The following is a 72,089-nucleotide window of genomic DNA, read 5'->3' on the forward strand; positions in this document are numbered from 1 at the left end:
TACAGCATGCTGAGGGGTAGGGGTAGGCCTAGAGGACGTGGACGCGGGCGAGGACGCGGAGGCCCAAGTCAGGGTGTGGGCACAGGCCGAGCCAGTGCGGTGGCCAGGGGTAGAGGCAGGGCCAGACCGAATAATCCACCAACTGTTTCCAAAGAGCCCCCTCGTGCCATGCCACCCTGCAGAGGTCAAGGTGCTCTACGGTGTGGCAGTTTTTCACAGAGATGCCTGACGACCAACGAACAGTGGTGTGCAACCTTTGTCGCGCCAAGATCAGCTGGGGAGCCACCACCACCAGCATGCGCAGGCATATGATGGCCAAGCACCCCACAAGGTGGGACGAAGGCTGTTCACCGCCTCCGGTTTGCACCACTGCCTCTCCCCTGTGCCCCAACCTGCCACTGAGATCCAACCCCCTTTGAGGACACAGGCACTACCGTCTCCTGGCCTGCACCCACACCCTCACCTCCGCTGTCCTCGGCCCCATCCAGCAATGTCTCTCAGCGCAGCGTCCAGACGTCGCTAGCGCCACTGTTTAAGTGCAAGTATGCCGCCACGCACCCGCACGCTCAAGCGTTAAACGTGCACATTGCCAAATTGATCAGCCTGGAGATGCTGCCGTATAGGCTTGTGGAAACGGAGGCTTTCAAAAGCATGATGGCAGCGGCCCCGCGCTACTCGGTTCCCAGTTGCCACTACTTTTCCTGATATGCCGTCCCAGCCCTGCACGACCACGTCTCCCGGAACATTGTACGCGCCCTCACCAACGCAGTTACTGCCAAGGTCCACTTAACAACGGACATGTGGACAAGCACAGGCGGGCAGGGCCACTATATCTCCCTGACGGCACATTGGGTGAATTTAGTGGAGGCTGGGACAGAGTCAGAGCCTGGGACCGCTCACGTCCTACCCACACCCAGAATTGCGGGCCCCAGCTCGGTGCTGGTATCTGCGGCGGTGTATGCTTCCTCCACTAAACCACCCTCCTCCTCCTCCTCCTCCAAGGCAACCTCTGTCTCGCAATAAAGATGTGTCAGCAGCACGTCGCCAGCAGTCAGTGTCGCGCGTCGTGGCAGCACAGCGGTGGGCAAGCGTCAGCAGGTCGTGCTGAAACTACTCAGCTTAGGAGAGAAGAGGCACACGGCCCACGAACTGCTGCAGGGTCTGACAGAGCAGACCGACCACTGGCTTTCGCCGTTGAGCCTCCAACCGAGCATGGTCCTGTGTGACAACGGCCGTAACCTGGTGGCGGCTCTGCAGCTTGGCAGCCTCACGCACATGTCATGCCTGGCCCACGTCTTTAGTTTGGTGGTTCACCGCTTTCTGAAAAGCTACCCACGCTTGTCAGACCTGCTCGGAAAGGTGCGCCGGCTCTGCGTACATTTCCACAAGTCTAAGACGGACACTGCCACCCTGCGCACCCTGCGACATCGGTTTAATCTGCCAGTGCACCGACTGCTGTGCGACGTGCCCACATGGTGGAACTCTACGCTCCACATGTTGGCCAGGCTCTATGAGCAGCGTAGAGCTATAGTGGAATACCAACTCCAACATGGGCGGCGAAGTGGGAGTCAGCCTCCTCAATTCTTTACAGAAGAGTGGGCCTGGTTGTCAGACATCTGCCAGGTCCTTGGAAACTTTGAGGAGTCTACCCAGATGGTGAGCGGGGATGCTGCAATCATTAGCGTCACCATTCCTCTGCTATGCCTCTTGAGAAGTTCCCTGCAAAGCATAAAGGCAGACGCTTTGCGCTCGGAAACGGAGGCGGGGGAAGACAGTATGTCGCTGGATAGTCAGAGCACCCTCATGTCTATATCTCAGCGCATTGAGGAGGAGGAGGAGGAGGGGAGGAGCATGAGGAGAAGGGGATAGAGATAGCTTGGCCCGCTGCTAAGGGTACCCATGCTGCTTGCCTGTCATCCTTTCAGCGTGTACGGCCTGAGGAGGAGGATCCTGAAAGTGATCTTCCTAGTGAGGACAGCGATGTGTTGCGTACAGGTACCCTGGCACACATGGCTGACTTCATGTTAGGATGCCTTTCTCGTGACCCTCGCGTTACAAGAATTCTGGCCACTACGGATTACTGGGTGTACACACTGCTCAACCCTCGGTATAAGGAGAACCTTTCCACTCTCATACCCAAAGAGGAAAGGGGTTCGAGAGTGATGCTATACCACAGGACCCTGGCGGACAAACTGAGGTTAAAATTCCCATCCGACAGTGCTAGTGACAAAAGGCGCAGTTCCGAGGGCCAGGTAGCAGGGGAGGCGCAGAGATCAGACAGCATGTACAACGCAGGCAGGGGAACACTCTCCAAGGCCTTGGACAGCTTTATGGCTCCCCAGCAAGACTGTGTCACCACTCCCCAGTCAAGGCTGAGTTGGCGGGAGCACTGTAAAAGGATGGTGAGGGAGTACGTAGCCGATCGCACGACCGTCCTCCGTGACGCCTCTGCTCCGTACAACTACTGGGTGTCGAAGCTGGACATGTGGCCTGAACTCGCGCTGTATGCCCTGGAGGTGCTTGCTTGCCCGGCGGCTAGCGTCTTGTCAAAGAGGGTGTTTAGTGCGGCTGGGGGAATCATCACGGATAAGCGTTCTCGCCTGTCAACCGACAGTGCCGATAGGCTTACACTCATCAAGATGAGCAAAGCCTGGATTTCCCCAGACTTCTCTTCTCCACCAGCGGACAGCAGCGGTACCTAAACAATACGTAGGCTGCACCCGCGGATGGAAGCATCGTTTTCTATCACCATAAAAAACGGGGAGCTTTTAGCTTCATCAATCTGTGTATTATATTCATCCTCCTCCTCCTGCTCCTCCTCCTGAAACCTCACGTAATCACGCCGAACGGGCAATTTTTCTTAGGCCCACAAGGCTCAGTCATATAAGTTTTGTAAACAATGTTTATACGTTTCAATTCTCATTAAAGCGTTGAAACTTGCACCTGAACCAATTTTTATTTTAACTGGGCTGCCTCCCGGCCTAGTTACAAATTAAGCCACATTAACCAAAGCGATTAATGGGTTTCACCTGCCCTCTTGGTTGAGCATGGGCAATTTTTCTGAGGTACATTAGTACTGTTGGTACACCAATTTTTTTGGGCCCTCGCCTACAGTGTAATCCTAGTAATTTTTAGCCCACCTGCATTAAACCTGACGTTACCTCAGCTGTGCTGGGCACTGCAATGGGATTTATTTATGTACCGCCGGTGGGTTCCAGAGAGCCACCCATGCTGTCGGTCCACACGGAGTTGTAACTGCATGTGCCACTTCTAAAGAACCCCAGTCTGACTGGGGCATGCAGGGTGGGCCGAAGCCCACCTGCATTAAACCTGATGTTTTCTCAGCTGTGCTGGGCACTGCAATGGGATATATTTATGTACCGTCGGTGGCTTCCTGGGACCCACCCATGCTGTGGGTCCACAGGGACTTCACAATAGGGAGTTGCACCTGCCTGTGTCTACTTATAAAAAACCCCAGTCTGACTGGGGCATGCAGTGTGGGCCGAAGCCCAGCTGCATTTAATCTGACATTAGCTCTGCTGTCCAGGGCACTGCAATGGGATACATTTATGTACAGCCGGTGGGTTCCAGGTCCTGCGGTTCCTCCTCATGGCAGACGCACTTATAAATAGACATGAGGGTGGTGTGGCTATGAGGCCAGCGTGTGGCATGAGGGCAGATGAAGGCTGCACAGGGACACTTTGGTGTGCGCTGCGGATGCAGGGTTGTGCGAGGGGGTTTGGGCAGCATGTAAACCAGGAGAAGTGGCAGCGGAGTGGCATGCAGGCAGTGATTGTGCTTTGTTGGAGGTAGTGTGGTGCTTAGCTAAGGTATGCCTTGCTAATGAGGCTTTTTCAGAAGCAAAAATTGTTGGGGGGGGGGCACTCTTGCCGCTATTGTGGCTTAATAGTGGGACCTGGGAACTTGAGATGCAGCCCAACATGTAGCCCCTCGCCTGCCCAATCTGTTGCTGTGTCGTTCCCATCACTTTTTTTGAATTGCCCAGATTTTCACAAATGAAAACCTTAGCGAGCATCGGCGATATACAAAAATGCTCGGGTCGCCCATTGACTTCAATGGGGTTCGTTACTCGAAACGAATCCTCGAGCATCGCGAAAATTTCGTCCCGAGTAACGAGCACCCGAGCATTTTGGTGCTCGCTCATCTCTAATAGCGTGTATATGTCTTTCCCTCTATCAGCGGCTGTGGGCGTACGCTGTGCGTGAAGTTGACGGGATGCACAGAGCGGTGTAAAAAATTTGGCAATTATTGGCCTGCACTTGGAGGGTCACAGCAGTTATGTAACGCACACGGTAGGCCGAAAAAATCATATGCTGGGCTGCAGAAAGGCCTAGCTGGCTAATACTGAGCCACTACAAGCGTACCAGTTCCGAAAAACAACAAACTAGAACCGTGTTCCTATTCCATTATTCCTAGCTGAAGCATTCAGCCGACCCCCGGTATAAGGAGAACCTTTCCACTCTCATTTCCGAAGAGGAAAGGGGTTCGAGAGTGATGCAATACCACAGGGCCACGGTGGACAAACTGATGGTAAACTTCCCATCTGACAGCGCTAGCGGCAGAAGGCGCAGTTCCGAGGGCCAGGTAGCAAGGGAGGCGCGGAGATCAGGCAGCATGTTTAGCGCAGGAAGGGGAACACTCTCCAAGTCCTTTGCCAGCTTTATGGCTCCCCAGCAAGACTCTGTCACCACTCCCCAGTCAAGGCTGACTGGGGGCACTGCAATGGGATTTCTTTATGTACCGTCTGTGGGTTCCTGCTAGCCACCCATGCTGTGGGTGCACACAGACTTGCCATAGCAAAGTTGTACCTGCCTGGCCCTGCCAACCCTCTGTAGTGTGTGCCTCTGGTTCCTCCTCATCGCACTTCTAAATAGACAGGAGGGTGGTGTGGCTATGCAGCCACCATGTGGCATGAGGGCAGCTGAAGGCTGCTCAGGGACACTTTTGTGTGCGCTGCGGATGCAGGGTCGTGTGGAGGGGTTGGGCAGCATGTAACCCCGGAGAAGAGGCAGCGGTGTGTCCCGCAGACAGTGATTGTGCTTGGTTGGAGGTAGTGTGGTGCTTAGCTAAGGTGTGCCTTGCTAATGAGGGTTTGTCCGAAGTAAAAATTGTTAGGGGCGGGGCACTCTTGCCGCTACTGTGGCTTAATAGTGAGTCCTGGGAACCTGAGATACAGCGCTGCATGTTGCCCCTCGCCTGCCCTATCTGTGTCCTTTCCATCACTTTCGTAGGTTTTGCAGATTTTCACAAATGAAAACCTTGGCGAGCATCGGTCATATACAAAAATGCTCGAGTCGCCCATTGACTTCAATGGGGTTTGTTACTCGAAATGAGCTCTCGTGCATCGCGGAAAGCTCGACTCGAGCAACGAGCACCCGAGCATTGTCAGATGCGGTAGAGGATTCTGCTGCCAGCAATTGATTTCAGGGAAGGCCCTTCCCTGAAAATCAAGTGAAAGTGGTTTAAAAAACAAAAAAAATAGATACTCACCTCCCTTCAGCTGCCGGGGCTCAGACGTGTCTTCTCCTGAATGACGGGCGAGAGCTGCCTGTGATTGGCTGAGAACCTCAGCCAATGACATTCAGCTCTTTTAGCAGGCGAGGATTTTAAATCCCCGCCTGCTGATAGATCAGCACCACAGTGCAGGGGACAGCAGGAGAAGACACAGCTGTGCCCTGGCAGCTGAAGGGAGGTGAGTATCTATTTTTTTGTTTTTTAAACCACTTTTACTTGATTTTTAGGGAAGGGCTTATATTCAAATCCCTTCCCTGAAATCAATTGCCTGCAGCAGAATCCTCTACCGCAGCTGACGTGTGACAGCAGCTGCGGTAGAGAATTAAATAATTCTTCTGCTGCATCTGCCACAGATGTGGCAGATGTAGCAGCAGGGAATTATTTTAACTAGCGGGGATGAAGGAAACATCTGCCGAATGCAGATGTATTCTTCATCCCCGCGGGGGACACAGCAGTGGCTGACAGGTAAGTAATTATTTTTTTCTCTACTTTTAATTGGCTTTTCAGGGAAGGGCTTATGAAGGCTTATGAAAATTGGTTCATGTTACAGACTCAATACTTTTGAAACTTAGAAAAATTGTAAAAACATTGGTAAATGTAGATGAGCCTTTTGGGCCCCAGAAAAATTGGCCGTTCAGCGCGATGACATGTTGTTTCTGGAGGAGGAGTAGCAGGAGGACTAATGTCAGAGACAGATTGACAAAGCTAAATGCCCTGTTTTACTGGTGACAGAGAACAGTGCTTTTATCTGCGGTTGCAGCGAAAAGAAACTTTAGGTTCCGATGCTCTCCGCCGGTGGAGAAGAGAAGTTTGGGAAAATCCAGGCTGTGTTCATCTTTATGAATGTAAGCATGTCGGCACTGTTAGTTGACAGGCGGGTACGCTTCTCCGTGATGATTCCACCAGCTGCACTAAACAAGACGCTAGCGGCAAGGCAAGTCAGCACCTCCAGGGCATACAGCGCAAGTTCGTGCCACGTGTCCAGCTTTGACACCAAGTTGTATGGAGAAGAGGCATCACGGAGGACGGTGGTATGATCGGCTGCGTACTTCCTCACCATCTTTTTACAGTGCTCCCTCCGACTCAGCCTTGACTTCCCACTTGCGCTGTCAGATGGGAAGTTTACCATCAGTTTGTCCATCAGGGCCCTGTGGTATTGCATCACTCTCGAACCCCTTTCCTCTTCGGGAATGTGAGTTGAAATGTTCTCCTTATACCGGGGGTCGAGAAGGGTGTACACCCAGTAATCCGTAGTGGCCCGAATGCGTCTAACGCGAGGGTCACGAGAAAGGCAGCCTACCATGAAGTCAGCCATGTGTGCCAGGGTACCTGTACGCAACACATCGCTGTCCTCACTAGGAAGATCACTTTCAGGATCCTCCTCCTCCTCCTCCTCCTCGTCCACAGGCCATACACACTGAACAGATGGGAGGCAAGCAGCATGGGTACCGTCTACAGTGGGCCCTGCTGTCTCTTCCCCCTCCTCCTCCTGCTCCCCCCCTCCACCTCCTCCTCGGCCAAAACGCGCTGAGATATAGACATGGGGGTGCTCTGACTATAAAGCGACATACTCTCTTCCCCCGTCTCCTGTTCCGACCGCAAAGTGTCAGCCTTTATGCTTTGCAGCGAACTTCTCAGCAGACATAGCAGAGGAATGGTGATGCTAATGATTGCAGCATTGCCGCTCACCATCTGGGTAGACTTCTCAAAGTTTCCGAGGACCTGGCAGATGTCTGCCATCCAGGCCCACTCCTTGGTAAAGAATTGGGAAGGCTGACTCCCACTTCGCTGCCCATGTTGGAGTTGGTATTCCACAATTGCTCTACGCTGCTCATACAGCCTGGCCAACATGTGGAGCGTAGAATTCCACCGTGTGGGCACATTGCACAGCAGCCGGTGCTCTGGCAGATTAAACCGATGTTGCAGGGTGGCAGCATCCATGGTGGACTTGCGGAAATGTGCGCAGACGCAGCGTACCTTGCCGAGCAGGTCAGACAAGTGCGGGTAGTTTTTCAGAAACCACTGAACCACCAGTTTGAAGACGTGGGCCAGGCATGGCAGGTGTGTAAGGCTGACGAGCTGCAGAGCCGCTACCAGGTTACGGCTGTTGTCACACACGACCATGCCCGGTTGGAGGTTCAGCGGCGAAAGCCAGAGGTCCGTCTGCTCAGTCAGACCCTGCAACAGCTCGGGGCCTTGTGCCTATTGTCACCTAGGCTGAGTAGTTTCAGCACGGCCTGCTGACGCTTGCCACCGCTGTGCTGCCGCGCTGCGTCACACCGACTGCTGGCGACGTGCTGCTTACATTTCTTAATTGAGAAGTAGAGGTTGCGTAGGAGGAGGAGGAGGGGGAGGGTTTAGAGGAGATGGCTTAGACCACCACAGATACCAGAACCGAGAAAGGACCCTGCAATTCTGGGTGTGGGTAGGACGTGTGCGGTCTCAGGCTCTGACTCGGTCCCAGACTCCACCAAATTCACCCAATGTGCCGTCAGGGAGATATAGTGGCCCTGCCCGCCAGTACTTGCCCACGTGTCCGTGATTAGGTGAACCTTCCTAGTAACCGTGTTGGTGAGGGCACGATTGATGTTGCTGGTGTGGGGCTGGGAAGGCACACCAGGAAAAATAGTGGCGACTGGGGACCGAGTAGCGTGGGACCGCCGCCGCCATCATGTTTTTGAAAGCCTCCATTTCCACCAGCCTGTACGGAAGCATCTCCAGGTTGATCAATTTGGCAATGTGCACATTTAATGCTTGAGCGTGCGGGTGCGTGGCGGCGTATTTGCGCTTGCACTCCAATGCTGGCGCTAGCGACTGCTGGACGTTGCGCTGTGAGGCATTGCTGTATGGGGCCGAGGACAGCAGAGGTGAGGGTGTGGGTGCAAGCCGGGAGGCGCTCGTGCCTGTGTCCTGAGAGGGGGGTTGGATCCCAGTGGCAGGTTGGGGCACAGGGGGAGAGGCAGCGGTGTGACTCGGAGACGGTGAACGGCCTTCGTCCCACCTTGTGGGGTGCTTGGCCATCATATGCCTGCACATGCTGGTGGTGGTGAGGCTGGTAGTGGTGGCTCCTGGCTGATCTTGGCGCGACACAGGTTGCACACCACTGTTCGTCGGTCGTCCGCGCTCTCACTGAAAAACATCCACACCTTTGAAGACCTGCGCCTCTGCAGGGTGGCTTGGCGCGAGGGGGTGCTTTGGGAAACAGACGGGGGAGTCTTCGCTCTGGCCCTGCCTCTCCCCCTGGCCACCCCACTGCTTCTTCCAACCTGTCCTGCTGCTGCACTTGCCTCCCCCTCTGAAGACCTCTCCTTAGTTGGCTAAGCGAACCAGGTGGGGTCAGTCCCCTCATCGTCCAGCGGCTCTTCCTCCGAATCCTCTGTGCGCTTCTCCCTCGGACTTACTGCCCTTACTACTACCTCACAGATAGACAGCTGTTTCTCATCATCATCGACCTCCTCACCCACTCAAAGCTTTTGAGACAGTTGCCGGAAGTCCCCAGTATCATCACCCGGACCCCGGGAACTTTCCAAAGGTTGGGCATCGGTCACGACAAACTCCTCAGCTGAGAGAGGAACCATTTTTTCCCAATCAAGGCAGGGGCCCAAGAACAGTTCCTGGGAGTCTGCCTGCTCATCAGAATGTGTCATTTTCATGGAGTAAGGAGGCTGGGAGGAAGGAGGAGCAGCAGCGAGAGGATTCAGAGTTCCAGCACTGGACGGCGTAGAAGACTGGGTGGTTGATACATTGCTGGATGCATTTTCTGCCATTCATGACAGGACCTGCTCACACTGCTCTGTTTGTAATAAAGGTCTACCACGTGGACCCAAAAATTGTGATATGAAGCTGGGGACCCCAGAAACTTGCCTCTCTCCTAATCCTGCAGCAGCCGGCTGTGATTCTCCTGGACCAGAAATTCGGCCTGTGCCCACACCCTCAATTGGACATCCGCGTCCTCGCCTGCATCCACGTCCTCTAGGCCTACCCCTACCCCTCAGCATGGTGGATTACGAATAGAGCAGACACAGAGCGGTGTAAAAAATTAAGCAATTATTGGCCTGCAGTTGGAGGCTCACAGCGGTTATGTAACGCACACTGCAGTCCGAAAAAAAATATACGCTAGGCTGCAAAAAGGCTTAGCTGGCTAATAGTGAGCCACTACAACTCCCAGCAGCCACGCAGAATAATGCACACGGTCACAGGTAGCCCTAAGAAAGAGCTTTTTTGGGGTACTTGTTGACAGGATTCTACACTACCACTGTCCCTGCCTCACCACTACTGCCCCTATACTCTGTATAATTGACTGCAGACCGAGAATGCTATAGCCTGCACAGCCCAAGATGAAAAAATGCACACGGTCATATGTGGCCCTAAGAAGGACTGTTAGGGTTCTTGAAGACGCTAACAGTAGCCTAACACTCTCCCTATAGCAGGAACAGAAGGAATAGCACTCTCCCTAATCTCTGCCAGCGTATGTCTGAGGTGAGCCGTGGGGCGGGACCGCTTTAAATACTCGGCGGTCACTTGATCTCGCCAGCCACTCACTGAAGGGGGGTGGGATAGGGCTGGCACATCACAGGAGGAAGTTGTAATGCCTTCCCTGCATGTCTATTGGCTAGAAAATGGCACTAAACATGCAGGGAAGGAAATGGAATTGACTCGAGTACCGCGTGGTGCTCGTCTCGAGTAACGAGCATCTCAAGCACCCTAATACTCGAGCAAGCATCAAGCTCGGACGAGTATGTTCACTCTTCTCTAATCTTTATGCAATTTTGGCAAGAAATAAAAATAGGCTATCAATTTTTGTAGTTCTTTTTGTTCTCCCATAGTGGGGTCCCTAGAGAGTTTACTATAAAATTGTTTATCTCCTAATATATTTTTGGATTCTTGTTCATAGAAAGCTTTATCCAGATTCACAGTGGCCCCCACTCTTATCAGCTTTCTTTATAACTATCTCTTTATTGTTCTGCAACTTTTTCATTGCTTCTTTCTGTAATGTATTTAAATTATCTTTAAAACAATACTCCAGCTTGTTCAACTTAGTAAATCTGCTAAAACATGATCATAAATCTGTTCGTATTGGTTCTGACAATGAAAATAAACTTAATTCATCTATCACATCCAAATCTTGTGATTTTGTAAGCTATTTCTTATAGAAATGACGCTGTAGGGTCAGCTTCCAAATATATTGATATAAATCTACAAATAGTTGAAATTAATCTGGGGGGGGCTCTAGGGCAAAAAGATAATCCTTTTTGCAATAAACTAACTTCAATATCATTTAATTCATAAGTTGATAAATTATAAATTTCACCTTTTTACATTCCTCTGGGGGAATAATGGTGACTACCGGGTCACCTTCTATTTGTTTTGTACTTATTTCTGAATTTTTTCAATTTTTTTCCTTTTTTTTCCCTGGACGCCTCTCCTATTCTTGTGTTTCATCTTCGTAACCTTGGGTTCATTTCTAGTGGTAAATAGAATTTTGTGATTTTCAAATCCAGTGTAGGGCAGTGAAGTTTCTTGTTCTGTAAAAAAAAACTGCTGTGGTAGACGTGATGGGGGAAGGTGGAATTGAAATGATGGGCGTATGGAGGGGCCTGAGTTCCCCAAGCTTGTACCTAAAAAAAAGTTTACATAAAGTGGAACTAGACTGTAAATCTTGAAATGATGATGATGGTAGAGAAATATATCTACCTTTTTCTTTGACTGGTCTAACTACCGATAATGATGTGAAGAATTCAGCTTGCAGGATCACATCCCTTTCCTGGGAGTTGAGCAGCTTTGCCAGCAGGGGTCTAGGAGGAGTGCCTGGTATAGGCAGTTTCATGGGTACTCAGTGGGCTCATTTAACCACAGGGAAGCATCCGGGAGCAGTTCACGTAGCCAAAGTTCCATAAATGCCTCAAGCCTTAGCCCCTTAGTGCATTCTGGACCACAATTCGAAGATTATTACGCCGCAATCTATTTTCCAAATGTCTTCCTTTTGCCTCCAGAATTTCGCTTTCTGTGTGAGCTCCAATGTCAGTGGCTGACATTGGAGACATGGTGTCATCCAGCACAGAGACCCCTTCTTCCTTATTAGTGACCTGCTCCCCTAAATTCTCGAGGTCTTGTCTCAGTAGACTCACATTCATTTTGATCTTGTCAATTTTGCCTGTAATGGTAGCGGTAGATGTTTGAATTGCTGATAAGAGCAGTTCAGATAGTTTTTGCAAAGTCTGAACTGACCCAACAGGCGATTCCAAGCAGGCAGCCAACGCAGAGGGCATTTCCACTGGGCTAGACAGAGTAGACTTCAGGTCAGGGTCTCTGTGTTTTTTCCCCCTTACAAATACTTTGAGTTTATCAATAGAAGTGTTCTGTCTGGTGAGGCCAATGATGGGTTCACCTCTGTATTTTTTGCTATCCCCAATAACAGCTGTAATTTAGGGGGATTACTAATTATCCCACTATTTTTGTCAGGTCTGTGTTGGAGAAGCAGGATCCGCTGCCACTCTTCACTCTGAGCTCTCTGCTTGCTCCCTGCACAGCCCTGCTGCTCTCTCTCTGTTAAGTGTGTCCACAGACACTGCCTCCTCTACCTCCCTCACAGCCCAGACAGGCTTTACCAGGAACTCTCCCATTGTTCAGTAGCTGCCTGACTGGGTAGTGCTCCTTTAAAAATGGCTGTGCTCACCACATGGTGGGACCTTCAATGGTATTCCTGCTGCTGCAAAGCTTATAGGGGTGCTCCAAGAGGTTCTACACCAATCTGCCAAGCACTGGAGGATACCTGCTGGCTTCAGGTACTTCAGGGGCACAACGATTACATCAGGATAGTGTGTTAACACGAGCTATACAGGAGGTCCTGCTATATGCAGCTGGTCTGTTCAGCTGCTTAGCCACGCCCCAGATGTGCCCATAATTTTATTAGAAAAGTTAAAACTACACGTTGCCATTTCAAAAGATACTGCTATGTGTTTTAGAATACAGATTCTTTCCTCACGTCATGATTACCAACTTATACCTGCCTCCTAGACGTTTTGAGTGGTCTGTTTTGAGCTTATAGGGGTTATGAGGTTACAATATCAATATTAAATCATCCCGAAGAACTCCTTTAGGGCTCAGTCGCACGGGAATTTTTACTTGTGCTTGTTACTTGCGTTTGCCCTCCGCATCTATATAGAATGCTTTTCAATAGCGGTGGTCACATGTGCAAATTTTACATGCATGTAAAATTCGCACTCACAAAAGATAGAACATATGGGTGGCAATGGACGTGGTCATGTGTTTTTTTTTTTACGCGCACTGTGCAATCCTTTTAACGCACAAATAAATGCACGTAAAAACACCCGTGTGACTGAGCCCTAAAGAATGGTTGCTCTCAATTAATAGATTTTTTAAAATCTTAATATGTTTCGTCAGTACAGAAAATGCTGGAGGTCATCAACAGGTAGTCTGCACATTTAAGGTTTAACTTCTTGGTTTAGTGCTTATTAGCACGAGCGATATTCTCGCACATTCACATATGGCTTCATTTACACATACAACAGGCATGCTCTCAGAATGTCTTGCCCATTGATTTCAAGGGGACTTTAAAAGACATTGCATGGTACTTGCAAGCCATGTGATGTGCATACGAGTACGGTGCGATGTTTCCTATTGAAATCAATGGGAAACATTTGTAATCCTATCATGCATGTGAAACACATGCCTGAAGACCGAGCTTTTAACGCCTTCCTGCTCCAGGATGTACATTTACGTCCTGGAGCGTCAGGGTATGTATGCAGAGAGGTCGCGGGGCGACCTCTCTGCATACAGCACGGGCGTCAGCTGTTTACTACAGCTGACACCCGCAGGCAATAGCCGCAATCGGCCGTTCGGCCAATTGCGGCTATTAACCCTTTAAATGCCGCTGTCAATCCTGACAGCAGCATTTAAATCTCCAAACTATGTCCCGGGATCCTGCACGGCCCCTCCGTGGTGAGATCGGGGGAGCCGTGCAGGTGTCATGGCAGCCGGGGGCCTTTTGAAAGGGCTGCCTTAGCAGACTGCCTATCAAGCCATCCCCGTGGGGTGGCTTGATAGACTGCCTGTCATACTGCAGGAGTGATCAAAGCATTGCATGCTGTAGTCCCCTAGGGGGACTTTAAAGCAAAGTAAGAAAAAAAATCTATAAAGTTTTATTAATTGCAAAAAAAAGTTATAAAAGATTGAATCACCCCCTTTTTGCCATATCAATTATTAAAAAATCTAAATCATAAAATAAAAATACATGTTTGATATCGATGCGTCCGTAAAAGTCCGACCTATCAAAGTAGCACATTATTTTTCCTGCACAGTGAACATCGTCCAAAAAAAAAATAAAGAACGCCAGAAATGCACTTTTTCAGTCACCCTGTCTCCCAGAAAAAACGCAATAAAAAGCGATTAAAAAGTCATATATATTCCAAATTGGTACTATCGGAAACTACAGGACATTCCGCAAAAAATCAGCCCTTGCTCGTATACGTCGACGGAAAAGTAAAAAAGTTATTGCGCACACAAGATGACGGCAGAAAATAATTGAAAAAAATTAAATGTCTTTGAAAAAAAAATGTACCGTATATACCGGCGTATAAGGCGACGGGGCGTATAAGACGACCCCCCAACTGTCACCTTATACGCCGGTATTCAGTGGAGAAAAAAAAAAAAATTTTATTACTCACCTCCCACGGCGTTCTGTCGCGCTCCGGCAGGATGTCGCTCGCTCCGGCGGGCTGTCGCTCGCTCCTCGTCCCCGCCGCAGCATAGCTTTCTGAATGTGGGGCTTGAAATCCCCGCTTCCAGAAAGCTAATACACACGCCGGCAGCCATGACATCATTGAATGGCTGTAATTTGCTAAAGCACACGTGGCTTCAGCCAATCACACTATTCAATGACATCATTGAATGGGTGTGATTGCTAACACGTGCGCCTTCAGCCAATCACAGCCATTCAATGATGTCATTGAATAGTGTGATTGGCTGAAGCCACGTGTGCTTTAGCCAATCACAGCCATTCAATGCTGTCATGGCTGCCGGCGTGTGTATTAGCTTTCTGGAAGCGGGGATTTCAAGCCCCGCATTCAGAAAGCTATGCTGCGGCGGGGACGAGGAGCGAGCGACAGCCTGCCGGAGCGAGCGACATCCTGCCGGAGCGCGACAGAATGCCGTGGGAGGTGAGTAATAAAATTTTTTTTTTTTACACTTTTTTTTTTTGTATTACCGGCGCATAAGACGACCCCCGACTGCAGAGCAGATTTTTCGGGGTTCAAAAGTCGTCTTATACGCCGGTATATACGGTAGTATAGTAAAAAAAAACTATACAAGTTTGGTATCATAGCAATCATACTGACATGTAGAATAAAGTTATTATGTTGCTTTTGTTTTAGTTTGTGTGCCGTAAAAACAAGACGCACTGAAAGATGGCGGAATGTCATTTTTTTTTCATTTTACTCCACTTATAATTTTTTTAAAGTTTGTCAGTACATTATATGGTACTTTAAATAGGAGCATTAAAAACTACAACTTGTCCCGCAAAAAACAAGCCCTCATACAGTGACTTTGATGGATAAATAAATGTGTTATGATTTTTTTTAAAAGGGGGGAGGAAAAAATGAAAATGGAAAAAAAAGGACCGCGTCATGAAGGGGTTAAAGATGCAATGTGTTTTTAATCAAAAACACTTTGCATTACTGTGAAAATTGCATGTGGACAAGCATGATATCACACTCACCCATGTGAATGTAGCCAAATACTTAGATTGGAAGAGATTAGTTCATTAGTTAGTCAAAGGAGAAATCTACTCTTGTAAAATGTAGCTTGGCAGACTGAAACGAGTGCTGGAGCTTTGTATTTAGGCTATGTTCACACTGTCTTTAGCGGCTCCAGAAATCCCCACAGATTTTATAGATATAATATTGATCTATACAAGGCTATTATTCATTTCTTCTAAATACAGTCATATAAGTAAAAGTCCATACAATGATTAGCTGTAGTTCTAAAACTCAGACTGAGGGCTTATTCAGACGTCCGTACATCGGCCGTACATGTGCTAATATGCTCGCTGCTACAGAGCGTTTTAGCACATGGACCAGGGTTTTTTTTTTACTATTCTAACTTAGTGCTCTTGAGCATAGTGTTACCGTGCAAGAATCCAGATAGTGGAATGCCCATATGTTTTAGTCCTGAGGTCAGCTTAACACAGGAGTAAGTGCATTTCTGACGCATATGTGCATGGTCCAAATGCACTTTTGTCAGTGTGTATAAACACACCGCGTATTTGCACGCACACATAAATATGCACATAAAATCACATCCTACACTATCTTTCTGAGTTTTGTGCAGTAAAACTGACAGAAAGGTCTATAGCAGTTGCGCAAATACGCAATGGGAAGTATAAACTACTGCGCAAAATGCAGAAAAAGGCAGCTGGCTGTTATTTGGCACTAATAGCTAATCAATACCACGAAAGGGCGCGTCACGTGTGCCTGTGAACTGGCTTAGCGCATGCAAAAAGGACAGTAGATAAGGCATTGGAGACAAGAGCACAACAGTCTGATTGTTGCTCTCTCCAAATCTTGTTCATGCCTCAAATATGCTGAATCTTGTAATGCCATCCGGAAAGCACCCAAAAAGTTGTCCATTCACAAAGAACTCACTCTAGTGATTATTTCAAGTGATTATTCAGATGATAGTTATCCTGTATAAAGCCATCCTTTAAATGGTTTCACGTGGCAAATCTTGCAGGAATATGAACATCATTCTTTTGAATGGGGTCATGCACAGGTGTGAAAAAAATTCCAGCATGTCCTATGTTTAGGCGTGCCCTTGCATTGCATCGCCTATTGTTTTGAATGGAGCCAGCGACAGCATTGCACTGTGTGCTAAGTGCACGTGAGAGCGACGTGAGGTTTCCTATTGAAAACAATAGGTAGCACCCCATGATCCTCCACCATGGCTGATCGTCACTTCACAGATGTAATGCAAGGTGGTTTTAATGCAAAAAGGCCTTGCATCCACAGAAAATCTCATGTTGGTGAGCACAATATAAAAAATTGGCGTGTTTCAGTCCCATTATGCGACCATGAAAATCACGACTGCATAATGGGATGAAACAAAACTATTGATTTCAATGTCCTCGTTTCCATTATCAGGATTCTTATGCATTAATATAGATTTTTCTCGGAAGTAGTTTTTCTATGTGTGAGAAAGATAGGGCAAGACCTATGTTCCAGCTTTATTTCTCAAACTCGCTTTCTATAACGCGCCGTTTGAATAGTTTAAAAAATGGGTCATGTACCAATAGGCGCAGTAGCTGCGAGCGTATTAGTGCATGCACCCATCTGTTTTTGTCCTTGTACTGTCTATACTATGTGTGTGTGCTGTGTGCATAATAATCTCCAGTGTAGATGTGCTGCAGCTTCACACTGCTTTCCCTGCTTCCTGCCTGTTAGGTCTTGAATAGAGATGAGCGAGCACCAAAATGCTCGGGTGCTCGTTACTCAAGTCGAACTTTCAGTGATGCTCGAGAGTTCGTTTCGAGTAACGAACCCCATTGAAGTCAATGGGTGACTCGAGCATTTTTGTATATCGCCGATGCTCGCTAAGGTTTTCATTTGTGAAAATCTGCAAAACACAAGAAAGTGATGGAAACGACATAGAAACGAATAGGGCAGGCGAGGAGCTACATTTTGGGCTGTATCTCAAGTTCCCAGGTCCCACTATTAAGCCACAATAGCGGCAAGAGTGAGACTCCCCCCCCCCACTGTGAGCGTAAAGATCGTTCTCCTCTGCCACAGCTGTAACAGCTGTGGGAGAGAAGAACGATGTTAGCCCATTGAATTCAATGGAGCCGGCAATACAGCCGACTCCATTGAAAGCAATGGGCTGCCGGCGATCGCGGGATGAATTTTCGGGAAGGGGTTAAATATATAAGCCCTTCCCTGCAATTCATCCAGAAATGTGTAAAAATAAAAAATATATATATACTTACCGGGTCCCGGCAGACGGAGTTCAGCGCGGCAGGCTGCAGTTCTCCTGAACTGCTCTGAACAGCTGTGAGTAGTATTCAGCAGCCGGGGATTTAAAATCCCCGCCTGCTGAATGAGATGCCTCAAATTGGTCACAGCCTGACCAATCAGAGGCATCCCTCACTCACACCCATTCATGAATTCATGAATGGGTGAGTGAGGGCTGCCTCTGATTGGCTTAGCGCAGGGACAGCTGAGAGCTGCCCCTGAGCCAATCAGAGGCAGCCCTCACTCACCCATTCATGAATTCATGAATGGGTGTGAGTGAGGGATGCCTCTGATTGGTCAGGCTGTGACCAATCAGAGGCATCTCATTCAGCAGGCGGGGATTTTAAATCCCCGGCTGCTGAATACTACTCACAGCTGTTCAGAGCAGTTCAGGAGAACTGCAGCCTGCCGCGCTGAACTCCGTCTGCCGGGACCCAGTAAGTATATATATATTTTTTATTTTTACACATTTCTGGATGAATTGCAGGGAAGGGCTTATATATTTAACCCCTTCCCGACAATTCATCCCGCGATCGCCGGCAGCCCATTGCTTTCAATGGAGTCGGCTGTATTGCCGGCTCCGTTGAATTCAATGGGCTAACATCGTTCTGCCGGGACCAGGTGAGTATATATATTTTTTTATTTTTACACATTTCTAGATGAATTGCAGGGAAGGGCTTATATATTTAAGCTCTTCCCGATAATTCATCCCGCGTACGCCGGCAGCCCATTGCTTTCAATAGAGCCGGCTGTATTGCCGGCTCCATTGAATTCAATGGTCAGTGCTCGTTTAATCGAGACGAGTACCGCGTGGTGCTCGTCTCGAGTAACGAGCATCTCGAGCACCCTAATACTCGAACGAGCATCAAGCTCGGACGAGTATGCTCGCTCATCTCTAGTCTTGAACACTTGGGCATATTTTTGTCCCATTATGCATCCGCGAAAATCACGGCCCGCATATAGGAACAAAATGAAACCATTGATTTCAATGGTTTCGTTTTCACTATCGGGATTCTCATGTGTTTTTACTAAATGCAAGAAAAGATAGGACTTAGGCTGCCTAGCGATATTCCACCGTGGGGAACAAGGGGGAGAACTGACATGTCTCCGCGCTGAGCCTATCTAATAGATAAGAAGATCTACAAAGATCTTCTGAAAAGGCAAAATTCCAAAGATATTTCTTTAGAAACAAACGAATATATAGAAAAAAACTTTAAAGAAACTGTAGCTTTGATAGACTTGAATCATCTGGAACAGGAAAATTTATCAGTCCATAAAAATGATGAATTAATGAAATAAAATTTCCCATCAAAAATCCAACATTTTATCCTAGAAATTCCGGGTGTAAAGAATGGATGATTTCCAGTTTGTACTTGAACATGATCTGATCAAATTATATGAAAAAAATAAACATGAAACTTGTAAAAAAAGCAACTTATCCCGCAATGAAAGAAAGGAATTGAAAAAGTTATCACAAAATAAAAATCTGACTATAAAAAGATCCAATAAGGGCGGTAACATCGTGATTCTGGACACAAAATATTCTGAAAGATTCTTATACATATCTAAAACTAAAGTCCAATCCCATTAAGGACTGTTTGAGTTGCTTGTTCAAATTCTTTATGAAGCGAGGTCGAGGGAGAGGATTGAATGTTTTGTTCCACATTAGATATTTGTGCAAGAATGTTAGTTATGGGAAGTTGCTTTTTCATCTTGTGTTGTGAGCTAATTTTAATTAGGATGCCCCTCATGAATGCCTTATGGACGTTCCATGTGGAGAATATGTCGGTGTCTGGGTTTGCGTTCATTGAGAAATATTCAGACAAGGACTCCTTAATCATTAGATTGTACTGGGGAATTCTCATGAGGGAAACATTGTTTCTCCAGCTCCTAGGCACTATTGTGAAGTTGGCTATCACATGGGTGAGGAATATAGGAGAGTGGTCTGATCATGTTGTATCACCTATTTTTGCACATAGAGCTCCAGGGAGGGTCCATCTATCGACTAGAAATAAGTCGATCCTAGAGAAGAATCTATGTTGGGGAGAATAATATGTGTATTCCCTAGAGGAGGAGTTAAGGCATCTAAATACGTCATAAAGTGTTTCCCTTTGGTGCTACTGGGCTAGGACTGGGGACGATCTGTTAAGAGAGCTAGTGGAGTCAAGCTGCTTGTCTGGAATGATTTTAAAATCTCCACAGATTATAAGTTTACCAACATGTGCTTTACGAATCTTCTTGAGAGTTTTGTTTAAAAAAGTAATTTGGGAAGAGTTTGAGGCATATACATTTACTAGAGTTATTTGGGTGTTGTTAAATGAGCCAACTAAGATTATGTATCTCCCATGAGGATCTATCACTTGGTCACTTAGGACAAAATTTATGCTGTCTTTAATTGCAATCAAAATTCCTGCCCTTTTCCCCTCAGCACAGGACAGAAAATTTTTGGGAAATTTTTTATGAGAAAATGAAAGGCCTGTTGCAGACGCAAAATGTGTCTCTTGAAGGCATAAGATATCCACCTTGTCATGAAGAGCATCTCTCCAGACTGCCGACCTCTTAAAAGGGGAGTTTGACCCTTTAGCATTGAGTGAACAAATTTTTATCGACATATTAAAATTAGAGAGAGATTACCAGAATAGTGAACCCATAGAATTTTATCGCTTTTTGGAGGACAAGGGGAAGGAAAGAGAACACATAAAATTAAAACAAATACAGCTGGCCAAGATTGCCAAATGAGATGGCCAGATGAAAAACTTTTTCTGAGCTTGGTGCTCAGTAGTAACCAAAGGAACTTAAATAGAAGCAACATGAATATGTCTCTTCTAGCAGGAATAAATGCCTGTGTAATTTCAGGGAGAAAAGAGTCCGCCTGACGTTAGGAAAACCTCCATTCTGTTTAACAGATATTAGTGGTTCAGCGGGGAGGGGGAGTAACGTATTCTTGCGTGGAACTCCAGTGGGATTGTTATCAGCTTTGTTCCGTGAGTTGTCAAGGATATGAATTCCCCAGGACGAGAGAGTCTTCTCACCATCCTCCGGTCTGTGGAAGGTCTATACGGCTCCCTCTCTGTGTAATATTAGCTTAGTGGGGTAGCCCCATTTGCATGGGATTTTTTCCCTTCTAAGTGAGGAAGTGATATGTGAAAATGCCTTCCTGGCCTGGGTTGTAGCTGAGGATAAGTCCACAAAGAACTGGATATTTGCAAACTGATCAGAGAGACCCATCACCTTTTGGGAAGAAAATATAAGAGCCTCTTTAATGTGGAAAAAGTGGATCCTTGCTATGACATCCCGTGGAATATTATCAGGGAGGAATTTTGGTTTCTGAAAGCGATGCGCCCTGTTGATAAGGAGTTCCTGATTAGGAGCGGATGGAAGGAATTTTTTTCATTAAATGTATCAGGAAGTCTATCAGATCAGTTGGGCCAATTTTTTTCTGGGATACCCCTGAATTTAACGTTGTTCTGTCTATTACAGTCCTCTAAATCTGCCATCTTAGTTTTAATATGGACCACCTCCTCCAGGGAGTAGTGCACATCTATCAGGGAATTGTGCGAATTGGTCAGCTCCTCCATCTTGTGTTCTATATGTGAGGTTCTCTCTTCTATATCTTTTACAAAGCAGCTGAAAGATGCAGAAAAGGTGTTGAGATCTTCCCGCATAGAGCTCCTCAGTGCCAGCATTATCTCCTTAATAAATGCCTCTGATGCAGGCTGGTCTGAGGAAGGGACCATGCTAATAAGTTCTGCAGTGTCTGATGGGGGTAGTAGTGTGTGCACTTCAGCTTCCAGCCTGGGTATTCTCTTATCAGGGCTGCCTGTAGGTGAATCCCTATCTCCTGCATTTGACACGAGGCTGGGCGCCATTTTGGGTGAGTGAGTGGTGCTGTGGGTGATGGCTGTCGCTGCTTCACTCACCTCTCCCAGCATTGCAAAAGGACAGACATCCCTCTGAGCAGTTTCTGGACATTCCGCAGCTGTCTTCTGCCTCTGTGGAGCCCCACTGACTGCACTGCAGGAGCCATCTGGAGAGGAGGAGAGTGAGGCTGGGGCGCCCCATCTAGTGCCGCGGGCAGAGAAGAAGTCGGCTACCCATTGCGGAGAGGCTTTAGCTGGCTTACGGCAGGTCATGTCGGCAGGGCAGGAAGACTGGCAGGTCTCACGGCCGGTGCTTGATCCCGCTGCTGCGCTTTTAATAGCTGAGGTTTATACCAGAGCGGAGCTTAGCCGATGGCGTCCGTCTCGGTCCTCTGTCAGGCCACGCCCCCGTCACTTTCTATTTTTCACATATATTTCATTTTTTTTAACTTATTTTTCTAAATTTTTTCCCCTTTTTTACCATCTCTGTCCTCCGTGACGTCATATAAGACCTCTGGGGAACATTTAGAGTGTGTTTTTTTTTTCCAGAGGTTTTCACTGCAATTGGAGCATCCATAGAAGCCCCATTTACAGAGTAAAACACCCTCCTAGTGTGACAATAGTGTTATTGATCAAACTGTTGATTAGTATCTTCTTTCTACAGTTCCAAATTAGAATATTTAAAGTAAAGATGGTAGTTTGATACACAAAGGCACCAGTCAGTTATGGTATTAAGGTAAGTCTCAGTTTATTAAAACAAAATCAACAACTCATATAGCCACAATGACGTGATGGATACAAGGGACACAGCAATATGGGTTTTTCTGTTAATGCGTTTTGCCTTAAGTAGTTTCATGGAAGACCAGTGAAGCATGAAATAACACATATCAGTATGCACCTGCAATAGAACATCTCACTATATATATCATTACAAAATGAGAAATAACAACTGTTGACCAGTCTTATGGCGAATTCCCACTATAGTTTCAGTATACAAAGCCTACCAAGAATAGCACAATAAAATGAAATAATAAAGTGAAAATTAGTAGGCTATATTGTATTTTTAAATGCTTGAATGAGGATTGGACATATATATCTTATTTGGTTGATATTTATTGGTTTACATTGGTTGACTTATTATTGAATTGCTTTCTACTATGACACCTTATGCGTAGATCCCTGAAGAGCTTGGAGAGGGATGCAAGTAAAGGCATTTTTTAATTGCTGCATTCTGAGAGCCATAACTTTTTTTTTATTATACTGCCCATGTAGCCATATGGGGGCATGATTTTTGTGGTTCGTGATGAAGTTTTTATTGGTACTGTTTTGTATGCATATAATTTCTAAATTAATGTTTATAATTTTGAGAGGAAAATTGCAGTTCTGTGATTTTTTTCTCTGCTCTTTAAAATGCAGTAATAATAAAAATGTTAACTTAATCCTTTAGGTTATTATAACTCCTATGATGCCAAATATGTATTTTTCTGGGGAAATATTTTAAGAAATTAAAAGTATGAAAACATATTTGGATTTGGATTTTATTTGTTGGGGGAGGGGGGGGGGTTACTTTTCTAAAACTTTACTTTTACTCCTTTTTAATTGCTCTTTTAAGGGACATGAAACAGGATTAGTATTTCAAAGCATTATTGCCTGTCAGTGTCACACTGACAGGTAAACTATCAGACCATGTCTCTGACAAGGCCTATTAGGCAAATGCTTATAGCAGACCTGTTAGTGACTGATGTCAAAGCCCTCATCTCCATGGCTGTTTTTTAACAGTGTATTACACGTGCATTGCAAAGGCGTGGGGTATGTGATAAATGAAAGTCGATGGATTGTTGTTGATCCATGCACATGTGCGTATGGACACTGCATGTTGATATGTGTGGAAAAAAAAATTGCAGCATTCTCTATTTTACCACATACTATTTGCATATATATTGATCACTACAGGTGCATGTGAATACACAATGCAAATGCAGTGCTTACACAACTGGTTTCATAGGGACTGTGTGTGAAATGCATGTTGCTAGGATATATGCAGTGAAGTGTTTAAAAAACAGGAAGAAGTTGTTGAAGTTTTTTCCATGCGCATTGAAACGTTCTGCATAAGCAGTACATATGCAGCCATAAGCATGCAAACCCAAACGTGATCATATGAAGGGAGAAAGATTCAATATGCAAGAATACACAGCTACTTACACAAAGCATTTCACGCATACGCCCGTGGGCATGAGGCCTAAAACTATTAGTAACCGCTGTATCATCGGGATAGTAGCATACACAGTCCGTTATATATCGTCTGAAACATGCTGTAAAAGGCTGTACTATAAAAGTAGTGCCTCGAATCACCATAAAAACATGTGGCGGTTGTTAAAGGGTTAAACACTAAGATGTAATACTAGGTGCAACATAATGAACAAAAGCAGCAATGTTTTCTGAAAGAATGAAGCTTTAAAGCTAATCTCATACAATCCCACTAAGTGTAATTTTGGCCATCCCATATATTCTATATATTTTATAGCATTTGATTGTGTTGACATATATTTTTACTGCAATAAATCAGATATATGATTCATGTCTATGAATGGCAGTAGCTTAGGGGAGTTTAGACATACTACACTCCTTGATAGCAGTGACAACAATAATCTGTTTGTAATCGGTGAGATCACTTTGTATTTTACTGTCTAACACTTCAGAGGAATAAATCTTAAATCCCCTATTGGCAAGGTTTTGCCTTAAAAAACATTCATCACAGGTAAAGATGTGATATCTGTCTTCACCAACTTTAAAATATGAAGAATTTAAAACCCCAAAAAGAATTAGCAGCCCTCCGGGTTTAAGGTAATCTGTCATTCTTTGGAAATATTTGACGTACTCATTTTGGTCATGACAGACCGTTTCCAGTAACCACGCTGTGATTATGCAGTCGGCTTGTTCCAGCACCTCCGGGTCTGTGATGTTCGCTTTCTGGAGGTCAAATTTCAGAATGCGCTTAATGCATGTTTTCAAATTTTCTTCCTTATTAAGATCTTCTTGATCACTGAAAAGATAGAGTATTTTAAGAAACTGATTAAATATCAAAATGTCTTTACTTTTCAAATTTCATGGTTCGGCAGGAAAAACCTAATAAAAATGGTAATCCTCCCGAAAATACTCTACCTCCTACAAGTACTACCTATAGATATCCTGCAAAAATTTTTCAACAAATTGAGCTTGATCATTAAATTTATTTGGCAAAACAAAGGCCCAGAGTAAAATATACAACTGTAATCAAGCATAGGAAACTTGGAGGTATTAGTCTACCAGACTTTGAAACTTATAAAAATGCAGTTCATCTCAACCGAATAATTGACCTAACTCATGCTCCAAAAGACAAATTATGGGTTGATCTAGAACTACAGTCTTTAATGACAACATTTCAACACCTGGTCTGGACCACCCCTTACAATAAACCCAATCTTAAAGAGACCAGAAATCCAATAACAACCCTGTCACTTAAAATATGGCAGAAATTCAACAAAAAAAACTAAGATTAATCCCAAATATTAGCCGATATACACCCTTCCTAAACCTAATACCCAACAAATTTAAGCTTATTAAAAATATGCTATCAAGTATCCCCAATATCACCTCCACTTGCTCTCTGGAGTTATATGAAAGTAATATATTTCTTTCCCAAAATATGCTTTAAAATAAACTAGGACTCCCTCATCTTAGCGACAAAGACTTTCATATTATTAAGCACTCAATCTCCCTATACCAAACAGATATACTTAATACTAAGCACGACTTACTTTTTCCTAAGTTAATTTGGAAAGATTATCGCACTAAGAGGAAGATATCTAGAATTTACCAAATCCTTCTGTACAACAAAGAAACACCCTCTTATATAGCTAGTTGGGAGAGAGATTTACATATATCATTCTCTCCAGAAGAAGTGAAACAAATCCTACAAAACTCGTACTCAAGCTTAATATCCATGCGCTTTAAGGAACTAAACTACAAGATCATATCAAGATGGTACAAAACCCCCGAACTTCTTAACAAAATAGATCAAAACTACTCTTCACTCTGTTGGCGATGTCTCAAAACAAAAGGCACATATATACATATATGATTCTCCTGCCCATTACTTCAACTCTTTTGGTATGACTTGCAAACTAGGATCAATTCTATTTTAGGAACCAAAATTACTATCACCCCCAAAACTACTACTATTAAATTTGAATCCAGCTATTGGCAACATGGGAAAGACAAACTTGCTTCCATTCCTCATAAACACCGCCAAAGTATTAATCCCCAGACATTGGAAAGATACAGATCCCCCCATCATTTAAGAGTGGTATAATGAGCTAAATACCATGAGCAGCTATGAAAAAACTAGATGCCTCCGAGATGAAAATCTGGATAGATATCTGGAGACTTGGAGTAAATGGCTATGCTACAAAAACAGACAGAATCTCTTACCTAATAGCAACACATAAGCTTCCTAATGAAAGTCCACTGTCTCGCTTGTAAGGAAAAGGGGGAAGAAGGAGGGGAAATAAAAAGAGGGAATTTTTGCTACCTGACTATATTCAGCATAGATATACTTTCTATTACAATTTAAATACTGTATGCCATTTGGATAATTAAACAGAATCGTCCACTTTTAATTTGTTATTCTAATAATGCTCTGCATGTTCGCAGAGAAACTGTTTCTTGTTTTTCTTTCCCACATGCTTCCCGGGTTTCAATCTGGATACGTGGATTTTCCCTTTTTCTTTCTGTACCCACCTCAAAATTTATAAATAAAGAATTTATACAAAAAAAAAATGTGCTTAATTTTACTCCTGTGTATAAAGCTGTAAGATAACTATGCACTTTAGACAGCTGTTGTATAAAATGGAACAGCTATACCACCTAATGTCCATACATTGCAATGGGCTCAATGTATGACATATGGTATAGAGGAAGCAAAAACCAGGTGGTCACTTTGCCTGAGCTCCAAAGATTGTGCAGACGGGAGAAACTTCCAGAAGGTCAACAATCACTGCAGCACTCCACAAATCTGGGCTTATTGAAGAGTGGCCACAAAGAAGCTTCTACTAGATAAAATACACATGAAAGCTCACCTGGAGTTTGCCAAAAAGTATCTAAAGGACTATCAGGCTGTGAGAAACTAGATTCAGTGGTTTGATGAAACTGAGATCAAACTTTTTGGCCTCAATTCTAAGCGAAACCCACCTGATTTGAGAGGATCTGCAAGGAAGAATGTCAGAAAAACCCCAGATTTAGGTGTGCAAACCTTGTGTTGTCATACTAAGAAGACTGGAGGCTGTAAGCGCTGCCAAAGGGGCTTCAAATAAGTACTGAGTCCAGGGTCTGAATACTTATGTCAATGCAAAATGTTAGCTTTTCATTTTAAAAAAATGTACAAACCTTTAACATTATGTTTTCATTTTGTCATTATGGGGTACTGAGTGCAGAATGATGGGGAAAACGTTTTGTTTTTTTTTTGCACAAGGATACAGCATAACAAAATGTAAAAAAAAGTGTAAGAGTCTGAAAACTTTCCAGACACACTGTATATAGGAGATGTCTGAAGTGTGACAGACATGCAAATGGTGTAGTGTTAAAAAAAATGTGTTTTTGCTGGAAGGCCCTTTAAAATACTCACCCTCATGGATTAGTATTAAAATGATAACTATAGAATTGTTGGGAGTACAACTGCTGAGACCCTCACTGTTCCCAAGAATTGAGTCATTTCAATAGGAGCACCAGAAATTGCCAAGTACAAGCATTCAGCAATCTTCAGTCGCCAACTGAAATTAATGGAGTGGCTGCACAACCTCCACTCTATTCATGCATGAACCTTCCTAAATAAACATGAATGATCAATAAAGCAAGCATGTGTTCTTGAAGGGGAGAAGGGAATAAACTGTGTGACAGGTACCTCTGGTGGCAGCCTAAATCCCCTGAGAACAAAAGGAATGCATGTTGAAATCCAACAGCCTGATAATTTTCCCCCCAACATCTGTCATTGAGGAAAAGTTGAGACCCCTCATAAGTATTGGGTTATGTTCACATCCCATTTTTGACATATGGTTTATGGATTGTTCTCATCACATTTACCCTTATGTCCATTGGTCTTGTCATGGTTTATATGCTGAATCCCCCCAAAAAGTTACATATGGAACCCCTGGAAGAGAGTTTTCTCTACCATTTTACAAATCTGCTAAAACAGAGGCCAAAACAGCGGGCTTCCGTTTCAACAGGTTTCCATTAGGGATGAGCGAGCATACTTGGATAAAGCACATTACTTGAGCGAGTAGTGCTTTTCCGAGTATCGTAGTGCTCGTCCCTGAAGATTCGGGTGCCGGCACGGAGCTGGGAGCTGCAGGGGAGAGCGGGGAGGAATGAAGGGGAGATCTCTCTCTCCCTCTCTCCCGCCCGCTCCCCCCTGCTCCCCGCTGCGACTCACCTGTCAGCCGCAGCGGCACCCGAATCTTCAGGGACGAGCACTGAGATACTCGGATAAAGCACATTACTCGAGCGAGTAGTGCTTTTCCGAGTATGCTCGCTCATCCCTAGTTTCCATTCATTTCTGGTATTTTATGCTGGAAAGTAGTATGTAGTTGTCCATAGCTTCCTCTTGATGATATATAATTTAATAGTGTCTTACCTGCTGCAGTAAAGTCCTTTGACATAATTATGTGCGTGAGACCAATCAAAAGCTCCAGTACGCATGGCCAGCCACTTGTTCAGCTCCATAATGCAAGTGTCATTCAGTTTTAGTATTGTAATGTCTGGGTAGCAATAACTGACTGTATACAGCTGATGAATAATGGAGCCAATGCTAAAATCATAAGCAGTTTTTCCTTTGAACTTTCCTGCAGAGAAAAAAAAATACAAATCAGTATCGTAGTAAAGGTGTTGTTTTAAGATCCTACAAGTCTCCACTGATGTGTTATAGTCTGATGCCCATAATTAGAGTTTGTCTATAGACAAAATGTCTCCTATGATGTAATCTAGGATTGTAGATACAAACCTGCAGCCAATGCTTCATGTATCTTCTTCATAATGAAATTTAAACTCTCTTCCCCAAATCCAGTGTCTCTGTCGTAATAAGTTTGTAGAAAGCTCCTGGTGTCCATTCCATCCTTATGATAGACTTTTAGCTTTGGCATATCAAGTTTTTCATGGCACAGTTTTGGCTTTGATGCATCCATTCTTTCCTATGAAAGGATTCCTCTTCTAGGGGCTTGTAGTTTACATGTGCCTTCATGAGCCTTTTATACAGCATCTATATATTTACAAGGCTAAGCAATCAGAAATAGGGAAGCACTGTAGGGTGGTTGTATTAGGTGAAATAATATTTACAATTATCTTAACCCCTTAGTGACAAAGCTTGTCTGTGCCTTAATGACCGACTGATGTTTCTGTTTTTTGCATTGTCGCTTTCCTAGAGCCATAACATTTTAATTTTTCAGTCGACAAACCTAAATGAAGGCTTGTTTTTTGCAGGACAAGTTGTGTATTTTAATGGCATCATTTTTGATTACATATAATGTATTTTATAACTTGTATTCATTTATTAGGGGTATTGGGGAGAAAAAGAAACTGACTTTTTTAAGGATTTCATTTTTACGGCGTTCGGTATGCAAAATAAAAGATGTGATAACATTATTCTCTAGGTCCGCACGATTCCAGAGATACCAAGTTTTTAGAGTTATTTTAGGTTTTGCTATTTTTGTACATAAACTTTTTTTTAAAGATTTACTTTTGTGTTGTGTCTTGCGAACACTTGCTATTTGGAAGCCACTCATACTATTAAATTATTACAACTTTGTAAGGATCACAATGGTAGGTACTATATGAGGCATAAAAGGGGTGTTATTACTGTATGAGAGTAACATAGGGAAATATTACTATATGGGCACAAAAAAAAGCACTTTTACCTTCTGTAACCCAGTAATCAGTCCCAGCGGTAATGGTGACATCCCACAGCGGTCCCAGCGGTAATGGTGACATCCCACAGCAGTCCCAGCGGTAATGGTGACATCCCACAGTGGTCCCAGCGGTAATGGTGACATCCCACAGCGGCCCCAGCGGTAATGGTGACATCCCACAGCGGCCCCAGCGGTAATGGTAACATCCCACAGCGGCCCCAGCGGTAATGGTAACATCCCACAGCGGCCTCAGCGGTAATGGTGACATCCCACAGTGGCCCCAGCGGTAATGGTGACATCCCACAGCGGCCCCAGCGGTAATGGTGACATCCCACAGCGGCCCCAGTGGTAATGGTGACATCCCACAGTGGCCCCAGTGGTAATGGTGACATCCCACAGTGGCCCCAGAGGTAATGGTGACATCCCACAGTGGCCCAAGCGGTAATGGTGACATCCCACAGTGGCCCCAGCGGTAATGGTGACATCCCACAGTGGCCCCAGCGGTAATGGTGACATCCCACAGTGGCCCCAGTGGTAATGGTGACATCCCACAGTGGCCCCAGTTGTAATAGGGACATCCCACAGCTGCCCCCAGTAGTACTAGGGACATTGCACAGTGGCCCCAGTAGTACTAGTGACATTGCACAGTGGCCGCAGTAGTAATAGTGACATCCCACAGTGGCTTCAGTAGTAATATCACCCCCGTGAGACCCATATACTTACCCCCTCATCCTCGTTGAAGCGCCACTGCTCCTCTGCTCAGCGCTGCTGCTGCAACTGATCCCAGGTGCACATTGTGACGTCAGTGTGCTGCCAGATGCCTCCTCCCCTGCTCTTGTAGAACCTAAGAGGAGACATCAGGAGAGGGGGAAGGAGGAACCCGGGTGCACACTGACATCACGATGTGTGCCGGGATCATCGCCACTAGAAACTTAAGTGAGTGAATAATGGTAGGGGAGCTGTGGCCCCTGGGGGTATTACTAACGTGGTGAGCAGCCGCTGGCAGCGTATGCCAGCAGCTAGGGCTCTGTGTTCCGCCTCTGGCATGCGTGCCATAGGTTTGCCACCACAGACAGACAGACAGACAGACAGACAGACAGACAGACAGATAGATAGATAGATAGATAGATAGATAGATATTCACATTTAATTTTCAAAAAAGTGTTAATAAAATCAGAATGACTGTTCATTTTTATGTGTATCTGTTGAATAATTCCAAGCATTCCTTAACCGCTTTCCCACCCAAAAAAGTAAGAGCTGAGGAATATTCGTGTGGCAGGGAAATTGGATTGCAAACAGTTAAATATGATCTACAGTACTGTGCAGAAGTTTCAAAGAGGTCTGTTAAAGTCTGCAAAATCTTAGGGTTGTCTTCAAAGGGCCGATTGTAATTGTATAGCAAGGGCTCATTCACATGAATGTATTTGCGCAGTGTATTACACATTGAATAGAACCCATTGATTTTACCTAGATTCATGCACATCAAGGTACTTTTTCACGTGATGTGTGATTGTCGGATAACACCTGCCTGTAAAAGTTCAGTTCTCAAACTGTGCGTTATATATCATGTTAAATTAAACTGTCATGATAACATTATTTATAATTTTAAAGGTGGAATAATCAACCAAGCGTAATGATGGTTGGTTCCCATAGACCTGAATGGGGGCTCCATGCATTACAGCTCTGTACAGGTCTATAATAGGGCCCAGCAGCTGGACTCCTAACAATGTAATTCTTTGAACCGTTAAAAGTTTTACTTCACACACTCTGAAATCACTCAGTCACTGCAAAGCCTGTGAAGTGCAAATATATAGCCTAAAGCACCAACATAAAGTATTTGCCCAGCATGTCTCCAATCACATATCAGTCAGAAACCACCTGATATACCATAAATGACTGGAGTCATAAGATTCAATACATTCCCCCTGATGGTTAATAAGGAAGAAATTCCAGAATCTTTTCACAGGACATAAACCAGTGACAATGTTTTACACCACCTGTAAGGATTATCACGCTGCAGAGCTGAATTTCAAAGAATTTGTGGAGACTCACTTTTCTCATGGAGATGTCAGCATCATACAAGAAACCATGTGTGAGCCCATGAATCAACTACATTAAGTGTTTTCTTCAGGTCTGTATAACCAAAAAGCGTGTGAGCGATGGGACATAGTCATAATGATAGTAGATTGTTTTTTTTAGAGTCTAGTGAATTACAGCGCATACAGCAGGGGGTACCAAGAGATGGTGTAGAAGTTGTATTCTCATCTTGTGAACTCTATAATAATAATAATTTATTATTGTTATTGCTAACTTATTCCACAGTGCTTTCGAGGTTCTTAGGGAACACAAACAATATGACATTTACAAAAATTACAAGAGTTACATGTGGTGTTCAATTATTTGGAAACAGAGGGAGTAGGATGATACACAAGGTACGGGGACAGGAGGTAGAGCAAGGAGGAACACAGGAATGTGAGCATAACATGTGACATACAGTTTTAAGGACACAAAAAGGGTGGGGGTAGTGCAGGAGGTGCGGGGCTGAAAGTGTACATAATAGGCTTAAGTGGAAAGCCATAGGAAGGTTTTTAGGAGGTTTGTTATGCTACTTTGAAGGGGTGCATCTTTAAGATGCATTTTTATGTAACCGTTGAGGGAAAGGCTGGAACTTATATTGAAAGGAAGCCTATTAGCATCTTATGGCACTTAGACTTACAAAATCCCCATAAAAACAAAAATCCCAAAGGTCATCAATAAATACACTGATATTCAAGTGTATAATTATATCATCAGATTGTTCAATATATCAGAATTTCAACATATCCATGGATGTCAAGTCTATTATGGGAGAGGCAAGAGGGCACTTTCAAATCCCCTGTGACTGCATGATGGAGCTTTTTTCACGGTGCATCATGGGTAGGGCTTAGCCAGTGATAAGTGGTGGGTGCCCACGGCTAGACAGATAATGTACAGTGTGTGACTAGGGACAAACAAAATTAATCCTGGCTTTCCACATGTCTTGACTGTCACATTGGTCTCTGTTTTAATCATTACAGACGGATTCTTCAGATTTTTGAGTATAAGGAGGCTGCTTTGTATTTTTCAGTATTGCTGGTCATTGAGGTGCTACGTCCTATGACATGAACAAACTTATTTTAATAGGATTCTGATTTATTGTCTCCATTTATTTAAGTACTAGCTGATATACCCGGCTTCGCCCGAGTTAATTTGGTACTGGTGTTCTGCTGTTCACACCGCTTATGAAGTCGTGGTTACTTTAGAGATACCGAGGAAAAACATATGTTCACCATTTTGCAGTTCTCTGCGTTACCCAGGAAACACCACGGGAGGTAACCATGCAACGTTTCCTTTATATAAAATGACATCAGGATGTGAGAGAATTAGATTCCATACATAAAATTTGGACGCTAATTCTTTTGCACTTAGAATTGAATAATCGAGTTTGGACCCATTAACTTTTCCAATTTATGACATAATCAATGCCCGTGCCAAATTTCAAGTTTCTATGACATTGGGAAGTGAGAGAATTAGATTTCCTATGTAAAATGTGGATGCTAATTCTTTTGCGCTCAGAATTGAACAATCAAGGTGAGACCCATTAACTTTTCCTATTTATGACATTATCAATGCCAGTTCCAAATTTCATGTTTTTATGACACCAGGAAATTAGAGAATTAGATTCTGTATGTAAAATTTGGACGCTAGTTCTTTTGCGCAAGAATTGAATAATTGAGTTGGGACCCATTAACGTTTCCTATTTATGACATATTCAATGCTTATGGCAAATTTCATGTTTCTATGACATTGGGAAGTGAGAGATTTAGATTATGTACGTAATATTTTGGCGCTAATTCTTTTGTGCTTAGAATTGTATAATAGAGTTGGGACCCATTAACTTTTCATATTTATGACACAATCAATACCCGTGCTAAATTTCAAGTTTCTATGACTTCGGGAAGTGAGAGAATTAGATTCCGTACGTAAAATTTGGACGCTACTTCTTTTGCGCTAGAATTGAATAATCAAGTTGGGACCCATTAGCTTTTCCTATTTATAACATAATCAATGCTCGTGCCAAATTTCAAGTTTCTATGACATTGGGAAGTGAGAGAATTAGATTTCCTATGTAAAATGTGGATGCTAATTCTTTTGCGCTCAGAATTGAACAATCAAGGTGAGACCCATTAACTTTTCCTATTTATGACATAATCAATGCTTGTGCCAAATTTCACGTTTCTATGACACCGAAAAGTGAGAAAAATACATTCCGTACGTAAAATTTCGGCACCAATTCTTTTGCGCTAGAATTGAATAATCGAGTTGGGACCCAATTACTTTTTCTATTTTGGAGATAATCTATGCTTGTGCCAAAATTCATGTTTCTACGGCATCGGGAAGTTGGAGAACTTTTGGCGAGTCAGTCAGTGAGTGAGTCAGTGAGGGTTTTTGTCTTTATATATATAGACTAGCTGATATACCCGGCTTCGCCCGAGTTAACTTGGTACTGGTGTTTATCTGGTGTTCACACGGAAAATCTTATGAAGTCGTGGTTACTTTAGAGATACTGAGGAAAAACATATGTTCACCATTTTGCACGGTTCTCTGTGTTACTCAGGAAACACCACGTGGAGGCAACCATGCAACGTTTCCTTTATATAAAATGACATCGGGAAGTGAGAGAATTAGATTCCGTACGAAAAATTTGGACGCTACTTCTTTTGCGCTTAGAATTGAATAATCGAGTTGGGACCCATTAGCTTTTCCTATTTATGACATAATCAATGCTCGTGCCAAATTTCCCGTTTCTATGACACCGGAAAGTGAAAAAATTACACTCCGCACGTAAAATTTTGACGCCAATTCTTTTGCGCTAGAATTGAATACTCGACTTGGGACCTATGAACTTTTCCTATTTATGACATAATCAATGCTCCTGCCAAATTTCACGTTTCTATGACACCAGAAAGTGAGAAAATTAAATTCCGTACGTAAAATTTGGACGCTAATTCTTTTGCGCATAGAATTAAATATTCGAGTTGGGGCCCATTACTTTTTCATAATTATGACATAATCAATGCTCGTGCCAAATGTCATGTTTCCATGACATTGGGAAATGAGAGATTTAGATTATGAACGTAAAATTTGGAAGCTAATTCTTTTGCGCATAGAATTGGATAATCGAGTTGGGACCCATTTGCTTTTCCTATTTATGACATAATCAATGCTTGTGCTAAATTTCAAGTTTCTATGATACCGGAAAGTGATAAAATTACATTCCGTACGTAAAATTTGGACGCTAATTCTTTTGCGCATAGAATTGAATAATCGAGTTGGGACCCATTAGCTTTTCCTATTTATGACATCATCGATGCTCGTGCCAAATTTCCCGTTTCTATGACACCGGAAAGTGAAAAAATTACATTCCGCACGTAAAATGTCCACGCGAATACTTTTGCGCTAGAATTGAATTATGGAGTTGGGGCCCATTCGCTTTTCCTATTTAGGACATAATCATTGCTCGTGCCAAATTTCACATTTCCATGACACCAGAAAGTGAGAAAATTATATTCCGTACATAAAATTTGCACGCTAATTCTTTTGCGCAAAGAATTGAATAATGGAGTTGGGACCCATTAGCTTTTACTATTTATGACATAATCAATGCTCGTGCCAAATTTCCTGTTTCTATGACACCGGAAAGTGAAGAATTTACATTCCGCACGTAAAATTTGGACGCTAATTCTTTTGCGCATAGAATTGAATAATCGAGTTGGGACCCATTAGCTTTTCCTATTTATGACATAGTCAATGCTCATGCCAAATTTCCTGTTTCTATGACACCGGAAAGTGAAAAAATTACATTCCGCACGTAAAATGTCGACGCCAATTCTTTTGCGCTAGAATTGAATAATCGAGTTGGGATCCATTCGCTTTTACTATTTATGACATAATCAATGCTCGTGCCAAATTTCACGTTTTTATGACACCTGAAAGTGAGAAAAATACATTCCGCACGTAAAATTTGGACGCTAATTCTTTTGCGCATAGAATTGAATAATCGAGCTGGGACCCATTAACTTTTCCTATTTATGACATAATCAATGCTCGTGCCAAATTTCACGTTTCTATGACATTGAGAAGTGAGAGATTTAGATTATTTACGTTAAATTTTGACGCCAATTCTTTTGCGCTAGAATTGAATAATCGAGTTGAAACCCAATTACTTTTTCTATTTTGGAGATAATCTATGCTTGTGCCAAAATTCATGTTTCTACGGCATCGGGAAGTTGGAGAACTTTTGGCGAGTCAGTCAGTGAGTGAGTCAGTGAGGGTTTTTGTCTTTATATATATAGACTAGCTGATATACCCGGCTTCGCCCGAGTTAACTTGGTACTGGTGTTTATCTGGTGTTCACACGGAAAATCTTATGAAGTCGTGGTTACTTTAGAGATACTGAGGAAAAACATATGTTCACCATTTTGCACGGTTCTCTGTGTTACTCAGGAAACACCACGTGGAGGCAACCATGCAACGTTTCCTTTATATAAAATGACATCGGGAAGTGAGAGAATTAGATTCCGTACGAAAAATTTGGACGCTACTTCTTTTGCGCTTAGAATTGAATAATCGAGTTGGGACCCATTAGCTTTTCCTATTTATGACATAATCAATGCTCGTGCCAAATTTCCCGTTTCTATGACACCGGAAAGTGAAAAAATTACACTCCGCACGTAAAATTTTGATGCCAATTCTTTTGCGCTAGAATTGAATACTCGACTTGGGACCTATGAACTTTTCCTATTTATGACATAATCAATGCTCCTGCCAAATTTCACGTTTCTATGACACCAGAAAGTGAGAAAATTAAATTCCGTACGTAAAATTTGGACGCTAATTCTTTTGCGCATAGAATTAAATATTCGAGTTGGGGCCCATTACTTTTTCATAATTATGACATAATCAATGCTCGTGCCAAATGTCATGTTTCCATGACATTGGGAAGTGAGAGATTTAGATTATGAACGTAAAATTTGGACGCTAATTCTTTTGCGCATAGAATTGAATAATCGAGTTGGGACCCATTAGCTTTTCCTATTTATGACATCATCGATGCTCGTGCCAAATTTCCCGTTTCTATGACACCGGAAAGTGAAAAAATTACATTCCGCACGTAAAATGTCCACGCGAATACTTTTGCGCTAGAATTGAATTATGGAGTTGGGACCCATTCGCTTTTCCTATTTATGACATAATCATTGCTCGTGCCAAATTTCACATTTCTATGACACCAGAAAGTGAGAAAATTATATTCCGTACGTAAAATTTGCACGCTAATTCTTTTGCGCAAAGAATTGAATAATGGAGTTGGGACTAGAGATGAGCGAACGCGTTCGTCCGAGCTTGATATTCGTGCGAATATTAGGGTGTTCGGGATGTTCGTTATTCGTGACGAACACCATGCGGTGTTCTGGTTACTTTCACTTCCTTCCCTGAGACGTTAGCGCGCTTTTCTGGCCAATTGAAAGACAGGGAAGGCATTACAACTTCCCCCTGCAACGTTTAAGCCCTATACCACCCCCCTGCTGTGAGTGGCTGGCGAGATCAGGTGTTCGCCTAATATAAAAGTCGGCCCCTCCCGCGGCTCGCCTCAGATGCGGTGTGAGTTAGATGAGGGACAGTGCTGTTTGTACCGGAGCTGCTGTAGGGAAAGAATTGGTAGTTAGTGTAGGCTTCAAGACCCCCAAAGGTCCTTATTAGGGCCACTGATAGCTGTGTGTTGGCTGCTGTTAGCAGTGGGATTTTTTTTTCTTCTCAAAATCGGCTCTGCAGAGCGTTGCACCTGGCATTAGGGACAGAAGTGCTGCATAGGCAGGGAGAGTGTTAGGAGTGAGTGTAGCCTTCAAGAACCTCAACGGTCCTTTCTAGGGCCATATTTATCCGTGTGCAGTACTGTCCAGGCTGCTGTTGGCTGTGCTGCATTTTTTTTGGGCTTCTCAAAATCGCCTCTGCAGAGCATTCCACCCTCCATTGATACTGCAGGGAAAGAATTGTATAGGCAGGGCCACAACACAGTTATTATTCATAGAATATACGCAGTGCTGCCTGTTGGTGGGAAAAAACTGAAAAGAAATCTATTTGTCCAGCCTGTGTCCGTCCTTACGGGCGGTGGAGACGTGTGAGCTGCGTGAAAAACATTGCTAAATCATACGCAGCCAGCTACGCTTTACTGCTGGGTTCGCCATTTGCTTTCCTTAATTGGGAAAAAAAATACCTGCTCTCCAAGAGTTATAATAACTCTGCTACCCTCACGTTCTGTGACACATAAGCAGGGACACAGCGCAGTTATTAAACTTCGCAGGTTCATTGAATATACGCAGTGCTGCCTGTTGGTGGGAAAAAACTGAAAAGAAATCTATTTGTCCAGCCTGTGTCCGTCCTTACGCCTGTGGAGACGTGTGAGCTGCGTGAAAAACATTGCTAAATCATACGCAGCCAGCTACGCTTTACTGCTGGGTTCGCCATTTGCTTTCCTTAATTGGGAAAAAAAATACCTGCTCTCCAAGAGTTATAATAACTCTGCTACCCTCACGTTCTGTGACACATAAGCAGGGACACAGCGCAGTTATTAAACTTCGCAGGTTCATTGAATATACGCAGTGCTGCCTGTTGGTGGGAAAAAACTGAAAAGAAATCTATTTGTCCAGCCTGTGTCCGTCCTTACGCCTGTGGAGACGTGTGAGCTGCGTGAAAAACATTGCTAAATCATACGCAGCCAGCTACGCTTTACTGCTGGGTTCGCCATTTGCTTTCCTTAATTGGGAAAAAAAATACCTGCTCTCCAAGAGTTATAATAACTCTGCTACCCTCACGTTCTGTGACACATAAGCAGGGACACAGCGCAGTTATTAAACTTCGCAGGTTCATTGAATATACGCAGTGCTGCCTGTTGGTGGGAAAAAACTGAAAAGAAATCTATTTGTCCAGCCTGTGTCCGTCCTTACGCCTGTGGAGACGTGTGAGCTGCGTGAAAAACATTGCTAAATCATACGCAGCCAGCCACGCTTTACTGCTGGGTTCGCCATTTGCTTTCCTTAATTGGGAAAAAAAATACCTGCTCTGCCACAGTTAATAACTCTGCTACCCTCACGTTCTGTGACACATAAGCAGGGACACAGCGCAGTTATTAAACTTCGCAGGTTCATTGAATATACGCAGTGCTGCCTGTTGGTGGGAAAAAACTGAAAAGAAATCTATTTGTCCAGCCTGTGTCCGTCCTTACGCCTGTGGAGACGTGTGAGCTGCGTGAAAAACATTGCTAAATCATACGCAGCCAGCTACGCTTTACTGCTGGGTTCGCCATTTGCTTTCCTTAATTGGGAAAAAAAATACCTGCTCTCCAAGAGTTATAATAACTCTGCTACCCTCACGTTCTGTGACACATAAGCAGGGACACAGCGCAGTTATTAAACTTCGCAGGTTCATTGAATATACGCAGTGCTGCCTGTTGGTGGGAAAAAACTGAAAAGAAATCTATTTGTCCAGCCTGTGTCCGTCCTTACGCCTGTGGAGACGTGTGAGCTGCGTGAAAAACATTGCTAAATCATACGCAGCCAGCTACGCTTTACTGCTGGGTTCGCCATTTGCTTTCCTTAATTGGGAAAAAAAATACCTGCTCTGCCACAGTTAATAACTCTGCTACCCTCACGTTCTGTGACACATAAGCAGGGACACAGCGCAGTTATTAAACTTCGCAGGTTCATTGAATATACGCAGTGCTGCCTGTTGGTGGGAAAAAACTGAAAAGAAATCTATTTGTCCAGCCTGTGTCCGTCCTTACGCCTGTGGAGACGTGTGAGCTGCGTGAAAAACATTGCTAAATCATACGCAGCCAGCTACGCTTTACTGCTGGGTTCGCCATTTGCTTTCCTTAATTGGGAAAAAAAATACCTGCTCTGCCACAGTTAATAACTCTGCTACCCTCACGTTCTGTGACACATAAGCAGGGACACAGCGCAGTTATTAAACTTCGCAGGTTCATTGAATATACGCAGTGCTGCCTGTTGGTGGGAAAAAACTGAAAAGAAATCTATTTGTCCAGCCTGTGTCCGTCCTTACGCCTGTGGAGACGTGTGAGCTGCGTGAAAAACATTGCTAAATCATACGCAGCCAGCTACGCTTTACTGCTGGGTTCGCCATTTGCTTTCCTTAATTGGGAAAAAAAATACCTGCTCTGCCACAGTTAATAACTCTGCTACCCTCACGTTCTGTGACACATAAGCAGGGACACAGCGCAGTTATTAAACTTCGCAGGTTCATTGAATATACGCAGTGCTGCCTGTTGGTGGGAAAAAACTGAAAAGAAATCTATTTGTCCAGCCTGTGTCCGTCCTTACGCCTGTGGAGACGTGTGAGCTGCGTGAAAAACATTGCTAAATCATACGCAGCCAGCTACGCTTTACTGCTGGGTTCGCCATTTGCTTTCCTTAATTGGGAAAAAAAATACCTGCTCTGCCACAGTTAATAACTCTGCTACCCTCACGTTCTGTGACACATAAGCAGGGACACAGCGCAGTTATTAAACTTCGCAGGTTCATTGAATATACGCAGTGCTGCCTGTTGGTGGGAAAAAACTGAAAAGAAATCTATTTGTCCAGCCTGTGTCCGTCCTTACGCCTGTGGAGACGTGTGAGCTGCGTGAAAAACATTGCTAAATCATACGCAGCCAGCTACGCTTTACTGCTGGGTTCGCCATTTGCTTTCCTTAATTGGGAAAAAAAATACCTGCTCTGCCACAGTTAATAACTCTGCTACCCTCACGTTCTGTGACACATAAGCAGGGACACAGCACAGTTATTAAACTTAGATAATTCATTCACTAGAGGCAGTGGGGCCTTTCGTTTTCCAAAAAGGGCAAAAATTATATTTGGCCTGCAGTCTTGCGCCAATTTATTTCCTGCCTGGGAAATCTAATCACTGGTAATACAGCATGCTGAGGGGTAGGGGTAAGCCTAGAGGACGTGGACGTGGACGTGGCCGAGGACGCGGAGGGCCAAGTGAGGGTGTGGGCACAGGCCAAGCTCCTGATCCAGGTGTGTCGCAGCTGTCTGCTGCGCGATTAGGAGAGAGGCACGTTTCTGGCGTCCCCACATTCATCGCCCAATTAATGGGTCCACGCGGGAGACGGTTATTAGAAAATGAGCAGTGTGAGCAGGTCCTGTCCTGGATGGCAGAAAGTGCTTCGAGCAACCTATCGTCTACCCGCAGTTCTGCGCCGTCCACTGCTGCCAATCCGAATCCTCTGTCTGCTGCTCCTCCTTCCTCCCAGCCTCCTCACTCCACTACAATGACACCTGCTCAGGAGCGGGAACACTCCCAGGAACTGTTCTCGGGCCCCTGCTTAGATTGGGCAGCAGCGGTTCCTCTCCCACCAGAGGAGTTTATCGTCAGTGATGCCCAACCATTCGAAAGTTCCCGGGGTCCGGGGGAAGAGGCTGGGGACTTCCGCCAACTGTCTCAACAACTTTCTGTGGGTGAGGAGGACGATGACGATCAGACACAGTTGTCTTGCAGTGAGGTAGTAGTAAGGGCAGTAAGTCCCAGGGAGCAGCGCACAGAGGATTCGGAGGAAGAGCAGCAGGACGATGAGGTGACTGACCCCACCTGGTGTGCAACGCTTACTCAGGAGGACAGGTCTTCAGAGGGGGAGTCAAGGGCATCAGCAGGGCAGGTTGCAAGAGGCAGTGCAGTGGCCAGGGGTAGAGGCAGGGCCAGACCGAATAATCCACCAAGTGTTTCCCAAAGCGCCCCCTCGCGCCATGCCACCCTGCGGAGGCCGAGGTGCTCTAAGGTCTGGCAGTTTTTCACAGAGACGCCTGACGACCGACGAACAGTGGTGTGCAACCTTTGTCGCGCAAAGCTCAGCCGGGGAGCCAACACCAACAGCCTCACCACCACCACCATGCGCAGACATATGATGGCCAAGCACCCCGCAAGGTGGGACAAAGGCCGTTCACCGCCTCCGGTTTGCACCCCTGCCTCTCCCCCTGTGCCCCAACCTGCCACTGAGATGCAACCCCCCTCTCAGGACACAGGCACTACCGCCTCATGGCCTGCACCCACACCCTCATCTCCGCTGTCCTCGGCCCCATCCAGCAGTGTAGTTCAGCGCACCGTTCAGCCGTCGCTTGCGCAAGTGTTCGAGCGCAAGCGCAAGTACGCCGCCACGCACCCGCACGCTCAAACGTTAACCGTCCGCATCGCAAAATTCATCAGCCTTGAGATGCTGCCGTATAGGGTTGTGGAAACGGAGTCCTTCAAAAGTATCATGGAGGCGGCGGCCCCGCGCTACTCAGTTCCCAGTCGCCACTACTTTTCCCGATGTGCCGTCCCAGCCCTGCACGACCACGTCTCCCGCAACATTGTGCGCGCCCTCACCAACGCGGTTACTGCCACGGTCCACTTAACTACGGACACGTGGACAAGCACAGGCGGGCAGGGCCACTACATCTCCCTGACGGCACATTGGGTGAATTTAGTGGAGGCTGGGACAGAGTCAGAGCCTGGGACCGCTCACGTCCTACCCACCCCCAGAATTGCGGGCCCCAGCTCGGTGGTGGTTTCTGCGGAGGTGTATGCTTCCTCCACTAAAGCACCCTCCTCCTCCTCCTCCTCCTCTGTCTCACAATCAAGATGTGTTAGCAGCAGCATGTCGCCAGCAGTCGGTGTCGCGCGGTGTGGCAGCACAGCGGTGGGCAAGCGTCAGCAGGCCGTGCTGAAACTACTCAGCTTAGGCGATAAGAGGCACACGGCCCACGAACTGCTGCAGGGTCTGACACAGCAGACCGACCGCTGGCTTGCGCCGCTGAGCCTCCAACCGGGCATGGTCGTGTGTGACAACGGCCGTAACCTGGTGGCGGCTCTGCAGCTCGGCAGCCTCACGCACGTGCCATGCCTGGCCCACGTCTTTAATTTGGTGGTTCAGCGGTTTCTGAAAAGCTACCCACGCTTGTCAGACCTGCTCGTAAAGGCGCGCCGGCTCTGCGCACATTTCCGCAAGTCCCACACGGACGCTGCCACCCTGCGCACCCTGCAACATCACTTTAAGCTGCCAGTGCACCGACTGCTGTGCGACGTGCCCACACGGTGGAACTCTACGCTCCACATGTTGGCCAGGCTCTATGAACAGCGTAGAGCTATAGTCGAATACCAACTCCAACATGGGCGGCGCAGTGGGAGTCAGCCTCCTCAATTCCTTTCAGAAGAGTGGGCCTGGTTGGCAGACATCTGCCATGTCCTTGGTAATTTTGAGGAGTCTACCCAGGTGGTGAGCGGCGATGCTACAATCATTAGCGTCACCATTCCTCTGCTATGCATCTTGAGAAATTCCCTGCAAACCATAAAGGCAGCTGCTTTGCGCTCGGAAACGGGGGCGGGGGAAGACAGTATGCCGCTGGATAGTCAGGGCACCCTCCTGTCTATTTCTCAGCGCGTACAGGAGGAGGAGGAGGAGCATGAGGAGGATGAGGAGGAGGGGGAAGAGACAGCTTGGCCCGCTGCTGACGGTACACCGGCTGATTGCCTGTCATCCTTTCAGCGTGTATGGCCTGAGGAGGAGGAGGAGGAGGAGGAGGAGGATCCTGATAGTGATCTTCCTAGTGAAGACAGCCATGTGTTGCGTACAGGTACCCTGGCACACATGGCTGACTTCATGTTAGGATGCCTTTCTCGTGACCCTCGCGTTGCACGCATTCTGGCCACAACGGATTACTGGGTGTACACACTGCTCGATCCACGGTATAAGGAGAACCTGCCCACTCTGATTCCCGAAGAGGAAAGGGGTTCGAGAGTGTTGCTATACCACAGGACCCTTGCGGACAAGCTGATGGTAAAATTCCCAGCCGACAGCGCTAGTGGCAGAAGGCGCAGTACCGAGGGCAAGGTAGCAGGGGATGTGCGTAGATCGAGCAGCATGTACATCCCAGGCAGTGCAACAGTCTTTAAGGGCCTGGCCAGCTTTATGGCTCCCCACCAAGACTGTGTCACCGCTCCCCAGTCACGGCTGAGTCGGCGGGAGCACTGTAAAAGGATGGTGAGGGAGTACGTAGCGGATCGCACGACCATCCTTGGTGACGCCTCTGCCCCCTACAACTACTGGGTGTCGAAGCTGGACACGTGGCCTGAACTAGCCCTGTATGCCCTTGAGGTGCTTGCTTGTCCTGCGGCTAGCGTCTTGTCGGAGAGGGTGTTTAGTGCGGCTGGGGGAATCATCACCGATAAGCGTAGCCGCTTGTCAACCGACAGTGCCGACAGGCTAACACTCATCAAGATGAACAAAGGCTGGATTTCGCCAGACTTCTGTTCTCCACCAGCGGACAGCAGCGATACGTAAGCAATACGTAGGCTGCACCCGCGGATGGAAGCTACGTTCTCTCTCACCATCCAAAACGGGGACATTTGTGCTTCATCAATCTGTGTCTAATATTCCTCCTCCTCCTCCTCCTGCTCCTCCTCCTGAAACCTCACGTAATCACGCTGAACGGGCAATTTTTCTTAGGGCCACAAGGCTCACTCAAATAATTTTTCAGAACAATTTTTATAAGTTTCAATTAGCTTAAAAGCGTTGGAACTTTAACTTGAACCAATTTTTCGTTACACTGGGCTGCCTCCAGGCCTAGTTACCACTTAAGCCACATTAACCAAAGCGATTCACCTGCCATCTTGGTTGGGCATGGCCAATTTTTACTGAGGTACATTAGTACTGTTGGTACACCAATTTTTTGGGGCCCTCACCTACAGTGTAATCATAGTAATTTCTATGTTCTTCGCCTGCACTCATGGTACAGAAAGGTGTGTGGGGTTGGCCTACAGTTTAGCTACATAAATGTCACTTGTGCCTTGGCTATACTAAGGCTACTGAAATGGAACGAAGACTGCGCTCCCACTATACTGCTGCTTCAGAATTGTTACTGGGGCCTGTCTTGAGTGCTACTATTGCTTACATGGAACGAAGACTGCGCTCCCGCTATACTGCTGCTTCAGAATTGTTACTGGGGCCTGTCTTGAGTGCTACTATTGCTTACATGGAACGAAGACTGCGCTCCCGCTATACTGCTGCTTCAGAATTGTTACTGGGGCCTGTCTTGAGTGCTACTATTGCTTACATGGAACGAAGACTGCGCTCCCGCTATACTGCTGCTTCAGAATTGTTACTGGGGCCTGTCTTGAGTGCTACTATTGCTTACATGGAACGGACACGTGGAGAGGACACGTAGTGCCTCAAAAACATCCCCCTCCTCCTCCAACAGGGAAAACATTGTTGGCAAATGCCTTTGCATTGGTTCGTCTGGCGGCAGTCCAAGAATTTCACCTTTACCGACACTACAAGAGAGCCCCCCCACCATCCCCCCGCCACGGCCCACTTAATCCTGGCCACATTCCGAAAACCAACAAAATACAACCGTGGTACTAGGTCCGCAGTCACCACCACATTACCACCAACGCGGTTACTGTTAAGGTGCATATAACCAGTCTGACTGGGGCATGCAGACACCTTGACAGAATGAATAGTGTGTGGCACATAGGTTCCCCATTGCTATGCCCACGTGTGCAGCTCCTGATGGCGGTGGCACAGGATTCTATTTCTCATTGCTTCTGTACAGCATTGTGGGCTATCGCCCCGCCCCTATTAAAGAGGGTCGCTACCTAGCCGTGCCAACCCTGTGCAGTGTGTGCCTGCGGTCCCTCGTCGTGGCAGACGCACTTCTAAATAGACATGAGGGTGGTGTGGCATGAGGGCAGCTGAAGGCTGCGCAGGGACAGTTTGGTGTGCGCTGTGGGGGGGAGGGGGTGCGGTTGGGCAGCATGTAACTCAGGAGAAGTGGCAGTAGAGTGTCATGCAGGCAGTGATTGTGCTTTGTTGGAGGTAGTGTGGTGCTTAGCAAAGGTATGCCATGCTAATGAGCGCTTTTCAGAAGTAAAAGTTGTTGGGAGGGGGGGGGGGCCCACTCTTGCCGCTATTGTGGCTTAATAGTGGGACCTGTGAACTTAGGATGCAGCCCAACATGTAGCCCCTCGCCTGCCCTATCCGTCACTGTGTCATTCCCATCACTTTCCTGAATTGCCCAGATTTTCACACATGAAAACCTTAGCGAGCATCGGCGAAATACAAAAATGTTCTGGTCGCCCATTGACTTCAATGGGGTTCGTTGTTCGAAACGAACCCTCGAGCATCACGGGAAGTTCGTTACGAATAACGAACACCCGAACATTTTGGTGTTCGCTCATCTCTAGTTGGGACCCATTAGCTTTTACTATTTATGACATAATCAATGCTCGTGCCAAATTTCCTGTTTCTATGACACCGGAAAGTGAAGAAATTACATTCCGCACGTAAAATTTGGACGCTAATTCTTTTGCGCATAGAATTGAATAATCGAGTTGGGACCCATTAGCTTTTCCTATTTATGACATAGTCAATGCTCATGCCAAATTTCCTGTTTCTATGACACCGGAAAGTGAAAAAATTACATTCCGCACGTAAAATGTCGACGCCAATTCTTTTGCGCTAGAATTGAATAATCGAGTTGGGATCCATTCGCTTTTACTATTTATGACATAATCAATGCTCGTGCCAAATTTCACGTTTTTATGACACCTGAAAGTGAGAAAAATACATTCCGCACGTAAAATTTGGACGCTAATTCTTTTGCGCATAGAATTGAATAATCGAGCTGGGACCCATTAACTTTTCCTATTTATGACATAATCAATGCTCGTGCCAAATTTCACGTTTCTATGACATTGAGAAGTGAGAGATTTAGATTATTTACGTTAAATTTTGACGCCAATTCTTTTGCGCTAGAATTGAATAATCGAGTTGAAACCCAATTACTTTTCCTATTTTGGAGATAATATATGCTTCTGCCAAATGTCATGTTTCTACGACATCGGGAAGTTGGAGAACTTTTGGCGAGTCAGTGAGTGAGTGAGTGAATCAGTGAGGGTTTTCGGCTTTATATATATATATATATAGATACTAGCTGATATACCCGGCTTTGCCCAAGTTAATTTGGTACTGGTGTTTATCTGGTCTTCACACAGAAAATCTTATGAAGTTGTGGTTACTTTAGAGATACCGGAGAAACATATGTTCGCCATTTTGCATAGTTCTCTGCGTTACCCAGGAAACACCACGGGGAGGTAACCATGCGACGTTTCCTTTATGTAAAATGACATCAGGTCAGAGAGAGAATTAGATTCCATACGTAAAATGTGGACGCTAATTCTTTTGCGCATAGAATTGAATAATCAAGTTGGGACCCATTAGCTTTTCCTATTTATGACATAATCAACGCTCGTGCCAAATTTCACGTTTTTATGACACCGGAAAGTGAGAAAATTACATTCCATACGTAAAATTTTGACGCCAATTCTTTTGCGCATAGAATTGAATAATCGAGTTAGGACCCATTAGCTTTTTCTATTAATGACATATTCAATGACCGTGCCAAATTTTAAGTTTCTATGTGAAAAAATTACATTCCGCACGTACAATTTGGACGCTAATTCTTTTGCGCATAGAATTGAATAATCGACTTGGGACCCATTAGCTTTTCCTATTTATGACATAGTTAATGCTCCTGTCAAATTTCACATTTCTATGACACCGGAAAGTGAGAGAATTAGATTCCGTACGTAAAATTTGGACACTAATTCTTTTGCGCATAGAATTGAATAATCAAGTTGGTTCCCATTAGCTTTTCCTATTTATGACATAATCAACGCTCGTGCCAAATTTCACGTTTCTATGACACCGGAAAGTGAGAAAATTACATTCCGCACGTAAAATTTGGATGCCAATTCTTTTGCGCATAGAATTGAATAATCGAGTTGGGACCCATTAGCTTTTCCTATTTATGACATGGTTAATGCTCCTGCCAAATTTCACGTTTCTATGACACCGGAAAGTGAGAGAATTAGATTCCGTACGTAAAATTTGGACACTAATTCTTTTGCGCATAGAATTGAATAATCAAGTTGGGACCCATTAGCTTTTCCTATTTATGACATAATCAACGCTCGTGCCAAATTTCACGTTTCTATGACACCGGAAAGTGAGAAAATTACATTCCATACGTAAAATTTGGACGCTAATTCTTTTGCGCATAGAATTGAATAATCGAGTTGGGACCCATTAGCTTTTCCTATTTATGACATGGTTAATGCTCCTGCCAAATTTCACGTTTCTATGACACCGGAAAGTGAGAAAATTACATTCCGTACGTAAAATCTGGATGCCAATTCTTTTGTGCATAGAATTGAATAATCGAGTTGGGACCCATTAGTTCTTCGTATTTATGACATAATCAATGCTCCTGCCAAATTTCGAGTTTCTATGACACCGGGAAGTGAGAGAATTAGATTCCGTACGTAAAATTTCAACGCTAATTCTTTTGCGCATAGAATTGAATAATCGAGTTGGGACCTATTATCTTTTTCTATTTATGACATTTTCAATGCCCGTGCCAAATTTTAAGTTTCTATGACATTGGGAAGTGAGAGATTTAGATTATGTACGTTAAATTTCGACGCTAATTCTTTTGCGCTAGAATTGAATAATCGAGTTGGGACCCAATTACTTTTCATATTTTGGAGATAATCTATGCTTGCGCCAAAATTCATGTTTCTACGACATCGGGAAGTTGGAGAATTTTTGGCGAGTCAGTCAGTGAGTGAGTGAGTCAGTCAGTCAGTCAGTGAGTCAGTGAGGGCTTTCGTCTTTATATATATAGATAGTGTGATGCTGTATAATTAATCTTAGTATATAATTGACAATATATGATTTTTATCATGATTAATTATCATATTTTAATAAGACTTTTTTGTTTGTGTAGAGATGATGGATATGAAATCATAATCTTTAGGCTGCAATCACATGGGCCGTTTTCTCTCTCAAGTACTGTCTGATTCAAAAATGGACAAAACTTGAACAGGATAATCACCCATTCAATTTGGGTCGATAGCCAAAATTTGATAAATTATTGCAAGTCCTATTTTGTACAATTTTTATTCTAGAATCACCCATTATATTCTTGGGGAGTGTTTGAAAAATAGATTATATGTACATGCCATGCAAGACCAATCCATTTTTAATGCATGTTACTATAGGGACCACATGAAAAAAAGAACCAGGAAGTGCATAGAAGTGAAAAACTTGAATGAAAAACTGTAAAATGTCTTTAAACTGCATGTTAATAATCATGAAAACTCATAGCAAACATCTTAAAATTGCAATAATAACACAAAAATATGTCAGTTTTCACTGTCCAAAATTGCACTTGCCCATTTACAACCTTAGGCCTTAGTCAGATGGGCGTTTTTTTGCGCGATTTGTGCATGCGTCCGGCGATTTTTTAAAACCATTGCTTTGCAATGGTATCTGACACATGAGCGCTTTCTATGCGCTTGTCTGATAAATTATAGAACAGAAATCGCAGATCGCACCTATCTGCGATCTGCGATTCCTGTTCTCTTCTCTATATGCGCTTAATGGGGCCGGCGGCAGCAGCGCCGACCCCATTGAGAACATATAGAAGATAAATCATTCTTCTCTGCCACAGCTGTAACAGCTGTGGCAGAGAAGAACGATGTTTGCCCATTGAATTCAATGGAGCCGGCAATACAGCGGCTCCATTGAAAGCAATGGGCTGCCGGCGTGCGCGGGATGAATTGTCGGGAAGGGCTTAAATATATAAGACCTTCCTTGCAATTCATCCAGAAAAGTGTTAAAATAAAAAAAATATACATACTCACCTGCTCCCGGCAGCCGGAGTTCCGCGCGGCCGGCCTGCAGTGGGTGTGAAGGGGGTGTGAGTCAGACCTGCCCCCTGATTGGCTCAGCGCTGAGCCAATCAGGGGGCAGGTCTGACTCACACCCCCTTCACACCCACTGCAGGCCGGCCGCGGGGAACTCCGGCTGCCGGGAGCAGGTGAGTATGTATATATTTTTTTATTTTAACACTTTTCTGGATGAATTGCAGGGAAGGGCTTATATATTTAAGCCCTTCCCGACAATTCGTCCCGGGCTCGCCCGCAGCGCATTGCTTTCAATGGAGCCGCTGTATTGCCGGCTCCATTGAATGCAATGCGCTGGACAGCTCCGGCCCGTTTCTATTGAAACGCGGCTAGGAGCAGATTTTCGGGCACCGGTCACGCGATTTGCGGATGCGCATCCGTCATGCGATCCGCAAATCGCGCGAAAAAACGCCCGTCTGACAAAGGCCTTAATATGTTGATAGGTTTACATGTCAAGACGATGACTATTGCTGAGAAGTAAGACACTGTTCAGATTTCCATAAACTCATTCCGTCTAGGGGTCCTGTCATAGATGCTCCTGGATGGAACCAGATTAAATCCAATGAATATATTGAAAATACATGCACAATGAATATAAAGATTCATACATTCGTAGGGGATGTGACTGCAACCAACTATATTATAGATTGTCAGCCTTCAAAATCTAAGTGCAAATCATGGCATACATCTATGTCCAGATTTGTGTGCCATTTGTGTAAAATACATTTTCCTTACCTGCAAAACCTCTGGAGAGAGACTCAAACTAAAATCTAGGCTTTGTCTCCTACTTTAGCATTACATGTTAGACAATGTACACATATATGCATTACTTTGCAGAGCATATTTTGAGAATTAATTTCTGGTTGAAATATTGCATATTAAACCAACTACTTAAAAGAACATAAAAATAATGAGAAAAAGTATATTTTTTCAGTTTCTGCCCATTTATCATTACATAAGACATACTAAACAAGAGATGTTCACTCAATATGTAAGAATGGTCTATGTGTCCTGCAAAAAAAAAAAAGATAAATCAAGAAGCAAAATAAAAATTACCTTCACAATTCAATATTGCAGAATATAAAGTATTGTTCTGCTCATCAACCCCCCCCCCCCCCCTAGTCATGAAATGGTTGACCTCCAACTTCCTACACCACACGTGATAGTAGTATAGCGGCTAAAATCTCTGTGCTCTTCCCATCCAATGTCATGCAACCACTGATTCATTCTCTGTTGCTCAATTCTTGCTTTCTTCTCTTTTCTACAGGAATGGTGAAAGGAAAACGTATGCTTGCATCAAGCGTTGGGGGGATCATCTATCCACTTTTTTCAGCCAGCAAATACTTCAAAGAGATTTATGTTATTGAGTTCACAGATGCCAGTGTCAAGCACTTCAATCAATGGGTGGAGAATGGTGATGAAGCCACAGATTGGTCATTTGCTGCAAAATTCCTTAGTCAACTGGAGGGCAACGAGTATGTGAGCTTATTTATATAAAGTTGGAACTTGGGTGCAATGCAATTTATAAACACTAAATATTCTCACTCCCATGAAAGCAGTACAGTAAATATGATTATTCTGGTCAATAGTTCCCTGTTACAGGAGATTGTTATGTCCCCTATATGGTCCAGTAGTAATATGGGGACATGGGACGATTACAATTCTCCATGATATAAGTTGTGCAGACCCAAATTGATCACAGGCAGATCTACACATACATTAGCAGCTCAGTGCAACAGCCTTGTCAAGTTTTCTTCCTAAAGTAAACTGCAGAACTGCAAATGGGTACTCGTCTGGCAGGTCCCTACTTTAATGAGACACCTGCCTGCATGCAGGGGAATGGTCCCGATAAGGATAGCCCCACACTGGAACCTATGGCCCTGGGGGGGAAAACTAACTAAAGCAGGACAGGACACAGTTCACATCAACACACTGGGGATATCTGCATCACAGAACAGGACTATTCGTACATAATGTCTAGCCACCTGCTCAGAGCCACAGAACACATCACTGTTCACACAGATATACACTGAACATGCCTGTTCACACTTGATGTCTGGCCCCTGGCACAGACACTGAACATGACAATGTTCACACCTACACACACCTACACACCAGACAAGGAAACCAATCCCTAGAGTGAAGGGATACTAGCTTCTTCTTCCAGAGGAACTGATGTATATATGCAGCAGAGTAGGGGAGATTGGCTGGCTGGAGAACACCACACCCAGCAAGTATAATTATTCCACACCTGTGAAGGTGTGCTCCTGGAAACCTGTAGACCAACAGGTCACAGCAGCACAACCTGACAAGCCTTTTCTTCTTTCAAACGAGCACTCCAGCATCTTTTTGCGTATACAGTGCAGTATAGGCTGTTATTAGACTATAATGTAGATGCTCTTGTATATGCCTTGTATACACGGGGTTTAGTGAATATGCCGTTTATTTATTTTCTATTATCTTGGTTACTTTTTATTCTTATTCTGAAATAACTTATCTAATGCCTCCTATATTTCCTATGATGCAGATAAAGGTGGTAGAGTCTAATTATACTGTACTTATACACTTAGGCTCTGTTGAGTTTCCATCATAAATGCCTGAAAAATTACCAGGGGTTGCTTTTACTTCTTTGACTTTTTCAATTTCTTCTTTTAGACAAATAATACTTATTTTTCACTTCAACGTTTATGGTTTATTTGCCTGACCTAAATTTCATAGTTCTACCCTGATTATTTTTTTTTACTGATCTGAAGTATACCTGTTCTCCAAATGTCAAGACAAAGTTTAGAAAATAATAGTTTTCTTTTCAAGACAGTGCTGCGCCTTAGAAATTTGAATATTTTCATACTAAAGTTCTGAAACGCCCTGCTTGCTCAACTGATCATTTGGAATTTTGTTTTCCAATCTAAAGCTTGCTCTGACGTTTGGAGACCAAATTCACTTCAGATCTGCACACACAGATTGTATAGACAGTGTAAGTGATTTTACACAGGATAACTATCATCCAAATAGATGCTCCAAATACTAACTACAGCAAGTTCTTATCAAATGAAAGATGTTTGTGTACTTTAACATTGTTGTTCACTTGTTAAATTTCTGTCAATTCAAAGTTTTTGGCTAGTTCATGAAAGACAGACGATAGCCTATGTCAGTGTGGCGAACCAATGGCACGCATGCCAGAGGCGGCATGCAGAGCCCTCCCTACTGGCACGCACTGCCATCAGCTGCTCACCACTGGTGAATAGCCGCAGGGGCCGCGGCTCCCCTGCCGGCATTCACTCAGCTGCACTGCTAGCGGGGCCGATCCCAGCGTACACTGTGACGTTAGTGTGCAGCCGGGATCCTCCTTACCCGACGTCTCCTCGTTACTGGTGTATTATGTCGCCACCGGAAGTAAGGGGTGGCAACATAATACACCTGTCAATCCACTGATTCATGCCCCCCAGCTTTTGAGCTGAGAGTGGGGGGCCCGAGGCTGGAGGCGCCAGCGAGGCTGAGAGATTCTGCGCTATCTGTGCCGCGCCTGCCCAGCGGCCCCGCATACAGGACAGTGGCAAGGCTGGGAGCGCCAGGACAGAGGACAGCACTGACCCTGGGAGCTGCGGCAGCAGAGGCTGAGGCGCAGGAGGACAGCACAGAGCACACCACAACTGTGAGGGAGGGAGGGGAGGCCGCTATGGGATGTCACTATTACACTGGGGGCACTGTGAGGTGTCGCTTGTCGCTATTACATGGGGGGCCGCTGTGGGGTGTCACTATTACACTCGGGGGCCGCTGTGGGGTGTCACTATTACCACTGGGGCTACTCTGGGGTGTCACTATTACCACTGGGGCCGCTGTGGGGTGTCACTATTACCACTGGGGCCGTTGTGGGGTGTCACTATTACCACTGGGGCCGCTGTGGGGTGTCACTGTTACTACTAGGGCCGCTGTGGGGTGCTGCTATTACACTGGGGGCCGCTGAGCGGTGTCGCTATTACACTGAGGTCCGTTAAGGGATGTTGCTATTATACTGGGGGCCACTGCGGGGTGTCGCTGTCACACTGGTGGCCGCTGTGGGATGTCACGATTACCACTGGGGCAGCTGTGGGATGTGACGATTACCACTGGGGCCACTGTAGGGTATCACTATTACACTGGGGGCCGCTGTGGGGTGTCGCTGTAACACTGGGGGCCGCTGTGGGGTGTCGCTGTCACACTGGGGGCCGCTGTGGGGTGTCGCTGTCACACTGGGGGCCGCTGTGGGGTGTCGCTGTCACACTGGGGGCCGCTGTGGGGTGTCGTTATTACACTGGGGGCTGCTGTGGGGTGTCGCTATTACACTGGGGGCTGCTGTGGGATGGCAGGGCTATTTCAAAATAGACCGGGTGCAGATTTTGACTGCTTTTTGGATGCGGAAATGCTGCAGAATTTTCTACAGAAATTCCGCTGAGGATATCCTGCAGCATTTCCGTATCCAAAAAGCAGTCAAACTCTGCATGCTGTCTATTTCGAAGCGACGCTGTCTTTTTTGGAATGATGAGGGTAAAATCATACATTGTGATAAGCCCGGCCCCCTGACATGTTGGCACTTTGCGATAAATAAGTGAGTTGTGGGTTGCAGTTTGGGCACTCGGTCTCTAAAAGGTTTGCCATTACTCGCCTATGTTTTTTCATGGGCAGTACACAGCTCCATGATAGACTACGAGGCTAAACAGTTTGGCGTTGTTTTTTTAACACAGACTGACGGTCCTCATGAAAAAAATAATTGCATATCGTATTCCTGTCTATATCACAGACCACAAATCGAACATGCTAATGCATGTCTAGGTGCTTTGTCTGTGTAAATCGGACAGCACACAGACAGATTTCCATATGCTGTCCGATGCGAGTTGAGCGTAAACATCTCAGGCACAACTCGCACACACGGGAAGTTTGTCTACAAATAGCTCACTGCATAGCCCTGAGGATAAGAATACTTTTACATGGACTATCAGCTGAACAATAACTTAAATAAGAAATTTTGACCAATAGTTGTCCCATGTAAAAGCAGGACCCAACAGGGTACTGAGCGAAAAATCTCACATTGCTCACTGATCACTTCATTTAATTTCAGAGTAGGTCATTAATGGTCGATTCAAAGCTTGGCATTCCTGACAATCAGATAAACCCCCAGGCCTGCTGTCATTTTGAGTTGCACAAATGGATGTAAACTTACATCCTATGGAAGTCATGAGCTCAGAAATTGAGTCTGTGCCTGTTACAGTAGTAGCCAGCTGTCACTGACAGATGACCAACAGCTCCAACAGTGGAAATTGGAGAGAACACTGATCCCTTTTGTTAACCCCTTACATGCTGTGATTAATGTTGATTGCAGCATGTAAAGTGTTTACAGATGGAGGGCGCTCTCTCTGTGACATCATTGGCCCTTCACCATGTAATCATGGAGGGTTGTAAAAATAGTAAAAAAAAGAAAAAAAGTTTAAAAAAACAACTTTTTGGTGCACCTTTCCCTCAATGTTTTAAAGAATTTAAAAACTCACATTTAGTATCATTGCATCTGTACAAAAATCAAGCACGCTTCCTATTCTGTAAAGGAAACACTTTTTTTTAAAAAAGCACAAATATTGCATTTTTTGAGAGACTAAATGAACAAGAAAAAACAAGAGTTATCAAAACAGCCATATGTACCCCAACATTTACCTATAAAAACTACAGCTTGATAAACAAAAAACAATCCCTCACAGAGCTAGCTCTGTTGATAGAAAAATAATAAAGTTATGGGACTTTGAATGCAGCGATCAAAAAATGTTTCCAAAAAAGGGGTTTTATTGAGCAAAAATGGAAAAACTTTAAAAATATATAATTTTAGTATTATCATAATCACACTTACCCTCCTAAATGGTTATGTCATTTATACTGCATGATTTATACTTAAAAACTCCCCCACAAAGAACGATGGCAGAATTGAGGTGGATTTTCTCCTGGTCCCCTAAAAAAATAATAAAGTTATACAATACATTTTATGTATGCAAAAATGGTACCAGTAATAGAATTAAACTTCCCATGCAAAAAAACAGCCCTCATGTAGCCATGTCAATGAAAAAATAAAAAAGTTATGGCTTTTGAAATGTGGAGTTTGAAACACAGGGTACACAATGTAGGCAGCTAACTCCAACCCCTGAGTAATGGCTGGCACTGGTAATCGCAGGTACAGCTCTCATTGATTTTAATGGAAACTGTGCCTACAATTACCAATGCTGGCTTCTACACAGGGGTAAGAGCTATATACTTCTGCTTCGACTCCTATATTTTCGCATTCACAGTGACCACCAGAACAGCTGATCTTTACTTCAATACTTAAAACAATTAGACCAATCAAGACTTGTAGAAGGCAGACCTCTGTTACAGCCTTTTTCTGCTGCTCACCTGCTTAGGAGTATGTGGCTAAACGCTGTTGGCTGCTGTGAGTCTACTCATTCTCAGGCCTCTACCTGTTAGGGTGCCTATCCACTAGCGATTTTTTTTTTTCTTGCGATGTGAGAGCGATGATTATGAAACCAATGATTTTCAATGGTTTCATACTCATTTGCGATTTTTACTCTCAAGCCTCGCAGGACAGAGAAAAAAATCTGCGATATCGCTCTGCGCTTTTAACGGGACTGGTGGCAACAGCGCCAGCCCCATTGATAACATAGAGAGTACATCACAGACTTCTGCCACAGCTGTGATAGCTGGACCGCAGGGATGAAGGAATCCTCTGCTACAGCTTTCACAGCTGCGGCATGAATTCAATGAATTCATGAATTTAATGAATGGCTAAGTGCTGCCTGTGCTTGGTTGAGCGCTGTGACCAATCATATTCAGCGCTCAGCTGTCATTCAATGGCTCAGCCAATGAGACCAGTGCTTTCTGGGGGCAGGGATTTTTCAGTCCCCGGCCTACAAAACACAGAAGAAGACTAACATGCCGGAGAGCTCTTCTAGGTGAGTATAATTTTTAGTTTTACCTTTTTTTTACAGCTATGGATGAATTTCTGGGAAGGGTTTATATTTCAAGTCCTTCTCTGAAAATCATCACTGCGGGCGTTGCCTGCAACCCACTGCTTTCAGTAGGGCCACAGCAGTGTGTGTGGCAAGACAGATTCACAATAGGATATACAGAAAGTCCAGATTTCAAACTCCCATTTCTTTTGGAGATAACAGAAAACTCAATAGTGTAATTACAATTTTATTGGATATCAATTAGCTAGGATTGGTCAATGCATGAAACTTTTGAGCCATTTTCCATAATTATTAACTTCAAATTCTTTTTAGGGATGGATGGGAGGAAAAGGAAGAGCAAACAAGAACAGCAGTTAAAGAGGTCTTCAAGTATGATCTACTTGACAGCAATTCTACAAAATTAGTGGCCATCCCTGAAGTGGATTGCTTCCTTACAGTTTTCCTATTCAACGTCATCTGTAAAACTAAGGAGGATTTCAAGAACAACCTGAAAATCTTCACATCTTCGCTAAAAATTGGAGGACACATGGTCCTTATTCTTGCACTCGATATGACCTGTTATCGGGTGGGCGACCACAAATTTTCTACCCTGACAGTAAATGAAAAGTTTGTAAAAAAGGTGCTGACTAGCACTGGCTTTGTCATTGTGAAAGAGGTGATCATGCCCACATCAAAAGAAAATGATCTAGTTGATTATAAAAATATGGTCTGCATGGTAGCCCAGAAGGTGAAAAAGACTTAAAGCTGGCAAATTGGGATTTGCAATTTTTTGGTTCAAAAGATTAACAACTTCTTTCAACAAAATCATTAATAGCATTTATAAATTGAAAAAAATAAGATTTGCACACTGGCTCCTAAAATCTGTAAAATTGCTACCTATCAATCTTTACAATGCTAATCAAAATCAATAGACAAATAGATTTCCTAAATGTGCTTAGAATCAGGTGGTCACCACATATATTATGCTTAAAATATAATCTACATGAAACCCACCCCAACCAATGTTAACCTAAGCGACATGACACCACAGCCACACAACTAAGATGTTATGCCCATTTAGAGAAATTAGGTTCCCATACCTGAGTTGTCCCCGTTTAAGTGTTGTACAGGAATGCCAAAAAAGGCTGCTGTCCATTCAGCCATTGGCAACACATAATAGGACACTAAAATACATGTGTGTAAGAGGAAAGGGGGTGAAACAAAAATGATTCTGTGGGAGGGGCAGAACCCAACACTGCACTGTTAACAGTGTGAGGCTCAATGTTCACGGGTGGATTTTTGCTGCAGAATTCGGAGATAGCATTCTGCTCCAGATTCTGCAGCAATAAGTCTACATAGCATGCTATGGTAAAACAATGCTTCATGCCCATGAGTAGAAATCAATTGCGGTTTCCGCTCGCGGATAAAAAAAAAATTGCACCATGCTCCATTTTGCTGCGGTTCCTGAATGGACAGCTTCCATTGAAGTCAATGGAAGCCGTCCGCTCCGCGGCTCACCTGCGGTTGAAATTGCAGATAGGCCGTGTATTCCGCAGGAAAGCAGTAGTTCGAAGGAAAATTTTTAAAAAAATCCCAAAAAACGCTACTGCACATGTGCAACGGCTCGCTTGCCGGCATTTTCTCACACATCCACGGTACAGAAAAAGAAGACCCGAAGAGGTCAGCAGGGTCCTTGGTTGCAGGCAGGGTCGGATCCGCTGCCCCTGGACATGAGGCTTTAGGCTCTGACTGTGGCCTTTCCCCTATTCCCCTGCACTTGCATTCCCCCATCCTAGACCAGGGTTCCATAGGCTGCCATCCAGGAGCGTGTAACTTTTCAATCTCATACAACACCTCTTGCATACAATACCTAACTGAATAAACATATCACATTGGGAGGCTATTTGGAGCACTGCAGTTCTCTTTTCTACTGTGTTCTAGGGCTTCTGGCAGGTCACTACTGTGCAATCCCTTGTAATTTAATTGCCACTTTTATGCTGCATATTGCTTCTGATGTTTGAGCCCGCCAGGGAAACAGACATTAAATCCTTCACAACCCTAAACCCCAAGAGATGCTGACCATAACTTACACCGTGCTAAACCTTTATGCTGTTCAATACTATTTGCCTGGATGCTAGGTGGCCCTCTATATTTGCCTGCCTGATAGCTAATTAGGGCTCTGCTCGTTAATATTTATTTGATGCAGCTCTGTATTATCCAATTTAGAGGGAACAGTTCCAGGGTCCCTAACTGCTCTGCTTAGTAGCTACAGAGGCTTAGGGGAAACATTGCCTTCAATTCACCTCGCAATATCTACCTACAATATAATACAGTCATAAAACCTGTGCTTCATAAAACGGATAAATATGTGATTTTTAGAAATATTCTCTAAATATAATAAATCTTACCTGGATTCAATGTTAATTTGATTTTCATTGTCTTCTGTGATCTACTTTATGGTTTATGTGCAAAGAATCCACTTTTCACATACGATCACATCCTTCAGTTGTGCTCAATTTACATATTACTGCAAAAATCTGCAGGATGCAAAATACAGAAAAGATGAACTTACACTTTAGACAGAACTACATACCATTTGACAGTATACAAGCCCTGGTAAAAATAATTGAATCTGCATACTTAGGGCTTATTCAGACGGCCGCGTGCATAATTGCACACGCTTCAGAGCAATGCACAGAAAGCTAGAGCAGATACAATATTTTTGTGCATTAATGGGAGCAAACTGATTGGTATCCATAGGTTCTATTCTGTACATAATGCACAAAAGCGTGCAAATACATCTGTTTGAAGACGCCCTAGTGCCACATATGCACTTAGGGTTCATTCACACGCTTGCTAAACTGCCTCCCAGTTTCCGTCCCCTCGCTGGCTCTCTGCAAGGAAAGGAGGCTGGACGGGGCAGGAGCTAGTGTGTTAAGCTCCCGCCCTCTCTCAGCCCCTTGTCAGCTGCCAGCAATGGGAGGGGGCAGGACAGGGCAGGAGCTTAGCAATTAGCTCCAGACCCTGTCCTGCCTCTTCCCATTGCAAAACAGCCAGCAAGGGGCGGAGAGGAGGAGGTAAGGGAGTTAGAGTTTAGCAGACACGCTGATAAAATCCCTCTCACCTCCTTTCTCTGGCAGCTGTCATAGGCTCCCATAAAAGTCTATGGAAGCCACCGCCATATTCCTTCCAGGAAGATAGTTCCTAAACTATCTTTCCTGGCCGACGTAAAAGCACCCGCCTGAAATGTGCTCATATGTGCTATCTTGGCTGTCTGGGAACTTTTATGCTGCAGGTATATGCCCATCTGTATTGATGCATTGTAAACCAATGCATCAGGTGGGCAGCATGTATCGGCCGGGCGTGAAAGCGCGTCCGATATTTGCTTGTGTGAATAAAGCCTTATGCTGTGGACAGCAAGTGATTTCCACACAGCTGAACAATAAAACTGGAATAAAACGTCATTGACTATAACAGGATCTGTCCGGCTTCCGGCATGTCAGCTGCATTTCTCCCAGATAAAACAATGCATTTGCCTGCATTATTTTCTCGTGAACTTTCTGCCAGTTCTGTGTTGCAGGCTCCAAAAGAGGACTGTGACACATATATGAATGTAATCTAAGAGGAGATTCTCACAGCTTTTTTACTTAGAAGAAAACACACATTCCACAGATATGACAAAAAAGCTAAGTTTAATAGGTTGGTATTCTGGCTTTGCAAAACATAAACAAATGAAATATTTTTTAATTAATGGCATAATTAAACATAATTATTAAATATATGTTTTACCTTTCTAAAACACATACTGATACAAGTTTAGAAATGCTAAATAGTCCACAGTTCAAGCTTTCCTGCTGTGTGCTGTAATATACAACTCAGCCATCAAGATGTTTCTACAAACTGCATTAGGCTTTATTCAAACAAGTGTTTTATCGCAGAAATCTGCCGAGCTAAACTCTCTCTCCTCACCCGACATTATTCTGGGTAAAGGCGTATACTTGCTGCATCGGACTGTCTGCATGGGCAATAAAACGGGAGATACATTCACTCGGCCGTGGTTGCCTCTCGTTCATGCGTTTTTCAACCGAGAAGGTAGCCAAGAGCCTGGAGCAGTGACCAGTGGCCTCGTTCAGTGGTCCCCAGTCACGTGATAAAAAGTTAGCAATCTACCCTAGGCCGGTCTAACATGATCAGATAGAAGACAGAAGATTCTGCATGTGTTTGATCCGCATTAATACACAGATCAGTCAAATGCATTGCATTACACAATTCTGCTCAGTGCTCACATTAGCGATCGGAATTATGTAATCCACTGGCAGAAAACACAACACAGCATGTTCTATTTTACCGTGGATATCCACAACATAGAGCCCATTGTGCTCTATATTCACAAATATACCTTCAGCCCATATGGAACTACATTGGAAAATCTAAACAAAAACAAGACGTACTGCGCATGACTGCCTGTGTGAGTATGCAGTTATGCACAGTACATTATGCAGGGCCACGGCCAGGCTCACAGCTGGGTTCTGCTGTGGACTTCCACAATCAGATTCCACATACGATCATGACAGCTCGGCATTGTTCAGATCGATACCTGTAATAAGTAATTTACAAGAAGCCCTGGGAACGCTCACCTTCCTGTAGTTCCAGGAGCAGCTAGTTGAGTGCCTTCTGTTTGAGAGTGCCACATCTCAGCACTTTTTACACCCCATTCCTGCCACTGAGGTAAAGAAATACCCCCCAAAAAAGTGTCGGTTTGCAGCAAGCATAGGAGGAGGAGGGATACCCGGTTTTATGGCCCTATGTGCCCATCCCAACCGGGCCCCCGTAATTACCTCTGTTTTGAGACATACCACACAGTTTACATTATTACTTTTATTTAAGATTTAGGGAATGCCAAAAAGTGGGGATTATTTTTAGGGAGTCAATTTTTTTTCTGCACAAGTGTGCAATGGGGCCTGGAATTTATTTGGTTGTGCCCTGAAATCCAATGGGTGTTCCCTCACAGGCCTAGCCATGTGTCCCCTAAGAAAATTGGGGCTACAATGGGACTGTTTCTGAACACAGGACAAACAGGGGTATCCATTTTGTGGTGCAAGTCTTCATTCATATGTGTGATGTACAAAAAAATGTTTTTAAAATGACACAATTGCTAACAAATAAAAATTTTAATTTTTGCCTTCTGCTTCGCTTAAATTCATTTAAAAACTGTGGGGTCAAAATCGGCAGAACACGGGAGTGTGGCCTAACCACCACAGTGAGAAGACGCATTACAAGAGAGCTTCGTTGGAAACCACACAAACTTGATTTATTTTTTTTAACACAATCTCCACTAACCCAGAGCTCTCCTATCCATTACAGGACCTTCTAGGGACAGAAGGCGGAGAAAGAGACCCTGCAGCATTGACAAGAGATCTTAAAGGTGATGCAGCAGAACATCCTTACCAGAATGAGAGGAGGTGTTGAGGAAGCCTCTGACGTGGTGGCAAATGCAGGAGCCTGGTATTGAAGCCCTCTCCCACAAGTGACCTCGGGACCCCCTGGATCTTGCGGGCAGCAGCGTTAAAGAGTTTTAGGATCTCCAGTCTCCTTAAGAGCCTTACAGAAGGGCTGAAATACCCTTACACAGGAGGCGTGCGTCCTCTCCTATGAGAGACTGTGAATCTTCTTAAAAGTGAGTAACTAACTCCGGCAGGCTTCTCAGTGACAGATCATATATTCACTTTGTAACTGCTTAGAGTTCAAGCTGAGGATATAGCTTCCATTGTGACCTGGGTTTGCCTACTCTACTCTGCACAGTAACTCTCACTTGGAAGGTGGTGGTCCACAAACCTGACTACTGTGATCATTCTTACTATTTTCAACCTATCTATACCTATGCAATTGCTGTAACACAGGCTACTGCATGACCAATTCTTACCCCGGGGAGCTCTGCTAAGCTGTCTCCCCCACCACCACCACCCCTTGCCAATCTCGGCAAGGGGAAGACGGGGGACAGAGCCGTGACTAGTGTGCTAAGCTCGCACCCCCTCCCATTGCTGGCTGTTGACAAGAGGCGGAGAGGGGGAGGGAGCTTAGTACACTAGCTAACACCTCGTCCCGCCCCTTCTGCTAAATTCTCTCCCATCCCATCTCCCTTCTCTGGCAGCTGTCAAAGGCCCCCATAGAAGTTTATGCAGCCGCTGCTGGTGTAAAAGCACCTGGCCAAATGGTGCTATCTTGGCTGGCTGGGTGCTTTTACGTGGCAGAAAATCGCCAATCTGATATGCAGCATTGGAATCCAATGCATCACATTGTAGCATCTATCAGCCGGCTGTGAAAACAGCGGCCAATATACGCTCATGTAAATAAAGCCTTAGGGTGAATGCTCACGGTTAGATTTCTTACGCTTCCCGCAGCGGAAATACGCTTGTGAATTCTACGGCTATTAGGTTCTGTTGAACCGAATAGCTTTCTGCCTGCCATTGCTAACATGCTGAATTATACCGCGGATTTCCGCAGCGGGAAATAAATCGTGGCATGTTCTATTTGCATTAATGGAGACAGCAGAAATCTGCAGGCACTTCTTTGCTTTTTAATCGCGGTACTCCCACGGCGTAAATCCGCGGGCCTATTCAGCTATGCTAGTGGGCATGAGCCCTTAGTAAGAAAAATACAAAAAAATCTTGTAGATATATTAAACTTTAATGTCTAAAAAAAGAAATTGTATTAACATTGCAAGTTTTCAAGACAATTCAAATCTCTTCATCGACCATGCTATTAGCCCCTTAGGCAAGGAGCTTTTATGTTTATTTCTATTTTCATTTTTCCCTCCCCCCTTCTAAAAAATCCTAACTCCTGTATTTATCCATCAACGTCGCTGCATGAGGGCTTGTTTTTTGCGAGATGGTGTATTTTTTAATGGTACTATTTAATGTACTATATAATGTACTGAAAAATAAAGAAATGAAAAGAAGTTTAATATCACCATCTTTCAGTGCATCTTGTTTCTACCGCGCACAAAATGCAATAGCAATGATCTGATGAATTTATTCTATAGGTCAGTACTATTACTATGATGCCAAACTTATATAGCTTTTTTTTTTTTAATTATTTTCTGCCGCAATCTTCTGAGCGCAATAGCTTTTTTTAATTTTTCCGTTGACGTAGTTGTCCGAGAGCTCATTTTTTGTGGGACGTTCTCTAATGTGCGTTGGTACCATTTGAGAATACATATGACTAGAGATGAGCGAACGTACTCGTCCGAGCTTGATATTCGTGCGAATATTAGGGTGTTCGGGATGCTCGTTACTCGTAACGAGCACCACGCAGTGTTCTGGTTACTTTCAGTTTCCTCTCTGAGACGTTAGCGCGCTTTTCTGGCCAATTGAAAGACAGGGAAGGCATTACAACTTCCCCCTGTGACGTTCAAGCCCTATACCACCCCCCTGCAGTGAGTGGCTGGGAAGATCAGATGTCACCCGAGTATAAAAGTCGGCCCCTCCCGCGGCTCGCCACACATGTCGTGAGTTAGCTGAGGGAAAGTACTATCGTGCTGGTGCTGCTGTAGGGAGAGCGTTAGGAGTCAGTGTAGGCTTCAAGAACCCTAAAGGTCCTTCTTAGGGCCACATCTAACTGTGTGCAGGCTGCTGCTAGCAGTGTTTTTTTTTTTTTTCCTCAAAATCGGCAGTGCAGAGCATTGCACCCGGCATTAGGGACAGAAGTGGTGCATAGGCAGGGAGAGTGTTAGGAGTGAGTGTAGCCTTCAAGAACCTCAACGGTCCTTTCTAGGGCCAAATTTAAGCGTGTGCAGTACTGTGCTGGCTGCTGTTAGCAGTGTTGCATATTTTTTTTTTCTAAAAATCATCTGTGCAGAGCATTGCACCCTCCATTGATACTACAGGGACAGAATTGTGTAGGCAGGGCCACAACACAGTTATTGTTCATTGAATAGGCACAGTGGGTCCTTCCCTTTGCAAAAAAGGAAAAGAAATTATATTTGGCCTGCCTGTGTCAGTCCTAAGGTCTCCGCGTACGTGTGTGCTGCGTGGACAACGTACAAAAATCAGAGGCAACCAGCTACGGTTTACTGCAGGCTTGCGCCATTGTCTTTCCTGACTGGCAAATACCTGCTCTGCTAGAGTTAATAACTCTGCTACACTAAAGTTGTGTGTCACTTTTTCAGGGCCACACTACAGTTCTAAAAGTTATTGTTCATTGAATATACGCAGTGGGTCCTTCCCTTTGCAAAAAAGGAAAATAAATTATATTTGGCCTGCCTGTGTCAGTCCTAAGGTCTCCGTGTACGTGTGTGCTGCGTGGACAACGTACAAATATCAGACGCAACCAGCTACGGTTTACTGCAGGCTTGCGCCATTGTCTTTCCTGACTGGCAAATACCTGCTCTGCCAGTGTTAATAACTCTGCTACACTAAAGTTGTGTGACACTTTTTCAGGGCCACACCACAGTTATTAAACGTATTGTTCATTGAATATACGCAGTGGGGCCTTCCCTTTGCAAAAAAGCGAAAAAATTATATTTGACCTGCAGGCTTGCGCCAATTTATTTCCTGCCTGGGAAATCAAATCACTGGTAATGCAGCATGCTGAGGGGTAGGGGTAGGCCTAGAGGACGTGGACGTGGCCGAGGACGCGGAGGGCCAAGTGAGGGTGTGGGCACAGGCCGAGCCAGTGCGGTGGCCAGGGGTAGAGGCAGGGCCAGACCGAATAATCCACCAACTGTTTCCCAAAGCGCCCCCTCGCGCCATGCCACCCTGCACAGGTCAAGGTGCTCTACGGTGTGGCAGTTTTTCACAGAGACGCCTGACGACCGACGAACAGTGGTGTGCAACCTTTGTCGCGCCAAGATCAGCTGGGGAGGCACCACCACCAGCATGCGCAGGCATATGATGGCCAAGCACCCCACAAGGTGGGACGATGCCCGTTCACCGCCTCCGGTTTGCACCACTGCCTCTCCCCCTGTGCCCCAACCTGCCACTGAGATCCAACCCCCCTCTGAGGACACAGGCACTACCGTCTCCTGGCCTGCACCCACACCCTCACCTCCGCTGTCCTCGGCCCCATCCCGCAATGTCTCTCAGCGCAGCGTCCAGACGTCGCTAGTGCCACAGTTTGAGCGCAAGCGCAAGTACGACGCCACGCACCCGCACGCTCAAGCGTTAAACGTGCACATTGCAAAATTGATCAGCCTGGAGATGCTGCCGTATAGGCTTGTGGAAACGGAGGCTTTCAAAAGCATGATGGCGGCGGCTGCCCCGCGCTACTCTGTTCCCAGTCGCCACTACTTTTCCCGATGTGCCGTCCCAGCCCTGCACGACCACGTCTCCCGCAACATTGTGCGCACCCTCACCAACGCGGTTACTCCCAAGGTCCACTTAACAACGGACACGTGGACAAGCACAGGCGGGCAGGGCCACTATATCTCCCTGACGGCACATTGGGTGAATTTAGTGGAGGCTGGGACAGAGTCAGAGCCTGGGACCGCTCACGTCCTACCCACCCCCAGAATTGCGGGCCACAGCTCGGTGGTGGTATCTGCGGCGGTGTATGCTTCCTCCACTAAAGCACCTTCCTCCTCCTCCTCCTCCAACGCAACCTCTGTCTCGCAATCAAGATGTGTCAGCAGCACGTCGCCAGCAGTCGGTGTCACGCGGCGTGGCAGCACAGCGGTGGGCAAGCGTCAGCAGACCGTGCTGAAACTACTCAGCTTAGGAGAGAAGAGGCACACGGCCCACGAACTGCTGCAGGGTCTGACAGAGCAGACCGACCACTGGCTTGCGCCGCTGAGCCTCCAACCGGGCATGGTCGTGTGTGACAACGGCCGTAAGCTGGTGGCGGCTCTGCAGCTCGGCAGCCTCACGCACGTGCCATGCCTGGCCCATGTGTTTAATTTGGTGGTTCAGCGCTTTCTGAAAAGCTACCCCCACTTGTCATACCTGCTCGGAAAGGTGCGCCAGCTCTGCGCACATTTCCGCAAATCCCACACGCACGCTGCCACCCTGCGGACACTGCAACATAGGTTTAATTTGCCAGTGCACCGACTGCTGTGTGACGTGCCCACACAGTGGAACTCTACGCTCCACATGTTGGCCAGACTCTATGAGCAGCGTAGAGCTATAGTGGAATACCAACTCCAACTTGCGCGGCGCAGTGGGAGTCAGCCTCCTCAATTATTTACAGAAGAGTGGCCCTGGTTGGCAGCCATCTGCCAGGTCCTTGGAAAATTTGAGGAGTCTACCCAGGTGGTGAGCGGCGATGCTGCAATCATTAGCATCACCATTCCTCTGCTATGCATCTTGAGAAGTTCCCTGCAAAGCATAAAGGCAGACGCTTTGCGCTCGGAAACAGAGCCGGGGGAAGACAGTATGTCGCTGGATAGTCAGAGCACCCGCCTGTCTATATCTCAGCGCGTTGAGGAGGAGGAGGAGGAGCATGAGGAGGATGAGGAGGAGGGGGAAGAGACAGCTTGGCCCACTGGTGAGGGTACACATGCTGCTGGGCTGTCATCCTTTCAGCGTGTATGGCCTGAGGAGGAGGAAGAGGAGGAGGATCCTGAAAGTGATCTTCCTAGTGAGGACAGCCATGTGTTGCGTACAGGTACCCTGGCACACATGGCTGACTTCATGTTAGGATGCCTTTCTCGTGACCCTCGCGTTACACGCATTCTGGCCACTACGGATTACTGGGTGTACACACTGCTCGATCTACGGTATAAGGAGAGCCTTTGCACTCTCATTCCCGAAGAGGAAAGGGGTTCGAGAATGATGCTATATCACAGGGCGCTGGTGGACAAACTGATGGTAAACTTCCCATCCGACAGCGCTAGTGGCAGAAGGCGCAGTTCCGAGGGCCAGGTAGCAGGGGAGGCGCAGAAATCAGGCAGCATGTACAGCACAGGCAGGGGAACATTCTCCAAGGCCTTTGCCAGCTTTATGGCTCCCCAGCAAGACTGTGTCACCGCTCCCCAGTCAAGGCTGAGTTGGCGGGAGCACTGTAAAAGGATGGTGAGGGAGTACGTAGCCGATCGCACGACCGTCCTCCATGACGCCTCTGCCCCCTACAACTACTGGGTGTCGAAGCTGGACACGTGGCCTGAACTCGCGCTGTATGCCCTGGAGGTGCTTGCTTGTCCTGCGGCTAGTGTCTTGTCAGAGAGTGTGTTTAGTGTGGCTGGGGGAATCATCACGGATAAGCGTACCCACCTGTCAACCGACAGTGCCGACAGGCTTACACTCATCAAGATGAACAAAGCCTGGATTTCCCCAGACTTCTCTTCTCCACCAGCGGACAGCAGCGATACGTAAGCAATACGTAGGCTGCACCCGCGGATGGAAGCTACGTTCTCTCTCACCATCCAAAACGGGGACATTTCTGCTTCATCAATCTGTGTCTAATATTCCTCCTCCTCCTCCTTCTCCTCCTCCTGAAACCTCACGTAATCACGCTGAACGGGCAATTTTTCTAAACAATTTTTATATGTTTCAATGCTCTTAAAAGCGTTGAAACTTTAACTTGAACCAATTTTTCGTTAAACTGGGCTGCCTCCAGGCCTAGTTACCGCTTAAGCCACATTAACCAAAGCGATTAATGTGTTTCACCTGCCCTCTTGGTTGGCCATGGCCAATTTTTTGGATGTACATTAGTACTGTTGATGCAGCAATTTTTGTGGGCCCTCGCCTACAGTGTAATCAAATGAATTTTTAGCCCACCTGCATTATAGCTGACGTTACATCCGCTGTGTTGGGCAATGCAATGGGATATTTTTGTGTATCGCCGGTGGGTTCCAGGGAGCCACCCATGCTGTAGGTGCACACGGAGTTTAACCTACATCTGTCCACTTGTAAAGAACCCCAGTCTGACTGGGGCATGCAGTGTGGGCCGAAGCCCACCTGCATTAAGCACGACTTTACTACCTCAGCTGTGTTGGGCAATGCAATGGGATATTTCTATGTACCGCCGGTGGCTTCCTGGCACCCACCCCTGCTGTGGGTACACAGGGAATTATAAATGCATCTGTTTCCACTTGTAAAGAACCCCAGTCAGACTGGGGCATGCAGTGTGGGCCGAAGCCCACCTGCATTAAGCACGACATTACTACCTCAGCTGTGTTGGGCAGTGCAATGGGATATTTCTATGTACCGCCGGTGGCTTCCTGGCACCCACCCATGCTGTGGGTCCACAGGTAATTATAAATGCATCTGTGTCCACTTGTAAAGAACCCCAGTCAGACTGGGGCATGCAGTGTGGGCCGAAGCCCACCTGCATTAAGCACGACATTACTACCTCAGCTGTGTTGGGCAATGCAATGGGATATTTCTATGTACCGCCGGTGGCTTCCTGGCACCCACCCATGCTGTGGGTCCACAGGGAATTATAAATGCATCTGTGTCCACTTGTAAAGAACCCCAGTCAGACTGGGGCATGCAGTGTGGGCCGAAGCCCACCTGCATTAAGCACGACATTACTACCTCAGCTGTGTTGGGCAATGCAATGGGATATTTCTATGTACCGCCGGTGGCTTCCTGGCACCCACCCATGCTGTGGGTCCACAGGGAATTATAAATGCATCTGTGTCCACTTGTAAAGAACCCCAGTCAGACTGGGGCATGCAGTGTGGGCCGAAGCCCACCTGCATTAAGCACGACATTACTACCTCAGCTGTGTTGGGCACTGCAATGGGATATTTTTATGTACCGCCGGTGGGTTCCAGGAAGCCACCCATGCTGTCGGTCGACAGGGACTTCACAATAGGGAGTTGTACCTGCCTGTGTCTATGAATTAAAAAGCCCGGTCTGACTGGGGCATGCAGATACACCTTGACAGAATGAATAGTGTGTGACACATAGGTTCCCCATTGCAATGCCCACGTGTGCAGCTCCTGATGGCGGTGGCACAGGATTCTATTTCTCATTGCTTCTGTACAGCATTGTGGGCTATCGCCCCGCCCCTTTTAAAGAGGGTCGCTGCCTAGCCGTGCCAACCTCTGCAGTGTGTGCCTGCGGTTCCTCCTCATGGCAGACGCACTTCTAAATAGACATGAGGGTGGTGAGGCATTAGGGCAGCTGAAGGCTGCGCAGGGACACTTTGGTGTGCGCTGTGGGGGGGGCGGTTGGGCAGCATGTAACACAGGAGAAGTGGCAGTGGAGTGTCATGCAGGCAGTGATTGTGCTTTGTTGGAGGTAGTGTGGTGCTTAGCTAAGGTATGCCATGCTAATGAGGGCTTTTCAGAAGTAAAAGTTTTTGGGAGGGGGGGGCCCCACTCTTGCCGCTATTGTGGCTTAATAGTGGGACCTGTGAACTTGAAATGCAGCCCAACATGTAGCCCCTCGCCTGCCCTATCCGTTGCTGTGTCGTTCCCATCACTTTCTTGAATTGCCCAGATTTTCACACAAGGAAACCTTAGCGAGCATCGGCGAAATACAAAAATGCTCGGGTCGCCCATTGACTTCAGTGGGGTTCGTTACTCGAAACGAACCTTCGAGCATCGCGAAAAGTTCGTCCCGAATAACGAGCACCCGAGCATTTTGGTGCTCGCTCATCTCTACATATGACCTTTTTATTGATTTTTATTGCATTTTTTCTTGTAGATTGGGTGACCAAAAAAGTGCATTACTGGCGTTCTGTATTTTTTTTTTCTGACAACGTTCATCGTGTAGGGTAAATAATGTGTAACTTTGATAGATCAGATTTTTACAGATGCAGAGATACCAAACATGCATTTTTGTTTTCAGATTTAGATTATTTTATTATAAACATGGCAAAAGGGGGGTGATTTAAAGATTTATTACAATTAGTAAAACTTTATTTATCTTGTTTTTACTTTTATTTTTATTCTCCCTTAGGGGACCAAAACTTGTGATGGTTTGATCGCTTCTGCAGTCTGATGTAATGCCATAGCATTACATCATACTGCAATCTGACAGACAGTCTATCAATCCATCCTAAGGGAATGGCTTAATAGGCATTCTGCCATGACCACCCTGGGGCATTCAGGGGATTTAAATGCTGCTGTTAGAACTGCCAGTGGCATTTAATTAACAGCCCTGATAAGCCGCATGGCTCATCACAGCTGTTGACGCCAGGTATCAGCTATAAGAAACAGCCAGCACCTGGGATATATGAAGAGTGGTCGCCCTGCAATCTTCCTTCATACACATCCTGCGTCTGCATGACGTTAAAACACTGTAGGGCGGTTACTAAAGGGTTAATAAGCCTGATGAAGAGATCTACGTAGTCTCAAAATCATTAGTATTTTTTAGTCAAAAGGACAGATGAGTGAACACACTCGTCCGAGCTTGCTACTCGTTCGAGTATTAGGCCTCCCTCACACAGGGCGTTTTGTACAACGTTTAGCGCTGCCTTTTCAGCCCAGCGCTAAACGCTGTACAACACTCCTATTTACTTCAATGGGGCTGCTCACACAGGCCTGAAAACGCAGCGCCTTCCAACACTGCGCTTTGACAGCGATGCATGGTCTATTTTGGGGCGTTTTCAGCCCTGCGTCACCCATTAAAATGGTGCTGCGTTTTTGGCATCGTTAACCGCTCGCCGATTTTCGTGGTGAGGGCTTGCAATAGAAGCCCTACCCCGAAAATCAGTCCCAGCTAGCTAGAGGAAAAAAAGAAAGTAATACTCACCCAGCCGCTGCGGTCCGGGTCGCGGCCGCTGGTCTCTGCCGCTCATCCGGGCTTCTCCAACACTCCCAAGTCTATTGCCGTAGGCCAGGTTTGAGAACCCCGCCGGCAAGCTCTGATTGGCTGAGACAGTCAATGAAGGGCTGTGATTGTGCATCGAGCAAGCGCCGACAATCAATCACAGCACTCTATTGCTGGAGGCGGGGTTCTTAAACCTGGCCTACGGCAATAGACTTGGGAGTGCAGAGGAAGCCCGGATCAGCGGCAGAGACCAGCGGCCACAACCCGGACTGCAGCGGCTAGGTGAGTATTGCTTTTTTTTTTTCTTTTCAGCATCCTTGGCTGCGTTTTCAGCCGAGCTGAAAATGCAGCCAAAACGCTGGCATAAAGTATGCCAGTGCTGCTGAAACGGGGCGGAATCTGCAGTAAACGCAGCATTGAAAAACGCTGCGTTTCTGCAAACGCCCTGTGTGAGGGAGGCCTTAGGCTACTTGAGATACTCGGTACTCGAGCCGAGCAACACGCTGTGCTCGAGAAAATTTTATTTGCCTTCCTCGCATGTTTAGCGCCTTTTTAAGCCAATAAACATGCCGGTAAGGCATTACCACTTCCTGCTGAGACGTGCCAGCCCTCTGCACGTCTTCAACAATGAGTGGCTGGCGGGATCAGGTGATCGCCTCAGACGCATGCTGGCAGAGGTTAGGGAAAGTGCTGCTGCTTATATATGGAAAGTGTTAGAGTAGGATCATCTCTTCAAGAACCCCAATGGTCCTTCTTAGGGCTACTCCTCATTGTGTGCATTAGAGTTGTGGCTGGCTGGGAGCAGTAGTGCACCCTTTTTTTTTAAAAGCATCTAGGCTTGTGCATAGCATTACAGCTATACCATTCCCAGTGTGCAGTGCATTAGGCAGAGGTCACATCGCTAAACACACTACTCTAATATTTCCTGGGCCACTGCAAACCATTTCACTTATACCGTTCTATGTCTTCAGTGCATTAGGCAGAGGTCTCATCACTAAGCAGTTCTCTAATATTTCCTGGGACACTGCAAACCATTTTAGCTCTGCCACTGTGCAGCGCCTCTCACAATACCCTTTCCTTGGGTGCGGTGAAATAACCGCAGTTAGCAGCACGATCCACTGGCTTTATAGCTTTCTGCCACTGTGCAGAGCTTCTCACAATACCCTTGGCCTTATACCAACAGTTACCAGACCCTGAGACTGAGCCAGCAGCCTTCTGTAGAAAATTAGAAGTAATACAGAAAAAT

At 45.5% G+C, this 72,089-nt stretch overlaps 2 protein-coding genes across 2 annotated transcripts; one reads left to right on the forward strand and one right to left on the reverse strand.

Moving 5' to 3' along the window:
- Positions 1-22,146: 22,146 nt before the first annotated feature.
- Positions 22,147-28,665, reverse strand: LOC136632502 (nicotinamide N-methyltransferase-like). The gene is made up of 3 exons (XM_066607430.1): positions 28,449-28,665; positions 28,083-28,290; positions 22,147-24,458 (listed from the first exon to the last, which is right to left on the reverse strand). The coding sequence occupies exons 1-3, from the start codon at positions 28,627-28,629 to the stop codon at positions 24,014-24,016; spliced, it is 834 nt and encodes a 277-aa protein (XP_066463527.1). The 5' UTR covers positions 28,630-28,665; the 3' UTR covers positions 22,147-24,013.
- Positions 28,666-31,352: 2,687 nt separating this feature from the next.
- LOC136631431 (indolethylamine N-methyltransferase-like) lies at positions 31,353-57,852 on the forward strand. Its single transcript, XM_066605719.1, has 3 exons — positions 31,353-31,480; positions 50,492-50,699; positions 56,520-57,852. Exons 2-3 carry the CDS (start codon positions 50,494-50,496, stop codon positions 56,947-56,949), a joined length of 636 nt encoding a protein of 211 aa, XP_066461816.1. The 5' UTR covers positions 31,353-31,480; positions 50,492-50,493; the 3' UTR covers positions 56,950-57,852.
- The last annotated feature ends 14,237 nt before the right edge of the window (positions 57,853-72,089 follow it).

This window comes from Eleutherodactylus coqui, chromosome 6, assembly GCF_035609145.1.
Source record: "Eleutherodactylus coqui strain aEleCoq1 chromosome 6, aEleCoq1.hap1, whole genome shotgun sequence".
Lineage (NCBI taxonomy): Eukaryota > Metazoa > Chordata > Amphibia > Anura > Eleutherodactylidae > Eleutherodactylus > Eleutherodactylus coqui.

Excerpts from the sequence above, each read along its gene's own strand:
- LOC136632502 (XM_066607430.1), bottom strand. The coding sequence starts at position 28,629 with ATGGATGCATCAAAGCCAAAACTGTGCCATGAAAAACTTGATATGCCA. Across the intron at positions 28,291-28,448 it reads ACATGAAGCATTGGCTGCAG|GAAAGTTCAAAGGAAAAACT; the intron begins GTTTGTATCTAC and ends TTTTCTCTGCAG. Across the intron at positions 24,459-28,082 it reads AAAGGACTTTACTGCAGCAG|TGATCAAGAAGATCTTAATA; the intron begins GTAAGACACTAT and ends CTATCTTTTCAG.
- LOC136631431 (XM_066605719.1), top strand. The coding sequence starts at position 50,494 with ATGGTGAAAGGAAAACGTATGCTTGCATCAAGCGTTGGGGGGATCATC. Across the intron at positions 50,700-56,519 it reads AGTCAACTGGAGGGCAACGA|GGATGGATGGGAGGAAAAGG; the intron begins GTATGTGAGCTT and ends AATTCTTTTTAG.